The sequence below is a fragment of the Glycine max genome, chromosome 16 (assembly GCF_000004515.6).
Source record: "Glycine max cultivar Williams 82 chromosome 16, Glycine_max_v4.0, whole genome shotgun sequence".
NCBI lineage: Eukaryota > Viridiplantae > Streptophyta > Magnoliopsida > Fabales > Fabaceae > Glycine > Glycine max.
Genome location: NC_038252.2, coordinates 30258888 through 30319835, shown reverse-complemented (window position 1 = coordinate 30319835; position 60948 = coordinate 30258888). Strand labels below are relative to the sequence as shown.

The 60948-nt window shown below is 31.7% G+C and overlaps 4 protein-coding genes and 1 non-coding gene across 6 annotated transcripts; 3 read left to right on the top strand and 2 right to left on the bottom strand.

Moving 5' to 3' along the window:
* Positions 1-4680: 4680 nt before the first annotated feature.
* LOC100811216 (probable pectate lyase 4) lies at positions 4681-6411 on the bottom strand. Its single transcript, XM_003548852.5, has 4 exons — positions 5950-6411; positions 5348-5703; positions 5113-5248; positions 4681-4902 (listed from the first exon to the last, which is right to left on the bottom strand). Exons 1-4 carry the CDS (start codon positions 6409-6411, stop codon positions 4681-4683), a joined length of 1176 nt encoding a protein of 391 aa, XP_003548900.5.
* Positions 6412-10941: 4530 nt separating this feature from the next.
* On the top strand, positions 10942-16119 carry LOC100787660 (lysosomal amino acid transporter 1). Of its 2 annotated transcripts, XM_003547951.5 has the most exons (12): positions 10946-11312; positions 11523-11565; positions 11800-11826; positions 13588-13686; positions 13837-13949; positions 14391-14568; positions 14846-14947; positions 15069-15161; positions 15288-15308; positions 15426-15484; positions 15584-15674; positions 15785-16119. In XM_003547951.5, exons 1-12 carry the CDS (start codon positions 11089-11091, stop codon positions 15872-15874), a joined length of 1140 nt encoding a protein of 379 aa, XP_003547999.1. In that variant the 5' UTR covers positions 10946-11088; the 3' UTR covers positions 15875-16119. The 2 variants fall into 2 exon arrangements, with proteins under 2 accessions (XP_040866442.1, XP_003547999.1); XM_041010508.1 differs by having other exon boundaries at positions 10942-11312; positions 15069-15308.
* Positions 16120-33753: 17634 nt separating this feature from the next.
* On the top strand, positions 33754-35231 carry LOC121173729 (elongation of fatty acids protein 3-like). Its single transcript, XM_041010507.1, has 2 exons — positions 33754-34582; positions 34703-35231. Exons 1-2 carry the CDS (start codon positions 34040-34042, stop codon positions 35033-35035), a joined length of 876 nt encoding a protein of 291 aa, XP_040866441.1. The 5' UTR covers positions 33754-34039; the 3' UTR covers positions 35036-35231.
* Positions 34578-34705, top strand: MIR9729 (microRNA MIR9729). The gene has a single exon (NR_126764.1). It is a non-coding gene; the product is annotated as a microRNA MIR9729 (primary transcript).
* Positions 35232-52531: 17300 nt separating the features above from the next.
* On the bottom strand, positions 52532-57334 carry LOC100809065 (calcium uniporter protein 2, mitochondrial). Its single transcript, XM_003548850.5, has 2 exons — positions 56654-57334; positions 52532-53563 (listed from the first exon to the last, which is right to left on the bottom strand). The coding sequence occupies exons 1-2, from the start codon at positions 57326-57328 to the stop codon at positions 53090-53092; spliced, it is 1149 nt and encodes a 382-aa protein (XP_003548898.3). The 5' UTR covers positions 57329-57334; the 3' UTR covers positions 52532-53089.
* Between the last annotated feature and the right edge of the window lie 3614 nt (positions 57335-60948).

Below are 60948 nucleotides of genomic sequence, written 5' to 3'. Positions count from 1 at the left end.
AACTCAGGACAAACCTTTAAGTTGTAAGATAATTTTTTATCTTGTGAATTGTTTGATAAACAATAAACATCAATTTCTTAGCAAAATAATGCAGAAGTAAGAAAAATTTGTGAACTGCTATTGAAAATTAAAGACAATTGGTTTTACAAGGTTCAAAATCCCGTTAAATGCATTATTGATAGCATTTACGGGAACTTGGTAAATGTTAAACTTGGTTTCACGGGAGTTTTGAAACTCTTGAAAAATATCATCATTATTTATAGGTATGCAATTTCAAAAGAATAAATTACTGTTTTAATTTCTGAAAGTCTATAACACTATTACATTGGTCTATGAAAGTAACAATTTCAAATAAATTCCTGAAAAGCGTCCAAAATTTTAAAATTATATGTGTGTGTGTGTTTAGGGACGAAAATATATGGTCAAGTATAGGGACTTAGATGAAACAACTAACAATTTCATGAATTTATTTAGAATTTTCTTAGTTTCTGGGATTAATGTGACAGTGCATTAAGGGATGAAAATAGTGATTTATTCTTTTTAATACTTAAGAGATCTTGGCAAACTATCATTGCTACATTAGTTTCTCAAAATAAGAAAATTACAAATATGTGTCTAAAATTTCCAGAATTGTTTCATCGAAATCTCTCGCTTACTGTCATTTTGATTTATACATATATTAACATTGTCACTTAAGTCACATTTTTTTTTAACTTTATGAACTAAAATGACATTGTTATACACTTTTAGGAATTAAAATAGTGGTTTATTCATTTTTTTTTCTTTAGAAACTATAAGAAAGAAGAAGAATAATACTTCAACAATAAAATTGACAATTTAATATTTTAAATAAATAATAAATAAGGTAATAAAGATATACATAAAATAAATACAAACATTATTGGTGAAAAATATCATCATTATTTATAGGTATGAAAATGAATGCTGTACCATAAGTTAGATGAGAACAATACAATTCTATCGATGTCCACATATCATGGTTATTAAAAAGTAATTGAAAGTCTTGCGGTTTCCATTTAATATTTTTTCCAACAGGTTCCTCAAAAGCAATTATATGTTGTTTGAGATCTTATCTTTGGACTTAAATATATTTTTAAAAAAGGTTCAAGTTTGATGGAATCAAATATAGACAAATTTCAATGAATTCAATCCTATTTAATGCTATTATTTCAAAAGTATCATTCAAATTAAAATTTGAGCTCCATCTCAAACAATATGATTAGGAGTAGTTTTTAAAAAACGTATTTCTTTTTTATATGAAATCAAAAAAATTAAATAAATTTAACTAATATTCTTAATCAGTGTAAAATTATATATTTTTGCTTATGTTTTAGTCAAGAGGTAATACATTTAAGTATTAAATGGAAACACTTTTTGTACTGGAATTAATGCAAAAAATTTATATTAACTTACACATATTACTCAACCATTTGAACTATACTCAACCCCTTGGTATGCAAACACTTTGTCAAACAAAGATTCAAAATTTAATTCTTCACTTTACTATTTAATATTTTTTTATTGTTATCATGATATTTTTTTAAATATTTATTAATTTTACAGATGATTAATCTCCATCAAGAATTTTGACTGACCACTCTCACTAAAAAATTTCATATCCTAGCTATGTCTTTTCACAAAGTTGAAATCTCAGAGACACTACTAAAAGAATACATGTCATGTTTTACATGAATCAATGACATATTACTTATTATTTAATGGTTTAAAATATTTTAAGCTATATTTTATTTTATTATTTAATATATAGAAAATTCATTTTTTATGGCTAAAAAATATCATTACATAAAATCTATATTCAATGCCCATGAGTTTGACTAATTATGTATTTAATTTTCTTAACTTAAAAATGGTAAAAGAAAAAAATTAAAATATTTATTTTCTTTTTTCTTTCATATTCTCATCTTCTAAATAAAGCAATATCATGTTTAAGTATATTTTTTAAAAGATAAAATGAATACTAACAAATACTTCTAAGATATTATCAAACAATTTATTAAATAAATAGATCATCCATATGTGTTTCTTGGAACAATTATTAACATAAAGATAATCAAGTAAATAGAATTACAAATGCGTTGCCCTAAGTATAAATGGAGATAGTAATCAGATCTGAAATAAATGGGTATTTATAAAAACTAGGATAAAATATATTTTTTTCCTCAAAATATTTCAAAATGTTAGGTTTAACCCTTATAAAAATTTAATCCATTTTAAGTTTTTATATTTATCCAAAAATACGAGTTTCTACTTTCCCATAGAGGACTAAAACAGCATCATTTTAATAAACGAAAAAACGAAAAATGAATTAAAACATATTTTATTCTAGAAATTATTTATAGCAAATTGTGTTTTATTTATCAAATAAGTATGATTTCAAGTATATATAGTTATTTGTAAAATTTCAGGATGTGGATCTATAACATTAAATAAAGGCTATACAAAGTTATATTTACATATTTATATGAGACCTTTGTACCCTTCATTTGTTGCGGTAATTAATTGTACACTTTATCCCTTTAGTATATCGTTTAGTGTATAAAATATTTTTCATTCTTGAAAATTACATTTTCTAAAAAATCATGTTTTTGAGAATGTTATAAATATGTTTGATATATCTAAAGTATTCTAAAAACTGAGAGACATAATTCAACTTTTACATTATAAAAAAAAAATCTTTATGAGAATGTAACATTTTATAGGAAAATGTAGTTAAAAAATTATTCCCAAAATAACCTTTATGGGAGTGATTGTTAAAATTGTCATATCAAACATAAAAATCTAACATTGTCAACTTAAGATTCTTGGAAAACTTAAAAACTTTCTCCCTATTAAATTTCTCTCTGAAAACATCTCCTTGATTCTCCAACATAACTTTTTACATTTTTTTCTTCATAGTAATTGCATGTATATCAATATTTCTTTCTCAACCTAAAATTTAGCACCATTAAAAGTGAATACATTTCATGAAAGTTTTCATTAAATAGAACCGCCTTTAAGGTGAATAAAATCAAAAGAAAGATTTTGAATTGTAATTAAACTTACGGATGTTTATAGATCTGAATCTACTCGTGATCCAACTCAATCCAATTATATTGAGTTGTGTTTTTAAAGTGTTTTAGTCAATTTTAACTTCATCCAATTAAGATCCGATAATAAATGGGTTAGATAATGGTTTTTATTTTTTTTTTAATCCGATTCAATTCATACCATACAATTATATTAATTATTAAAGGCAAAACACATTAATTTTTAGCTCATAGTTTATTAAATTATTAAATTAAATAACTTATGATTTTTTTCTTTTTTAAGTTATTTTTATCTTTGTCTTGATTTTGTTTATGCTTTCTTATACTAATATAATACTTTATTTTTATCTAAAATAAAATATTATATTAGCATTGAAATCATTAATTCTATTAGTATAATATTGTCACAATTTGATTCTTTTTTAGTATATTTAGTCACTATATACTTACAAAACTTTAAGTAAAAATAAATTATTTTTTTTACAAAATAAAAAATATTTAGACCTGATTAGCTCAACCTATTTATGATTGGGCTAGTTTGGGTCAAGTTTGTAAAAAAAAAATCGTACAAACTTGACCCAACCCATACAATTTTGATTAGAGTTGAATGATGAATTTAGTCAAACTCAACCTGTTCATAATGACACTAGCTATAAGTTTTTTGAAATCGAGAAGGAAACAACAAATCACATCTTTCTTTTAATACTAAGTGTTAACCCAAGTTTTGTGAAAGTGTAAAAAATGGTTCAATTTATTATAAAGTTGTGGAGTTAATCAAAGTCATAATATGGTCCAAAATATTATCGTCTGTATGGAAAGTACATAATCAAATGATACTTAAAACTAAGATTGTCATTTATTCTAAAGTTGTGGAGTTAATCAAAGTCATAATATGGTCATGGTTCAAAGTTGAAGTTCTAAATCTTAATTATCCATTTTCTGGTAAGCATATTAATCCTAGGGATTGTCTAAACTCCCAATTACCAGTAGTTGTTTAGGGCTTAAAAGATTGTTAACTATGTGTGTAGTAAAATTGTTAAGCACGTGGAAGTTTTGTATTATATAACATGGGATTAATGTTAACTTTTCTAGGTGTATCTCCTTAAGTGATTAGTTGGCACTGTATTTTCTTTAGGAGTATTTCTAGTAAGCATCATATTATTAATAAAAAAAATCAATTTAAGCAAATGCATATATACTAATAAACTTTTTCTTTGAATGAATAATAGTAATAAACTTTTTAAATTAATTGGAACACAAATTCTTAGAGTACAACATGGATTTTCCTCTGAATCATGTGTCCTAATATATGCTAAAGTCTTTCTATATGCATAACACTCATTGTTCTATTTGTAAACTATAATTAATGGAGTTTCAATACATAAGAAAACTAATTTTCTTCATTTAATTAGTATTAATGCGAAACTCCTTTTTCTTATGTTAATCATACTTTAATCTTCTTGTTTTTCATAATGCATTTTTGGGTACATCTCAAACTATTTGATCTTGCGTGTTGAGACCATGACCACTTTCTATAGCTTACACATATTTATTTGATTTAATATGAAAACATGGGTATGCTTGTGTTGCTAATGCCACTCCTAACATATGCTTAACAAATAGAGGTTTTACTGCATCGTAACACTCCAGATGAGATAGTCAATGATCTCACACATTTGGCATCAACAACTTTAAAACTTTGCTCAGGATTATAATTTGGCTTTGGTACTTGTCCACCTTGTGTTTCCATGAAAGATGCACCATTTTCAAAAACATCCCCCACCGAATGGAATTCCCACGAGTCTCCAATACCATTACTTTTTCTCCATGTTACCTGCACATGTTATTTAATTAGCATATTTCATTCACCCATTCTAATTAAGTAACAAATATATTAACATTTAAACCCACTAATATTTATTTTGTGAAATACTTAATATATTATTCTTGTCAATATTCAATTTCACTTATTTATATTAAATAAAATATAAAAAAATGATAAACACTTAATTAATTAGCTAGTTTAATTGCTTGAACAAATTACCTCTTTACGCCCTGACGTTGGTGCTATAAAGAGGTTTGATTCGCTTTTGAGGCTAGGTTCCATGCTACCACCTATGGCATATTGTACCCATCCCATATAAAGATTGTTTGCAACATGTGCATACCCATGGCGAATTCTGCAATGTTTGTAATAAATAAGGCATCAAAAACCTTTGAAACTTGTATTTTTTAATTACTTAATTGAGCAATTTAGGTTTAGTTGAGAAATTAATTACCTTGGCATGCGTTGGTGGCAATTAGGTCCAAAATAGTTATATACGACAGTGACCATCATATCCTTGTCTCTCATATACCCATCATCATGTCCGAGAAGCATAACCTTATTTTGCTCTCTAAACCAATTGTTTGAGATAGTCACATTAGTGGAACCACGTGTGACATCAAGGAGACCATCTTGACAATCGTAAAGTGTGTTGTGATCAATCCAAATCTTTGAAGCTGTAACCAATCTTATTGCATCTCCATCAACTTGACCTAAAGGTATCACTTCTCCATTAGGTCCCATTACCATTCCAGGAGCTTGAGGTCGACAGTGATGAATTCTAAGGCCATGGATGATTATGTTGGTTGCCTAATAAGAAATAAGAATGTAGTTGTGAGTTACAAAGTGGTATACATGCATGAAAAACAAAAACATAGAAAACAAGCTAAAATGTTTATGGTGAAAGTTTAAGTTAATGTTTGGTAACTTTTTTTTTTTCAAAATAAGTCTTTTTAGAAAACAATATAATTTCAATTAGCTTTAACTTATTTTTTTTAAAAAAATCATAGAAATAAGTCTTGTGGAATGTATACATTAATTGAAGCTACATATTACCTTAAAGATCATCAAACATGCATTATCAACAATGTGAACATTAACACCTCGACCATCAATAGTAGTGAAGCTACTAATGAGAAGGGGTTTCTCGAGCCTGATGTGCATGTCTCTTTGGAATGTGATCCAAACTTTGCCTTGAATCCTAGAAGCTCCATATCTCAAGGTGCCATTTTTAGGGTTTATTGGGTCGTCACTAGGATCAATAACTTTGTAATGAATGAGGTCATTACCAATATTATTTGTCATCTTCCCTACATAGCCCACTGAACATTTGGCAAGTTGTGAACGGTGTTTCCTCCATTCTGGATTCAATCTCCAACATTGATCGATCTCATTCATTTCCAAGCCTTCTAACTTGGATTGTTTGCTGGCAGAACTAACTTTTGGATTGAACATGGTGACACTCACAACAGCTAAAACAAAGCACCAAAGGATATAATTGATTACTTGATAAGTCATGGTTCACTATGTTTTTTCTTGAATTAATTTCAATTTGCTAGATAAATAATTAAATTATTAAAAAGAGGGGATGACGAGGAAGGTAGGAAGTTTGCTTGATTTTAAAGGAGGAGTAGTGGCATATATAGGTTATTATAGAAGTTGAAATGGTTAGTAATTGTGTCAAACTTGGAAGTTTGTTGAAGTTGTTGCACCAAACTATGGCCCTTATGACGAGAGAAAAATTAAGAATAGAAAGAAAGAGGTTAAGGTAATTTTGAATCCTTGCCTTAATTTGGTAATGTAAGTGTAACAATTAGCTAAATTTGTGCAATAATTAAGTAAAGGGAAACAGGAAAAAAACCAATGTTTTTCGGGAATTAAACAATTGCGTATAACTTCCATATTGATCTAATTGTTGTATTTTGTAAGGATGAAAAATTCATCAATTGTTATACAACAAAAAATATTTAATTTTCATGCATTATATGAGGTATTTTTAAATTTAAATATTATTAAAAATTATAAATGAATAAAAATACTGAAAAGTATAAGAGAAAAATACATATTAATTAATTTGACAATATAATAAATAATTAATATTTCAAATCAAAATTAATATTCTAAAATTCATTAATGCTAAAATTTGATGGAAAAATTAAATATTAACCTAAAATAAATATTATAATTAGTAATTTGATAATTTTAAAACATAAAAATAGGATATTAGGTAATAATACGTAAAGTAATGTGTGATAAAAGAAAAATTACAATAAAAGAATTCTTCATATTCAAGAATGAAGACTCATATTTACAATATAAAACATAATAAAAAAAATGATGGGTAGTGTCGTAGAAAATTAGTAACTTGGAGAATAAAAAATAAAAGACAAGCTTGGGAAATCAAAACTATAATTGTTTTATAACTTGGAGAATCAAAACTATCTTAAAAAACAATAGGTCGTGTCGTAAAAAAAAAAATAATGGGCCGTATCATACTTCTTCTAACCCAAAATATATATGTATGGACTCATCAAAATTTCGGGGTTTTTTTTCTTTTTTTCTGGATGGTCTGGCCCAAGCCACCCCAGAACCGGCCGAAATTTTGGGGATAGAACAATGTCATTCTCGAAACTATTTGTAGGCAAATGTTAGGTAGTAGAAAAGCACTTCATTTATATCATTCTGAATTTGACATTTTTTTCTCTTCTTTTTTTCTTTAATCATCCAATTCATCTTATATTTATTATTCTAAATTTAACTTTTCTTTAGCAAATATTAATATGCTAAAATGTTAATTTTATTAGTAAAAAAGATTCAACCTATCATTTTTTTTCTTTTAACTATCCAATATACCTTACATTTTTTTATTATAAAATTTGACTTATAAGAGCATCTCTAATGATATTCATAAGCAACTTAATTTATTGCACATCAATCTTAAACAACTCAATTATATTTTTTTTAATAAATATTTCTATTAACAAATTACTTAACTCATAAATATTCTATTTTTTTTGGGCAAGAAGGGGTGGCTAGCTAGTTAAAATGCATAGAAGATTATGGTTGATGTTAATTATATATGGTTGTCTTTCTTTCGCTATCAAATCTAAAGTTTCATCCTTTCTCGATTCGCTGCATCCAAGTAAAATCACTATCATGAGATGAATAGATATGGTGGAGGTGGAGCTTGTCTTAGCCAGAGCTCGCACTCACAAGATAAGCAGCAGTGCCCATTAGTTATTTAGTTACACGTCCGCATTGTATCAAATTGCAAGCGGCGACCGACCGACGCTGTATAAATGTGAAATGACGTCTAGCTCTCTTCCTCCTCTGTACTCATCCTGAATCATTCAGTCTACCAGGTTGCCACATAAAAATAAAATAAAATAAATACAACCACATTACCACTGTAACTATTCCCATCGGAGAAATCATTACATGTTACATAAATTTATACGAACCACTACCACGATCAACACAGCAGTGGAAGATTAGTGTAAATACATGAAGATTTACATTGTGTTTGTTTCTGCAGGGAGAAATATCGGGTTTGTGTTTGTTTTAATAAGTATAAGAGAGTTAATTTCAAAAATAGTGAGATTCATTTGTATAATTTATTTTTTAATTCTCTCATCATCTCTTTTATAATTCTTTTCGATCAAATAATTTTATTTTTCACATATTTTTGCTATTCCTTTTTATTTTTATCTACTTTATATTTCTTCTTTCAGGCAAACGCAACCTTAGGTTGAATTCTCGTTATTATCATTATAAAAAATTAAGAGTTTACATGTCCATTTGTATATTTCTTTTAAGATATTTTTTCTTTCAGTTTCATCTTCTCTTTTATGTCCATATTAAACACTCTTTTTATTAGACATGACAATAAAATTTGTACTCATTAGTATCTATCTAAACTCGTTTTAATTTTGATGAAAAATATTCAACTTGACCAAGTACGAATATATGTTTAGGGATTATCTGAATTTTTTAATCAGGGGTCAGGAACGAGGATGTTATTATCAGTTTCATACTCATTCCTCCTACTCGTCTCGATAATGAAATTATTAAATTTTTATTAATTACTTATTAATTTTTTTTATAATTTTTACATAATTTAAGATTTTTTTCTTGATGACTTTTTAGAAAAATGCGCTGTAAATACAAGTAGTTAAAAATAAATGTGTAACAATAATTTTTTTTAAATTAGATTTTTAATATAATATTTTTTATAATTTTCTTTTTACAAATCTAATCTGAGTATGACCCGATACTAGTACGGGTGTCTAATTTTTACTACCAACAAATCTTCTTTATTTCCATGCCTCTTTTGATTGTCTTGATCACCTATCATATTAGTGAACAAAATATTAAAATAAAGGATCTCACTTTTAATTTGACTTTTTTTTATGATAATAGTCATCATTCTTATTTTTTTACTACTCAATTTTCTCGTATAACTTCTTAAGAAATAACCTTATCAATTATTCTTCTCAAGATATCAAAAGGACAATCAAGTAACTTAAATTCAAAAAAGCATATCAAAAGTTATCTAAACTTATTACATAAAAAAGTACAGAAATTCATGGAAAATTAGATAACCAACCTTATTAAATAAACTACAATCCGCATGTATCTTAAGTCTGAAATGTTGAGTACATTTAAGTGTGAAATGTTGGGCTCATGTACTTTTACGTTAACTTAAAAAGATGATTAATGCCACTTAATTTTTTTAGTTATATTTAAAAAATAATTTTTTTCTTAAAGTACCAATTTAATATAAGAATAAAATGAGTCATTCAAATTAGAATCACATTTATTGAAGGGTATTTTTGGGATGAGATTTTTTTCTTCATGTTTGACATCAATTACTTAATTTATAAGAAATAATATTCTTTTTGTATTTCTTTTAAAAATTAAAATATTTTTTTAAAAAGTAAACAAAACATATAATGTGTATTTTTATTAAAAAAAACTGTTTGCAAACTTAAATGGTCCTAAATTAGCTCATAATTGTTTTTTTTAATATGATTTTTAATAAGAGAGTTTTAGAAAAAAAAAGTATTTCATTAAATTTAAATGTTATGCTTAAATTTAGTAAGAAAAAAAATATGCGTACACGTAAAAATTACAAGGAGTGTTTATAGAAGAGTATCTAATAAAGTCCTTTGTCAGCGGGAAAAATTAATAATTTTATGGTAATAATATAATATGTAAGGCGGTATCACAAATATTTAAGAAGTTTTATTTAGGCCTTATATTTAGAATAAAAGACAGAACTTGAAAAAAAATGCTTATAAATAATTTTCAATTAATACTATATACTATATATATTTTCACCAAAAAAATATACTATATATATATAACATTTTATTTATAATTTTATTAAAGAAAAAGAAAGTAATTAAAAATAACTCATATTTCACATCTATCAGAGCATTTTAAAAACGCTTCCTTTGTGTATATCTATGTGCTTCGGATAAACATGGAATAAGGCTAGCTCGCTCCGGTGGATAGCACTGCTGCACTGCGCATATGGTTATGGTAGGTAGCATTATTTAATTATTTATTTATATTTTTGTACAAAAATATTGTTTTAATTAATTTATTTCATTTTTATATTTTTTGTTCAAAAAATATTACTCTTCCATTCCATTTCAAAACAATAATCGTCTTAGATTATTTTACATAAATAAAAAACAAATAAATAAATAAAAGAAAGTCATATTTTTTTATAAAATTTATTTTTATATTATTAATAATTTATTTATAAATTTTATTATCTATGATTAATATTATAAGAAATAAACGTAAAAAAAATGTCACGTTGAAAAACTAAAATAATAATATCTTAAGATAATTTTTTTCTTATTGCAATAATAATAAGATGAAAGAAATATTTATTAGGAATAAATTTTCCTAAAACTCATATATAATTATAACTTTTTTATCAACAAATATTGATTATTAATTTCTTAATTTTTATTAACAGCAAGGATGAAATCCACAATCTTATATAAAAGGGCAACAAAATTCGACAGATTTTTCACTCTTTATCTATGCCTTGTTAAGTAATTTCGAAAGGCTTCTGTTCCTTCCTATATATAAAACCAGCCTCTTGTATCTATTTGCGGAAAACACCCTAGTTTTTCTCAGTTGAACCTCGATCGCACACCAGAGAGAAAAGAAAGAATAATGCCACCTTCTTACTGCGTGAAGGAGAGAAAACCATGTGTGAGATGGGTCGAGAAATATTTCAAAGATTGCCTTTGCAATTTGAAAGATGAAATCTCGTTCAGCTTCGGCCTCACAAGTCTAGTGTTCTGGGGTGTGGCTGAAATTCCTCAAATAATCACCATTTTTCGTACCAAGAAAAGCCATGGAGTTTCCCTTGTCTTTCTCCTCACTTGGGTTGCTGGGTTCGTCAATCTTTTTTCATTTTTTTTATTTCTTTATTTCTTTCCATTCACCTCTAATTTCATAGTCAATGCAATAGTGTAACAAACTTTTCCACTTTCTATTTTTTTAACGAAATCTTTCGGATCATGTCCACTAAAAGAGGCAGCACTAATTGACTTAATTAATTACTTATGATTTGTTAAAAAAAATATATTTATGATTTGATGCAGGGATATATGCAATTTGACGGGTTGCATTCTTGAACCAGCTACTGTGAGTAATTCTGAACCATATGAACTGTAATAATTTGTTTGGGCATGGTGGTGGTCCCGTCCGCATATGACATGCAACTGGGTGGTCTTAGTCTCTTTGTTATCATCATATATATTCTGTTTCATTTTCACCAACTAGATTTTTTTTATTCTTTTAATTGTTTAACCCCCTTATTTAATTTCATGCGATTGTTTTTGTCTTTTTTTCTTTTTGGAACGGTCGATCGACATGCAGTTGCCAACACAGTACTACACAGCTCTGGTAATTAAATTTTTTGTTGTATCTTTTTTTTTGTTCGTAAGATATTAATCGCTTGTTGTCATTAGTTGATCCTAGAATCCTTATATTGAAAGCACATGATACAAATCCTAATTATTCATTTCTCTTTTTTATATACTATATATTGACACTATTTTAAATTAATGTGAAACTTGAGGGCTTGAATTTTATTTTTTTTTCTAATTCACCCCTCACGTCCAACACTTTTTGGGTTAGGTACGTGTGATCATTTTGAATAAATATAAGATAGATTCTGATAAAAAAAAATCTGACGTAACACATAATACTATTTTTAAAAGATCCTACTAACGATTGCGAATCATTTAATCTTCTCCTTAATCAGTGTATTAAGGTTATTGATTAAGGAATCAACAAATAATTTTTTTATTGAAGATTATATTAGAAATCATATACTTTCCAATTAAGAAAAATTTATATTCTACAAACGGGAAATGTGCTGATTAGGTTCCAAGTTCTATAGGATTCTGATTTCAATTTAGTATTGGACACGTGTCATCTGTTCAGTCACAAGCAAAGATTGCTGGCTTGACTTGGTTGGTAGTGTGGTCTGGCGCAGCCTAGAAATACTGCCAAATCGGCCTTTAACATTCATTTATTTTTAGAAAAGGAAATGTCTCATTTGCCCTTTTTTTAGATGATTTCACATTTTACAAGATGTATACAGAACTTTATACTAAAAAAACTTAAAATGAAATTTAAAATAATTGTGAGAGAACATAGAATAAAAAATATGAAGATAATATTTGAACATCTCAAATGCTAACAATCTCAAATGCTAACAAGTAATAAACACCTGGAGAGGAAAAAATAGTATTATAAGTGATATAATGTGAGATAAAGAAAAGAAAAAAATTGGTTTATTCTTGTAGAGAATAAGAGCGAGCATATAGACTACAGAGAGAGAAGTGCGGGGAGCCAAGAGAGAAAGAAGATTTTTTTTTTCTTCCTAAAAACTTTTTAGATAACTTTTTTTTTTGTTGAAAAGTTGCTTTTAATATAAAATTAATTCACTTGTTGTTTTTTTAAAAATAGAAAATATTTTTGGTTTAATTTCTTCTAAAGAGCTAGAACATAAATTCAAAAATAAAAAAAGGTAACCTAAGCACTAGTAGAAGTCATATATTAAAAATTATTTGAAGAGTCGGGGTTCGTTCGTTATCTGCATTGCCAAATAGTAAGGAATCTATAGTTACTAAGTGTATAAGAACTCAAATGTGTGCCCCTTCCTCTTGATAGGGATAGCTTATATGCTGCTAATAATATATTTATAACATGACAATAAAAAATATAGTGAATAAAATGACTATAAAATAATAGTATTAAATTTATATCATAAGTGTTTAGTGTTTTTCTTACGATGAGGGTTTGAACTTAAAATTACATGCAAATTATCAAGACCTCTACCACTAAGATAAGTGTAGATTTTATTAGTTTAATGAACTCTTGTTGTAAAATACTTGCAAAACAAGAAAGTACACTTTGTTTTTTTTTAAAAAATAAATTAAATTTACGTAATTATTATTGGATTAAAAATCACTTCAATAATTCTAACATATATTTTAAGTGACTAAAATCAAGTAGGATTAGAGTTCCCCCATACTCAACTCTGCTGTAGCTAGCCTGTAGTTGTATTTCATTATTATTATTTATTAATCTTTTTGAGCCACAAAAAATTGCAACCTTGATCTTATTAATGATCAGTGTCAATGTTGTAATTCACAGCTTTACACAATCACTACGATCGTATTACTACTGCTAATCGTATACTATGACTACATCAGCAGATGGTACAAACATCGTCAGAAGGTCAACCTCAAAAGGGTACATTTCCAATTTCTTAGATTCCTTCTGATTAATCAAATATTCAAATGTGAAATTCACACACTTGTTCTTTGGGTCAAATTAATTAAATGTCAATTTTTTCTTCAAACTAAAGAACACATCATCATACCATACTTTATTATGTTACAGGATCATGAAGAGGAGAAAAAGCCATTGAAGCCACCGAAACCAACTAGCAAATCTGGAATTCCAATACCAAATGGCACACCCAAGGCAGCACCTAGACAGGAGCACTATTATATGTACGTATATAATTTCTTCCCATTATGTTAGTATACATTCAAAACTCTTAGAATGAATAATGTGAGAGGTTTAACTTAATTCCAAAAATTAATTCATAAGGTGAGAGTTATCCTCACTAGGTGACCCTTTGGATAGATTTAAAATAAATGTGAATTAAAGCTTAACTCAAACCCTTGAGTTAGCTCATAGAATGAAGGTTGTCCTCACCTTATAAATTTTATGTTAAGACTAATTCTAATAAATATGAAACTTGGTATTTTCCAATAAAAACAATGATGAAAATAAGGATCAAACTTATGATTTCGTACATCTATCCTAAAGCTATTTTTTTTTTCTTAGTAATAAAATCTAAGGACGCAAATGTAATGAACTAAAGAAATGTAATGAACTGAAGTGTATTTTTTTTAGTTGAATTGAATTAAATTAAATTAATTGTGCAGGTCAGCAAGATCATTGGCTGGGAGTGGCACTCCACCCTGGGGAACCTACATGGGAGCTGCTAAAAGTGGCCCTGCAGCCATGGAATCGATCAATGACTCTTCTTCCGACAATGAAGCACCTCCTGCTTCCTCAAATAATTCTGCAACCCAAGCTATGCCAATCCCACGTTCTGTTGCTGTGAGTCTTTCAATTGTTTAACTCAAACATGATGCTAACTTGATTACTAGCATGTTTGATTCCACGTTTCTGATTTGATTTTCCGCATCTTGAATGTAATTTTAAGAAAAGGTTATTATTGTCTAAATGGCACCTCGATTACTTATAATGCCCTTTCCTTACCCAATGATGATTATTTCTATTTTAGTACAATTAGTCTTCCACATTAATTTGTGCCCTCCTCACCTTATACTAATACAAATACTGCTATGTTTATCAAATTTTTGCACCGTTTCAGGGAAGTTATGGAACATTTCTAGCAGCTGCTGTTAATTTGCCTCTCAGGGGCAATGCTTTGAGGGAAGGATACATAGGATTTGGTGGAAGAAAACTTTTGCAGGTAGGACTTGCCAGTGATAATTGTACCTTAATTAATTCACACTCATCATTTTCTTTAGTGTTGGGTTAGCTTTGCATAATTATTCTTGCTAGTTGTTAACAACTAATGCTCATCATCACAGGAGTACGAGACACATAGTACATTTGGTCAATGGCTGGGATGGCTCATGGCTGCTATCTATATAAGTGGTCGTGTTCCTCAAATATGGTTGAACGTAAGTGTCAAAATAAAGGATTTTTCTTTTTCGGGTTTGAACTATATTCATTTTAAGTTTGATTATATTTTTATATATGCTTTGTTATTACTGATAAGCTCTTGTCCTCAATTGCTAATTGATCAGATTAAAAGAGGCAGTGTGGAGGTAATACTCAATTAATCTTAAACTCATGCTTTCTGACTACGAATTATGTGTGCAAAGATTAACTAGTATCTCCACAGTTTTATGTATGCTTTCCCTTTTTGTTTTTTATCACAACAGGGGTTAAATCCTTTCATGTTCGTCTTCGCATTGGTTGCTAATGTCACTTACGTGGGAAGGTTACAATCTTTATCCCGTGTACATAAATTTGCATCCAATTATGTTTATTCTTTAAATTAAGTAAAATTAATTAATGATTATAACATTTGTGGGTGCAGTATTCTTGTAAGAACTACAGAATGGGAAAGAATCAAAGCTAATATGCCATGGTTATTGGATGCCGTAATTTGCGTGGCATTGGACTTCTTCGTATCCTATACATGCATTTCTTGATGCAGATTATTGTTTTGATCGTGTTCATCTAACTATTTAGTTATATACTATTGAAGAAAAACCAAAACTTTAACAATATATGATAGATAATATCTCAGTATATCTACTATAGATGCTTTCAAAGGAGAGAAGCACGTGATGATCACAAAGAAGCTGGAAAAGCTGCTGCATCTTGATTTTTATAGCTGTGTGCTGTAACCAATTGATGTTGGATTGAAAACTTAATGGACACCTTCACAAAATTGAGCTACTAGTGTATACTCTTCAAGAGAAGTATGCATGCTGCTAATATTTATATAGGGATTATGGGAAATTAGTACACACTCGTAGGATATGCTTGCTTAGTTGTTGAAGACATGATAGTGGCTACTTTGAAATTGTTTTGTTGATCCAATAACTGACAAAGCTTGTTGGAGGATTATGCTATGACTTCCTCTGTAGTTTATACAACATCACAACTCTCAATTCAACTATGTGCTTTGCAGATTTGTTATATCTGTTTGAGAAAATTTATAAGGTAATTAGAATTTCAATGACTAAGATTTCAATAAGATTAAAGTGACAACTTTTTGTCGAAATATTGTCTTTCGATAATAGATTATTTCTCAACAAAATTATTACGTACATGTAAGAATCGAGTGTTCGGATGAGAAGTTTTTATTTTTATAATTGAAGGTATTAGTTAAATTTATACTTGATGAATTGAACTATTACTGGATAAACGAATTGATTTGTCATTTTTAAGAGGCCTTCTAGCCTAACTAAAACACGAGAGGTCATTCTTCGTGTATAAAGTCAATTAATCACCGTTATAACGAGACAAAGAAAAATTACTTCCCAAACTAACCAACTATGATAATTCAATATTCAATACAAATAATTAATACACATAGTTAGCATATTAAATCTTATTATAGGAGTCACTTGTGCTTGTCCTAATTAACCTAAGCTATAAAGCAAACTGACTTAAGGAACATTAGTTCTCAAACTAGCATATACACTTAACTCGGATGGATATACTAGGACAAGAGTTATAACATGACCACATCTTCTCTTATATGAAACCCTACTAATCTAATGAGCACTTTCACCAAACATGTCTATAAATATGATGAGTCTTCTCAGGTATAGATAACTTCACTCATTTTCTCTACTTATACACTTTCTAACTTGAGTGTCGAAGCCTTTGCAGGTGCCGCCATCAGAGTTTCTCATCAAGTACAATTGTGAATTATTGTGTCTTCGACCATACCATTGGCCAGAATCACATCACAACAAATCAAAGAAAAAAAATTATAAAAAACTAAACTAGAAGAAGATAATTATAGGTTTAGCACCATATTAAATAATAATAAGAAAAAAGACTAGCCATTAATGAAGTTCAACACCTGTAATTACAAAGAGATCTTATACTGGTGCTCTATACTTGTAAGTATGAAAAAGGAAATTAAAACAAATTTTAGGAAACAATGTCGATTTTGGTTTCCTTTTTCTCAGGCTTGGGATTTCCCTTACTCTGGGTCATAAATGGACAGGAATCCAATCTAGTGGAAGAGAATTGATATTAGAACCTCCAAAATCATTTTTGGCCATTAATGCAAAATTACCAAAATATCCTTTGTCTCTTTTTCTCCAATATTGGCACTTACTCTTTCCCACCTATAATTTCTACAATACAATGAAATGAAATTGTGATTCTGTTGTGTTACAGAAATTACAATACAGTGGAATTGTAATTCCATTAGATTGTAAATTATACAATTAATACTTAAATTATTTCTATTTGTCAAACAATGAAAAAAATGTACAACGAAAGTAGATTCCATTATAAAGTGTAATGGACTCATACTTCTATTACACTTTCTTTGTTAACCCCACTTGTATAACAAAATTAATCGTGATTTTGTTGCATAATATTTTTTGCACCAGTGCATTGTGGGAAGAGTATTTTTGGAAATTTGGAAAGATGACAGGGACGAATAGCAATCACATGGCCCGGTTTAGTTTTATAAATTTTGAATCAGAATTAAAAAAAAATGAAGTTTCACATCAATAATCTACATAAAATTTTAACGCAACCCTGTGGATTAGTGATATGAAATTCTAACTAATTAGTTTATTTTGTGGATTAGTGATATGAAATTCCAATTCTAATGGGAGAACAGTACAAACAATATATAATTTTATGTTCAAATTTAAAGTAGAAATAAAATATGGAGAGAGAATTAATTTAAGAGATTTTTATTTGACTCATGACAACGCCGAACACACAAAAATTTAATTGTCTTGTACGAAAGTAGTGTGTTTGAAGGGTTGTTTACCAAAACACGCTGATAAAACATATTTAACGTTTCTCTAAAGTTAGATTTGACTTAAAAACTGTAAAATATATCAAAGCTAATTATTAGACGCACTTTCATTTTCTTGCAGTTTTTGTATAAACTCCCATATTTCATTGTTCTTCATAATCAAATGAAGGAAGGAGAAAGTTTCGTGTATAACATGCAATAACTAAGAAAGGAAACAGAAAAATTAGGGGACAAGAAAATCAGAAGGATCCAAAAACCAAAATCCTAAAGTCATTATCGTCAACTACTTAATAAGTTAACGCACATTAGTAATAAGCATACGTGTAGGTTTTTTTTCCCACCTTCAATAATTAGTGCATGCTTTTATCTCAACACTAGTACAAAAATATGATTGATTAAAGTGGTAGCGCTTCAGTGATTCCTTTATTTGATTATCGAAAAAAAAGAAGTGATTCCTTTATTTGTTGTCAGCAATTGATTCTCGTTTAAATTACTAAGCGAAGAGCCAAATATGTTAATTTCAATTTCAATTTTTTTTTATTCCCGTAACAAAGTTAGAACAATCATGATAAATCTGGTCAGATCTCCCAAAGTAATATTTTGCTTTGGCTAAACAATAGAGTGATAGAAATATTGTCACTTTGGTTCACTTTGACAAGAAAAATGTGTGAAAATTGTCTTTTAATAGATCCTGATCACTACTCTAGCAAACCATTCAATCAAGTTTATTGACTTGTTCCGTGATTGATAATTACTATTTTCTTTTTAATTTTGGATAAGTAATAGGAAGGAGGAGTAACATTTCTATAAAAAAAATCTATAGACCACAGGTGTACACATGCATACAAGTGATGTAATGAGTATCCACTTCGATTTCAAAAATATGACTGAAAAATGAAAAATAATGTCTGAACTATGCTATATTTCTTATGTGCTTCATCAAAACTTTCATTATATAAAGAGGGCAGCAAAAGGTAAAATGAACTATTATTTGATTTTCTCTCCTTAACATTTTGTTTGGTATGTAACAAATAGGTGAAAAAAGAAGAAAGAAGGGGAGAAGAAAGGGAAAATCACAATTATAAAGGTTGAGTGAAAAGGGAAGGATATTTTAAAAATTTTAGGTGGGTCACAATATACAAATTTCACTCTAAACTGAATGGAAATAAGAAGAAATACACACAACTCATAAGTTGTCCTCTTTCTCGTGTAGAATATATGTATCAACTTTGTTTGCGACGTTCTCTTCTCTATTTGTGACAGACTTGCATAATAATGTCACTTAATAAAAGATAAAAAAAAATGAGTAGCAAAAAATAAAAAGAAAAAAATGTCATCATTATAAAAGAATCTTGGAAGTAGGAGCATTGAATCACATGGAGATGAGTGCAAAACACACACATGCCTATGTTAAAAATTATTTGCGTTTTGTTGTGCCATATAATCAATTATGCCATAAAGTGAGTTGCTTCTTCCATTATGTACTCTGATCCCAACTACCGGTATAAACAACTTTGTTTCTTTTGTGGTGAACAATGGAAGCCAACAGAAGTTGAATGGTGAATTTGAAGGGTTTGAATTATGTCATCTAGAAAGCAAAGTCAAAGGTATGCTTTATGTACATAATTTTCACTAATTTGTGTTCGCTAAAGAAAAGCCCAAGGATAAAATTGATAAAGAATAAACTTTAACGCATAGATAAGTATATAGGTACAATTATTAGAGGGTTGATGATAAAGTGTTGAACCATTTTAGTGATGAGACACGCGCTTGGAAGTTATCGGTCTACATTATCAAATCATTTGAACAGTTTCTAGGGATTATGAATTGACTTTCTACTATGAGTATTAAATTTCATGAAGAGGTTTAAGGTTTTATTGATTTCTTGCAAAAGTCATGGAAACTTTTGAAGAGGTTTAGGGTTTTATTGATTTCTTGCCAAAGTCATGGGAAACTTTTGAAGTGAAAAAATATCACAAGTGAGTTGAATTGTGTTTTACAAACTTTAATTCTTTTTTGAAAATAAACAATCTTATATAAGTGCAAAAAGAGACAATTTAGAATGGAGAGTTATTTTGAGCTCAAAACTAAAATGCAAACAATTTTTGAAAAGAGGTTTTGATTGTTTAGAGCTTTATTTGAAAAGATATTTTTAGTTGGAAATACTTTGATGAAAAGATTTAGTTCTAAGTTTCTTTATAAAGGAGTTAACTCGACTTAAAGATTTATAAAAGCTAGTTAATAGATCATAGTTAAAAATCATTGCAAAGAGAGGAACAAAATGATGCACAATGATTTTTATACCAGTTCACCCCAACCTTAGACTATATCCAGTCTTCACCCTTCAAGATGAGATTTCACTAACGCACTCATCCACTGCTAGATCAGCAAATCACTAGATTTCAACAATCTTCTTGCAACCCCACTGTACTTCACACCTAGATATAGCTAGACCAACTACACTACTAGTTACAACCTTTGTTAGCCACTTGTTAGACTTTCAACAACAAACGAGTTTTGTGTTTTGATCGCAGATACAGATTTTTCCTCACAAGAGGGCTTCCACTCAATAAATTACATTTTCTCACTTATATCTTAGATCTATCTTAGTTTACAAGCTTTTACAAAAGTGTGTCACTCTCTATCGAAAGGGTTGAAGAAATAGTGACAGATTTCTCACACAGAGATCTTTGCTCAAGTTTTTCTCACTTGGAAGGCTTCAACTTGTCTTCGCGATGCTCCTTCTTGACCTCTTAAAGCTTCAAAAAAGACTATTGAAGTGGAGTCCACTAAACTAATAAACTTCTGGAGGAAGCAAACACAAATGACAGTTGTCATCTTTGAAGTGACAAAAATACCGTAAGAAGGGCGGTTGAATTGGAGTTTTAAATAAATTTTGATGTTTCTTTTAAAATAAAGGTTTTCAAAGATAGTTATGAATAAATGAGTTTGGAATGAAAGGTTGTTTTGAGCTTAGAATGGAAATTCAAGTTGCTCAGAATGAAAATGCAACAGTTTTTGAAAAAAGAATTCTTTTGTAATAAACTATTGTTTCAAAGATAGTTGCTTAATTAAACCTTTTGGTAAAAAAAAATAAAATGTTTGGTTTTTTTTGTTAAGTTTGGTAAGATGAAAAATTTAATATTTGGCCAAAAATAGTTTTTAGATATGTGTAAAGCAAAGTAAAGGAAAAGGAAAGGAAAAAGTGCACAAAAGATTTTTATACTAGTTTATCCCAACCTTAGGCTACATCCAATCTCACCCATACAGATGAAATTTCATTAACACAACTAGTTCACAACTAGACCATCAAACCACTGGATTTCAACAAGTTGCTAGTTCTTCACTGGACTTTAAACTTAGCCTGTTTTAGATCAGCTACACCACTAGATTTCTCCACTACCAACCACTGCCGGTCTTTATAGAAAAATGAGTGTGTGATTCAACATCACAAATTATAGATTTTCTCCTCACTAGAAGGATTCCACTTAGAAACATAATTTCACACTTGTATCTAAAGTTATTACAAGCTTTGAAAGTACAATACAAAAGTAGGTCACTCTCACAGGGAGGGTTAAACCTAAACATAAATTTCTCACCATGTTTGTAGATTTGGAACTTTAACTTACTCTTCATAGCCTTCGAAAATGCCTCATAAAATCATCAAGAAGACCGTTGGAGTTGGCTCCACATAGCTGACAAGCTTCTGGAGTGAGTAGGGTCACTTTCTAGTTGTTAGGATGTGATAGCATAAATAACCATTCCGAGGAACCTTTCAGATGGGCATTCTGAATTATCATTAGAATATTCATTATGATGTTTGTTGAGAATGCATTCATACTTTGATGAATTCCCTTGATGAAGTTCAGATTGATATCTAATTCTGATGTAGTGCAGCTTCATCACTCTTAACACTTCTTCACAGCTTTAAAGCATTTTTAAGTTGATTACTTCAGAAAGACTTAATAATAAAATGAGTTGTTGATGTCTTAGTGCATTGTCCAGGTTTAGACTGAGTAGTTCTCTTCAGTCTTTCAAATCTGATAGTTCACATTAGTGTTTCTTAAGGACAACTTCATCATTCAACAATCTTGCATATTTTTATGTAGTTGGTTATTCCTTTCTAATGTGCCTACAATGTTTGACAACATATGGAAGTTGAATAATTTTTAAGCTTAAGTCTTATGATATTGTTCAAGTGATGCATTTTGATTCTTCCTGAATCATTCTGATGTGTAGAAACTCAAAGTCAAAGTCTTCATCATTATAATGTGCAAACTCTACATAACTTAATTTAGAATCATGATGCTCTTCATGTAGCCTCTAATGAATCTTCTATTTAAGGACTTGTTGTTCAGTATCTTGCCAAGAACCAAGTACTCAGAGGTAAGCAAACTTCATCATTTTGATGGGCTTCAAAAGATCTTCTGAGTTCTCAACTATGACAGTAGTTCTCTGAACCTTTCTGAGCATCATTCTAAGTACCTCAATGAAAGAACACACTTCTTCTTAAGGGAATAAACACTAAAATACTTAAGCAGAAATGTTAGTCATCACTTAATTCCATCATCCTTTCAATTTGCATTGTTAATGGTTTTTTATAATTAAAATCAGGGATGTGAATTCAACAATGTCATGACAAGCTAGTAGGGTCATTCTAAGTTTCCCATTTTGAGGAACCTTTCTGATGAACATTCTGAAGATACATCAAAATATTTTTTATGTTAGCTGAGAAATGATCCATCCTGAAAGTGGATCCATTTGATGAAGTTCAATTGATGTCTTTCTAAAGTAGTGCAACTTCATCAATTTTAACACATCTTAACATTGCAAAACATTCTGAAGTAGATTGCTTCATGAAAACAAAGTGAAGGTATAATTGTTGGTGTGTCAATGTTCTATCCAAGGTTAGACTATATAGTATCTTTAGTTTCCCATTCTAATGTTGTTAATCAGATATTCTCATGGACAACTTTATCTTTCAACTTGGTTGCATCTTCCATTGCAATTAGCATTCACTTTTTGATGTGTCCTTATTGTGTGTGGCAACATAGGGAAAGTGAGATGTTGTCAAATTTAGTCTTCTGAGGTTGCCTTCTATATGTGTGGCATCATATGGAAGACATGATGATGTCCTTGAGGTGCATTTTGAACTACATTATGAACTTCAGTCTTCAATGTTAAATTCTTCATCATTCTAATGTAGGCTCTAATATAGCTTCATTCTGATGTCAGATGTTCTATTTATAGCCTTTGATGTATCTTCTATGTAAGACCTTGATGTCTTGTACTTTGCCAAAAAAAAAGTACTCATAAGGAAGCATTCTTCATCATGCAAAGGGGTTTCAAGGGATCTTCTAAGTTGTTTACTCTTAGCAGATGTTCTTAGACAATCTTTCTAAGCATCATTATGAGCACCTCAAAATGCATGACCATGTTTGCTTCGTAATAAGTTTAGCACTGAAACACTTGAGAAAAATGTTAGTCTTCACTTAAAATGCATTTTTCTTTCAATTTGTATTGTTAATGGTTTGTCATAATTAAAATCGGGGATATGGATTCAACAACTTTTAGAATGTAATGTTAATTATGTCTTTAATGGTGTATTGTTAATGAACATTAAGATAAATGTCTTCAACGAGATGAAAAGAAAGCCCTAGGGGTTTCCATGTATAGTCAAACTTGGTTATTGACTCAAGGGGGAGAAACAAGAAACAAAATTTAGGCAATAGAGACCAAACCAAAAGAAATGAAGAAATAGACATGAAATTGTTGACCGTTACCGTTGTGGTAAGAAGTGCCATATTCAAAACTATTGTCGACTTTTGAAAAAGACTAAAGAAGACAAAGGAATAACAAAGAAGAAGTTGGTGAAGATAAAGCTAATGTGACATATGATGATTTACTTCTTATTGAAGAAAATGATGTTGTTAATATTGTTAATATTTTTTTAACAACTTAATATTTGTTAATAGTGTATCTAGTTGGGTGCATCATTGATAATGTTGCTTTTGTGACATGTTATATTGAGGAAGCATATATTCATTTCCTATATTCTAAGTAATTTGATGATGTGTGGCTAGCTTATTAAGGTGCATTAAAGTTTGTCGACATTGGATAAGTTAATTTTGAGTTCCCAAATTGTATTTGGACTTAAGGAATACTTGGAAACACAACAAAGATTATGATTATTGTTAAAGGTATGAAATATTCTAACATTTACCTATCAGAAGAAAAAATAATTAAATAAGTTGTTTATTGTTAGTCGTTATTTATGACTAACTTTTGTATTGAATAGTTTTATTAAATTAGCATCTTTCCCCAAATTTGTGGTTCTTTTTGTAGGATTTGTACAGATTTTCATGGTTAGTTTGATTTTGCTCAGTAGATACTTCCATTTTTGTGAATTAATGTGAATCAACTTCAGTTTCAGGCTAAGAGTAGAAAAAGGTGAAGCAGCTGGTGTCTCGCTAAGCGAGGCATATGCACTTAGCAAGTTACATCCGCTAAGCGAGGCACTCGGCCTGCTTAGCGCGTGGAGAAACCCTAGAAGAGGATCAGTCATAGATGCTCGCACCCAACGTTCCGCAAGCTCGCTTAGGTAGTCGTTTGTCCCTTCTCGCGCTCGGCACGCCCAGCTCCCTAAGCGAAAATTCACTAACTCGCGCTTAGCGAGAAAATGACACTAAGCAAGCCTTCAGAATTTGAAACGTCAATGAGTCTTTAAAACACTGAAGTTGGCGTAAAAATAGGAGATACACAGAGGGAGGAAACAAAGAAACACACAGAGAGACGAAAAACAGAGCAAAGTTCCAGCCTACAAGAGAGTTTAGGTTTTATAAGTGATTTTAGGGTTCTAGGGGTGGAGGAGACATCCTCATCACTTGTAATCTTAGTTTCTCTTCTAATTCCCATCCTTTGTGCTGAAAGTTGCTAACTTGTCATGGAAGGCTAGACCTCTTGTTGGGGATTTCTGTTGAACACTTGATGTAATATCTTCTTACTATCTATTTAAAGTTATTTTTATGTGTTCATTGCTTTTATCTGTGCTTATTTCTTGCATGCTTGTGGCTTGATCACCCATTTGTATGTAAAGTTAGGATTTTTAGTACTGGGAAGTGCTTTAAAACCTTAGAACTTGATAGAGCAGGCTAGAAAATTGTATGTCTGGGATGGAGTGCAGTGATTTAGTTTATATTATGTTATAATCTTAATGCAAGTCGTTTAAACCAAGTTTGTTGAGGGATCAAGGACAAAGTTTAAATAGAGTTAGGCCTATTCACTTGAGGGATCTTGGTTTAGGTAGTTGTTTTCAGCATAAGAACACTAAAATAACGTTAAATAGAGAAAAATACTTAGTAACATCAAGGTAGGTTCAGTAGAATGACCAAACACTTTTACTTGACTGTTTTTACCTCTCGCTTTTAGATATTTTAAATTTGTAGTTAATTAGAATTGTAGACAAAAACCCCCTTTTGATTATTTACTTGTTTTACACAAATGTTTACTTATTGAATGCACATTTTCTGAATGAAACAATTTCCCTGTGATTCGATACTCGATTCTTACCATTTTATATTACTTGTGCAACTCAGTACACTTGCTGATTAGCATTTGCGGATCATTATTTTCGAACAAGTTTTTGCTGCAAAAAACATTTATGCCATGGAACCAACTAAAGAAGTTGAGTTATGAAATCAAAGATTATGTCACATAAGCGAGAAAGGCGTGGTTAAGCTAGCTAAAAAGCATGTATTGTTTGGAATAAGAAACCAGTATTTGCATAAGCATAATAAAATTTCTTTCAAGGGTCATTCACCTATTTGGAGACCATCAATTCTTGATTTGGTTCATTCTTACCAATGCAACCCTATGTAAACAAAAACTCTAGGTAGCAATTCATATTGTAATGTACATTGATGACCATTCAAGACTTTGATATACATCTTAAAGCTAGAGTGAAGATATTGTTTAAAATGTTTTTAAGAAACTTTAGGCCTCAATTGAGCATGAAAATTGGGAAGAAATTGAAATGTATAAGCACAAAAAATGGAGGTGAATACTCAAGACCATTTGATGTTTATTTAAGAGAGTAAGAGATTAGACATCAAAAGACTCCTCACTATTACATAAAAAGCCTTCAACATCAATTATGGAGGACTTTTAATATCAATTTAGAAATGATGTTGAATCAGTAGTCATTGAAAGTAAGATACTTTATATGACGGTTCAAAACCGATGTTGAATCAGTCGTCATTGAAAGTGAGATACTTGATATGATGGTTCAAACCGATGTTGAAAGCATATTTTTACATTGGTTGTGACTGCTATCAATGCAGAAATTAAGTGCATTTTTATAATATTTATTTTGTTTCATAATGAACCCAACCTACAAATTCAAAATAGGCTCAAACACTAGTGATAAAATTGAATCACATTATTTTATTTTGCAAATACTATTTCATTTTGCAAGCTAAGTAGAAATTAATCAAATTATTCTACATTCATCTTTATATATTTAATTCAAGTCTTGAAATAAGCAATAAAATCCCAGTGTAATTCATGAAAAATCTCATAGTGTTATATCATTTATATTACATTATAGTATTTTTATTGCACTAAATATAATATATCATGTATCCTAATGTACATATTAATTTTAGTTTAGTATTTTATTTTTGAATACACATTAATGTATACTTTTTTTTACTTCTTGTTACTTTATAATAATTGTATATTATTATGTATTAATATATAAAAGATAGATCCATTCATGTATTATACATCTAAATTTGCTTATTTTAAAAAGAAAGTTATATATATTTGAAATGGACATCTGAAAGTAAAAAAAAATATAATTTATATTTTAAAGATCAAGATATCGGTCTTATTTGTCATGTTAGTTGTGTGGTTTCTGTTTTCTTTAAAACTTGTTTGTCTTCTAGATAATTCATTTTGTTTTTATCTTATGGTTATTCTTTGTCTTTTATTTCTTGTACTTTGTCTCCCTGTTTCTCTTTGTTGTTATTCTCTTGATTGTTGAGTATTTAAATTTTTCATAATATTTATATTGCCTACTAAAGAAAGAAAAATTTAGTAAATGATAAATAAAAAGAAAGTTGACAATATATAAGAGGATTTTGTAGTGGGGGAAGAATAAGATGGAAAGAGAATAAAATAAAAAATAAATGAATTTCTTTAAAATCAAACTTACCCCAAAATCTAATAAATTCCTTTGAATTTAATTGTTAATCAATTTCTTAAATAACCTTTTTGAAGTTATGAAATTTTGATAAACCTGAAATGCACATAAAATATTAGAAAAAATTAAAACACATACACAAACAATTAAAAGAAAAACACATAAATTATGACAAATTGGGAAGATGCATTATGCAAGTCTAGTTTAAGTTTGAAACATACATGTTAAAAGAGAGTGAGTGTGACACTGAATGGGTGGAAGAAGAAAGAAAGAAAGAATATGAGTGTTAAATATGTGATTAGTTTGGAGAGAAAAAGGAATAGAGAGAATATAAAGGAACAACAGTTGGAGTTACTACATGAAGCAATTGGATGTCCAATTCCTTTGTGTGGAAGTTAGAGAGAAAAAAGAATAGAGAAAAACAATGTGCAATTACAGAAAACAACGTGCAAATACTTTATTGAAATCTGGATAGAAACTGAGTGCAGTTACTCTTGGTGCCTTGGTGTAGTTCCTTCTATCAGTTGAATGGTAAATTTTAAAAATAATACCCATATACCAAGTCGGTAATATTTTGATTAATTCAGGGTAAAATCAGCTAAGCAAGATTAGAGACCAAAAATAGTTGTTCAGATGAGTATTCCCTTTATCTTTTATTGAGATGGGTATTTCCATTCATGTATTACAATTGCACCAAGGGATTGCACAATAAATGAAGGGTAAAAATATCCAAGTAAATGTGTACATAATAGAGTGTTTTGATGTACACATTTTTATGTCCATTTTATTCTTATAATTATATTCACAAATTATCTACTAACTTCTATTATCTTTCTTTTATTTAAAAAAAACATGAAAAAAATTAATTAGACATAGAATGTATGATTTTTCCTAGTAGTTCCCTAGTAGATAATAAAGGGAATACTTTTCATTTAGTGTTCACATTTTATTAGATAATTTTAATTTTAAATTATTTCTTAAAATTTTAAATTTTCTTCTAACCTATAGTAATTTTCCATTACTTTTATATTATTGGTTTTTCTTTTATTTCGTCACTTTCAAGTAGCTATTTTACTCCATTACTATATGGAATGCAATTGCAACACCAACCAACCCGCCCCTGGCCCCCTCCTCCTCCACTTGAAACGCACCACACAGGTAGATGATGGATAAGCTAATTGCATGTTTGAATTTTTCTTTTTTATTAAGGTTTAAATTCATTTTTCGTTCATGCAATTTAGTATTTTTTTATTTTTATCCCTGAAAAAAATCATTTTAATCTTTGTAAAATGCGTTTTTTTTTCTTTAAAATATTTTAGATAATATTTTTTAACTGTTCAAAGTACTTTTTTATTATTCAAAAGTATTATCTAAAGTACTTTAAGAACAAAAAATAAAACAAACATATTTTGTAAGTATTAAAAAAATTATACAAAACAAAAAAAAAACACTAAATGAAAAATATATTTAAACTTTTTTTTAAACAATTGTCGTTGCCTTGTTAATTTTACGTAATTACATGCATCACATTTGGGTAATTTTATGTACTCATTTTGTATTAATCCATACCTATAGGATATTGGTGACATTAATTTTATGTACTCATTTTTTAAACAATAGTAAAAAATATAGAAAATGTTAAAAAGATATATAAAAATATTAAATTTTATAATATTATGTACTCATTGTTAGTGGACGATAGGCATTATCAATAATATTGTATAAATTTGAAACATTTAGAAAAGAAATAATGTTTTAATATTTGATAATAACGGTAAGTTCTACTTGTTTTACTATAATTGTTTTTTTGCTAACACACTAATTTATTAATAAAAGATTAACATCTTCTAACTAGCCATCACTAGTTGTACCATTTTTTAAGAAGCAGGGTTATGCCCACCACCACATAAAGCATAAGGAATTTAATCTTGTTAAACTTGTTGGTAGGCCACTCATGCTTTGATATTCAAAGGATTGGGTTAGATCAATTTTTTTTGTTCATAGGGAGGAGTTAACATTGGTACAAGGGGGTTTCCAGTGACTCACACACACTTCTCAACATTAATTATTTATTTACTATTCTAAAAGATGTTTAGCAAAACAACATTGTATAAAAAAGGAAAGTTTTTCTATTTCAATTTTCAGATATGACTTTGTGAGATTAAAATATCATGACACCTTCCTCTTATTTCCTATTTTAAAGTCTCATGTCTACATAGTTGGTCCACATAGAAAAACATTTATCCATAATGAAACAATGCATACAAAGTTTGCTAAAAGTGTAAACTGCAACTTAGTGGATTTCCCCCCTTAAATTCCATTACAATTGCATACGAGATTTAAAGCTTCTAAGAGTCCAACTTGATGTAAAATTTCCAAAATTTAGTAATAAAAAAAAGCCTTTTCTCATAATGAAGCTATTCTAGTAATATCATACCGGTGGCGATAACTCTGTCATATATGATCATGACTTGGAAAGGCAATAATTCAGATTTTATTCTCCTATGTTTTAGCAAGATTGATGTATTTGAAGGTTTACGTCTTTATGATGCAGTAATTAGGATTGGAAGCAAAAGTATTTTAACTGAAAACTGCCCGAGTATACAATTTTTTTGCAATCATTTTGTACTTTGTCAAGAAATTGATCCAGAAAAATGAGAAGGGTGGGAAGGAAGACGATGAGAACACTGGGCTTAGTTTGCTTCTTAGCCGGTACTTCATTCTCAATTTTCTGTAATTTAGGGAATATTAGCACTTAGCAGGCATGAGGCTTATGGTACATTGAGTGTCATATTGGATCATTTAATGTGAATCCAAATATGCTATACTAACTTATATGTGATGATACTGTTTCTATGAAATAATTCTTTTCGGAGAATTTCACTTTTTTATTAACTAAACTAAAAATAAAAACAAACATTCTGCAGCAGGTGATGTGATCCCAACCCCAACTTCCTGTGAGAACTGTCAGGTTACTCCACCACCTTCTGGTTATCCTTTTTATGAAGCTCCACCACCACCATCACAACCACCTCCTCCATCTTCTGGCTACTCTATATATGGTGCTCCACCGCCACCATCACCACACAAGTGAGGCCAATCTAAGTGTATATATAGATGGTAATAAAATTATTGAATGTAGCTATTAGATCATAACTACATTTTTGTATATATACCTTGTATGTGTGAAATGACAAATTGTTATTTAATTATAAGTTTTTTTTCTATTGTACTACTAGCTACTAAAACATATATACAAGCAAGGTAGCTTCTTGTACTTATTCATTAACTATTTTAATAGCTGAAATTTGACCAAGTCTCATATGAGACATTACCTAGGTAGAATGCCACAAAAATTTCGCGAAAATAATTATAAAAAAAAACATTCTACATCGTTTGCACCTCCAAAACCGATGTAGAATGTCCACAATTCTAAGATGGGTCTGACATTATGCCCGTCTTCGTACCCATGCCTTTCTAAGCCGGTCATTGAACCGATGATGTAGGGCCTCGGGTTTTCAACGACACTGGCTACAACCACACGTCGTAACCGATGTAGAAAGACCCTCAAAATCAATGTAGAAAACCTATTTTCTAGTAGTGAACATGCAAATACTCTATAGAAATCTGGATAAAAGCTAGGTGTAGTTACTCTTGGTGCCTTGGTGGCTTTGTGTGGTTCCATCTATCAGTTGAATGGTAAATTTTAAAAATAATACACAAATACCAGCCGGTAATATTTTGATTAATTCAGGGTAAAATCAGCTAAGCAAGATTAGAGGCCAAAAATATTAGTTGAGATGGGTATTCTCTTTATCTTTTGTTGAGATGGATATTTCCATTCATGTATTACAATTGCACCAAGGGATTGCACAATATTGCACAATAAATGAAGGGTAAAAATATCCAAGTAAATGTGTACGGAATAGAGTGTTTTGATGTACACATTTTTATGTCATTTTATTCTTATAATTATATTCACAAATTATCTACTAACTTCTATTATCTTTCTTTTATTTAAAAAAACATGAAAAAAATTAATTAGACATAGAGTGTATGATTTTTCCTAGTAGTTCCCTAGTAGATAATAAAGGGAATACGTTCACATTTCATTACATAATTTTAATTTTAAATTATTTCTTAAACTTTTAAATTTTCTTCTAACCTATAGTAATTTTCCATTACTTTTATATTGTTGATTTTTCTTTTATTCCGTCACTTTCAAGTAGCTATTTTACTCCATTACTATATGGAATGCAATTGCAACACCAACCCGTCCCTGACCCCCTCCTCCTCCACTTGAAACGCAGAATTTCCCCAGCTCCACCTCCAACTCCAACTTCCATCATCAAAGAGACTCGTCCCACATGGGTAGATGATGCATAAGCCAATTGCATGTTTGAATTTTTTTTTTAAGGTTTAAATACATTTTTTGTTCATGCAATTTAGTATTTTTTTTATTTTTATCCCTGAAAAAAATAATTTTAATCCTTATAAAATGTGTTTTTTTTTTCTTTAAAATATTTTAGATAGTATTTTTTAACTGTTCAAAGTACTTTTTTATTATTCAAAAGTATTATCTAAAGTACTTTAAGAACAAAAAATAAAACAAACATATTTTGTAAGTATTAAAAAAATTACAGAAAACGAAAAAAAACACTAAATAAAAAATATAGTTAAACTTTTTTTTAACCAATTGGCATTGCCTTGTTAATTTTACTAATTACATCATCACATTTGGGTAATTTTATGTACTCATTTTTTAAACAATAGTAAAAAATATAGAAAATGTTAAAAAGATATATAAAAATATTAAATATAATAAATATATTAAATAAGTTTTTTTAAAAAAATATAGAATAAAACCATAAAAAATATTAAATAAAACAAAAAAAATAAAACATATATTAATTCTTTAAATAATTGAAATAAAAAATTATTTTCAATTTATATATCAAAAAATTAATTTACTTTACGACTTTAAAGTCGTAAAAAAAATATTATAACTTTAAAACAAAAAAAAAACTATTAAGACTTTGGTTGTACTAAAAAAATGAAAATCGCATGAAATTTAATGACTTTAATATTGAAAAAAAAAAGTAATAAAAAGTTATAATTCCTATTATGACTTATCTTTAAATTGATATTAATTTAGAATATTAATTAATGAGATTAGGAGTAACTCTTTTAAAATTAATTTAATCCGTGTTTTAAGCAAAGTATAATATTTTATTTTACTTGAATTCTTATGTTTTTTTTCTTCCCTTGAATTTGAATTCTTATGCCATGATTGGGGATGCAGTTAAATGGGTCAAGGAGACAAAACAAATAATAATTTGAATTTTTAAAATATACTAATTTCAGTAGTTTGTTAATTAATGGTTCCTTTCTTTAAATTTTAAAAATTAAACAATTTGCTAATTTAAACTGAAAATTCTTATGAATTTTAAATTTATATTTTTTAATTGAAATTACTACCTTTTTAATTTTAACCATCACCTAATTTTTTTATTAAAAACTGTTCATTTATTTGAATTTTAAAATATACCAAATCTGTTAATTAAGATGGCTTATTTTTTAAAATTTAAAAACATAACAATTTGTTAATTAAAACCATCCATTTTTTGTGCATATGACTTTTTTATCTGTACATAAAAAATGTCAATTTGTTAATTAAAACTACTTTCATAAAGAAAAAAAGCAACGGAAACTACTCATTTTTAAGAATTTTAACAATCTACCAAATTATTAAATAAAAATGTCAATTTTTTTAATTTTAGAAATCTACTATTTATTAGCAAAAATTAATTATTTTAAAAATTTAATATCCTACCAGTTTTTTAATTAAACTCCCAAGGCTTTTTAATATTGTTTTATTTCTTCTTTTTTTACTATATTTTTATTTTTAAACTTTGGTATCTATCTAGATTTCATAGTTTTGTATCTCTTAAACTCTCATGTCTTCTTACATTAAAAATTACAAGTTTTTGATACATCAAATTTAACACAATAAAAAGATGATAACACAATACAAATATAATTTGTCAATAAAAGAAGATGTATGACTATAATTTATCTTATTGTTTTAGATAAATAATATTTTTTTTCTTTTGATAATATATTACTAACATATTTTTTTTATGTTTGTGTGTATAATAATCACACTTCGGTATAACATGCATATAATATACAAAATCATATTAAACTAATATTAATATATACACACTAATGCATTGTGAAATAAATTTAAAAATATTTCTCTTTCAATAAAAAAAACACAAAATAAAAATATGAGCAGAGAAGTGTGCCATCATCTGTGTTTCCATTAGTTAGTATTATAGATAAAATTAAATGCATTCCTAACTTCATATCAATTCCCAAACTCTTAAGAAACATGTAAATTTAACCCCTTTTCTTTTTCCTAAGAATCCTCATTTTTAAATATATTTTAGGTAACAAAAATATATAGTTGTGGTTGTCCTAGAACACTTCAAATCACTCTCCATTATCAATTTAAAAAAAAAAAAAAAAACCCAAAGGGATGTTGAAAAACCAACTGGGGGCCCAAAGTAATAGGACGAATGCACCTGCAAAATTACGTAACCCGAAAATAATAAAATTTTCAATTGCATTCGGCAAACCCTTTCCGTATCTTCCACACTCGTGTCTCCAACGAGAACGCGCCACGTCATCCCCAATCGTGTTTTTCCCCTCACTTTAATCTCTCTTCCCTTCGCACTTTCCCAACTCCTCAAAATTGAGTGTCATTACCTTTCTCTGAGTCCAAGTTCCAACGAAATGTGAACAGTGAAAGAAACAAAAAAAACACCATGATGCTGAAGGCGGCACCGCGTGCAGTAATCTACTACCTCTCGGAGCACCCGGCTATCGTGGGGTTCCGGTGGAGCCACGCCCAATCATGGGGCGCCACGTGGTCCTTCCTCTTCTCCTCAATTGCCTCCTACCTCTTCCTCTCAGTCTTCCTATACTTCTCTCTTTCTCTCCTCTTCCGCCGCCGTCAAATCCCTCTCGGCCCCCTTCCCGCCGTCCACAGCCTCTCCATGTCCCTCATCTCCGCCACGATCTTCGCCGGCATCCTCCTCTCTGCCGCCGCCGAGATCAGCGACACGCGGTGGTTCTGGCGGCGCTCCAAAACCCCCCTACAGTGGCTCCTCTGCTTCCCCTTGGGCACGCGCCCCTCGGGGCGCGTCTTCTTCTGGTCCTACGTCTACTACCTCTCCCGCTTCCTCCACATGCTCCGCACCCTCCTCAGAATCCTACGCCACCGCAGGCTATCATTTTTTCATCTGTTGAGTAACTCAATCTCCGCACTCGCCTCCTTCCTCTGGCTCGAGTTCTCGCAGTCCTTTCAAGTAATGAGTAGAAACATTTAGAAGAGTTCGGTTACGCAATAATAATGATATCTCTGAAAGTTGAATTTGTATTTTGCTTGAAAGTATTTAATTTTTGTAAATGTTTTTACTCATTATTAGGTCCTCGCAATTCTCTTCGCCACGCTCGTGTACGCAGCCGTCTACGGCTACCGCTTCTGGACCGCCATCGGCCTCCGCGGCGCGTGCTTCCCCTTCGTCCTCAGCTGCCAGATCGTGCTCCTCGCCTGCAATGTTGCCTGCCACGTCGCCGTCTTCTTCCTCCACTTCTTCCTCAAGGGCGGGTGCAATGGGATCGGCGCGTGGGTCTTCAACTCAATCCTCAACCTCGCTCTTCTTATGCTCTCTCTTAACTTCTACGTGAGAATGCACGTTCACAAGAGGAGGAGGAAAGTTAGGGATGTTACTGTTACTGTTGCTACTGCACTGTCTTAACGAGCGCGTGAGTGCAACAAATATTGAAGTTTAATTGTGGAAATATATATTAGACACGAGTTGGTTGTTGCAATTTGGGGTCCCAAGTGTGTTCCCTTTTTAATGTTCATCATTTTTAGCATGGAACAGGTGAACAAGATATTATAGTATAGTGTTGTTGGAAAGCAAATATTATAGTAGTAATATTTTTGTGGTACGGATTATGATTTTGTGAATATGTTGTAGTATATATGAATCATGATTAGTTAGTTCATTTCTATACTAGGATCTAACACAGTTAATAGATATCTATATGTAGTATTTATTAAGTATTAGTTTGATTTTTAGCGGTAAATAAAAAAAAATTGGAAGAAACAAAACTTGGTTAAGATATCTTGTTTTTAGAAGGAAAAAAAGTTAATTCATTCCTACATTACTTAATTGAGAATGGATTCTAATCACACAGGAGTTTTTGTAAAATTTCAAACCAAAAGATAAGGAGATAAGATGTATGTATATTGAGAATTAGATTTTTATCACTAAAGTTTATGTGATTTAAATGTAAAGTGAAAAATTATATTTTATTAGATAAATTTTAGTTGAATGAATGTTATTTTGGTTTCAACTTCTAATATAGTTGATTTATTATAGTTGGTAATAATTTTTACTATAAATAAAGAAGAGTTTTAGTGGAGAAATAATACATGAAGAGAGTGTGTGAGAAGAGATATTATAAAACAAAGTCACTTTGGTGAGAGAAAAATATCTTTATGTGAAAGTATTATCATTTTTTGTAACCATTAAATGAGGTACTTGGATTAAAGCGATACACTATTTGGGGTGAGGTGAGTTACAATATTATAATCATTCTTGTAATAGTAAAAATATTTTTGAGAGGTTTGGTGGACGCAGACAATAGGTAAATTCTTGTGTCTGATATTATTTTTCTTTACACTATAATCTTTGTGTGTGTTCTCATAATCCTTTATAGATGCGAATAATTTTATTTGTGAGAGTCTTGATTACTCACTATTTTTTAATTGTTTTTGGTAGGAAAGAAAGCTTTTCTTCAGCTACCGATGTTCATACCAAACACTGACTATGTATATGATCCCAATTACGCTTCAATTGAATAATGGGTGGACGAAATCTTGGTAGTTTTTTAGTGCTAGCTAGTTATCATCGACGATGTACCAAATAGAAAGAGAATAACATCCACTCAATGTGGCTCCAAATTAATATACGATATAATATATATCATTTTCGTAGGGTTATCTTTTTGGAGGTGTACCAATCGAGCATCCCTTCGGAGTCCATTTACCTGAATCAATTACAGCTAGCAAGCAAGGTTTCTTTCATTTGGGGAAAAAACTCTAGGTCTACACATGAAAAACAAAAATTGTCTAGTTTGGTAGTTCGCGTGGTCACGTTTCTGGTGGTTTGACATGTTGTCTCTATTGCTCTATTGAGCTCTAACCTTTATTTTTAGGTGACAACGTTACATTAGAAAGCATCCAAGTAGACGAAGACGCATTCATTTCGTAAAAAGCACGGTGTCGTTGTCACGTATCTGACCAAATTGATTCACTGCTAAGCATAGAGTATCTGACCAATTTGAAGACGAATATGCCTTTGAAATAATTATGATGGCCCATTCAAGTGATGAGGGAAACAAAGAAGGAAAATTATTATGGCATGGTCAAATAAAGTGAGAATATTATGCATTAAAAGAAACAAAATCTGATGAAATTGGTGATTGGGAGTTGCTATTTTCACTCTCTTTATTATTAATACACTCTCCTTTCAATTTTTTTTTTCAAAAATATCCTGAATTCTGGAAACTAATAATACACTCCCCTTACGCTCCCTCCCTCCCTCTGGGTACCAGATTCTGGAAGTCTAATCACAAACACTTTTCCATGCTTTCCGTTCTTTAATGATCTTCTTCCTATTCCTTAATTTGCACAATTGCTCAACACCCTCATCGATCCAATAACCGAAGTGATTGAAAAAACCTTTAAGCATTGACAACGAATATCGTAGATCCAATAACCCAAAGGTGTGGATGGAAATTGAAAAAGCGAATAAGAGATGAAGTGATAAACTGCACTGAATAATTATGTCATGACTAGAGAGCAATATTAGAATTACATTTGTTCTCTTCAGGGATGGTCACGGTGCAATCTGTATGCGTAATCACAAAAACCTATTTTGACTTCTCCCCCTTTCCGCGTTTTACTTCTAATAATTGTTTTAAATAAAGCACATTGATCAATTCATGTTCCCACACTTTGTCTATAAAGGTTTGAAGGCATAATAGTTTCCAATAGTCCTCTCACCTGGCCAACCCCTGTTTACACAATCACCGTTTGGTAAAAGGGGAGTGTATTTGTTTCTGAAATTTCGGTAAAATAAAATTACAAAGAAAAGTGTATTAGTAAAGAGTGATAGTGGAAATAGTAATCAACCCCTCTTTAACCTCTCTTTATTTTATTTTTTTTAATTTCAGTTTTTCATATCTCCTCTTAAATAAATAATAAAAGTTTAGTATTCTCACCTTGTTTTATTCACTTTTTCCCTTTATATCTATTAAACTCGAAAAATGAAGAAGAAGAAAGGGTTGAAGGTAAGAATGTATTTTAGTAAGCGTCCAAGCACGCAAAGACGGAGTCATTAGTAATTGCACGCCGTCGATGTCACGTATCATAGTCTCACAAGATGATTTGGAATATAGAATATCTAATCTTTGAATACAAATATGTCATCGTAATAATAAGTTAACGACCCATCTGACAAACTGGCTGTTGAATCAAAGATGGCATATTATCAAATGAGAATATTCACCTCCTATGGTTAATTGTTTTTTGGATTATGGTAAACGTCTGAGGTAGAAATAGATGAAAGATAGCTTTCTGATTAATAATAATAATAAAAAAAAGAAAGATAGGAAGGGAGAAAAAATATATAATAAGCAATATGATGAAAAGAAATAAAGAAATAAGAAAATGAAATAAAAATGAGATAGAAGATAAATTGGTGTATGTTTATCATTTTTAATTTTTTTTAAGGAAAATGATAAATGTTCATTTCATTTTTTAGTGTATTTGGGTGGAATGAAAAAGAAAAAGACAACAACTATGTGATGTAATAAAAAAGAAAGAAATAAATAAAAAGAAAATGATATATATATATATATATATATATATATATATATATATATATATATATATATATATATATATATATATATATGAACACCTAAATGCTGGATAACAACTAGTGAGAAAACCAAAAAGAAGCGTAACAATGATATGCGATATATGTGACGTAATACAAAAAAAAAAAATAGAAATAATAAGTAGTAATGGAGTGTTTAATGTGAAATAGTGCTCACATATCATTACTCAAATTGGAGAGGTTTTGGTTCTTATGAGTTCGATCTCAAGTATGCAAGCATAGTTAGGATCACCATATGAAGTATTGTTTTTTTTTTTTTTTTCTTGGGGCTCCAAGGGGCTTAATGCCCAAAACTAAAAGCCTCTAAAAAAAGCAAACAACAAAAGCATCCGCAAGCAAACGTATATGAATCCACGTAAGAGGAGAATTGAAAACTTGGAGCCCTTCATCTATATCCAACCCTCGTTTTGCCAGGCATCAACAACTTGATTTGCTTTTCTGAGCACATGGCCACAACTAACCAACTCAACCTCTTCTGCCATTTCCACCACCTTATTACACAATGCATAATGTTAGCAATCAGGGGGTGCAATTAGATGTTAGCAAACAGGGGGTACAAGTAGCTAGGAGCAGGCCCAAGAGGAATAGCACTACGCCAGCTTACCTGAAAGATTTCATCTGAGATTTGTTGAGTAGGTGTTCAAATATTCTCTCCCGGCATCACAATCTTCAACACCTTAGCTTGTATGCCATTTCCCTCATAATTGTGTAGTTCCGTTAGGATTATGCTAGCACAAAATGACAAAATCAGTTATCTTTTGCATTATAAATAGATAATCATTGTAATAAGGCAAGGCAATGAAAATTACTCTGAGTTTTCCTTCTCTTCTCTTCTTCTTGGGAGGTTACTGGTCCTCTAAAGCAGGTTCTTCTATCAATTTTAGTGCTCTCGTTCTTCAATGGCGGAATCCACCAGGTCTAAAGCTTCTTCAGACAGGCTGGAAGATGCCATAGCCAAACTCACTACCCATCACCTATCCATGACAGAAACAGTACAAACTATGACCCTGAAACTCGACAAATTAATCCACAAGTTAGCCTAACCTGAGACTTCATCTCCATCCCTTTCTACGTCCAATAACCCACCAACCATGGCCACCTCCACCCCTCATTGCTCGAAACTCGATGTTCCCCGCTTTGATGGGATCGAACCCTTTGGTTAGATCTATAAGATCAACCAATTCTTCAATTACCATGCCACGCCCGAGCACGATTGACTGACCATCGCCTCCTTCTACATGGATGGGCACGCCCTGGCCTGGTTTTAGTGGATGACCAGTAATGGTCAGTTCACCTCTTGGTCAGGTTTCCTCCAAGCGCTGCAGACACGATTCGCCCCGTCGCAATACGAGGATCCCACCGGTGCCCTTTGCAAACATACACGGTGCTCCACAGTCAGCACATACCTTTCGGAGTTCGAAGATCTTGCGAATCGTATTGTTGGACTGCCTTCGCCGTTCCTCTTGAGTTGCTTTATCTCGGGATTGACTCCGGAGATATGCCGGGAGGTCCAAGCCCATCAACCTCTTGTTGGATCAAGTGCCCTCAGAATAATTAAGAAGGGGGGGTTGAATTAATTATTCCTAAACCTTTACTAATTAAAAATTTACTCTTCTAAGGCTTTTACTATGTTGTTAAGTAAATGAAGAATAGAAAAGAAACTTAACCAAAAGTAAAAGGGGAAATTAAAGTGCACAACGGAAATTAAAAGAGTAGGGAAGAAGAGAATGAAAAAGATGAATAGCACAAGTTTTCAAGGTTTGGAAAACCAGAAAACTTTTAAAGGCTTTTGATAAAAGAAGAAGAAGAATGAGTTCAAAAAGATTCAGAAATCAATTGGCAAAAGTTTGTTGTCTAAAGAATGAATTGAATTGATTTTGAAATGCAAATCAAAGTCTTACTTTTATAGACTCTTCATGTCTGGTCAAGAGAACCATTAGAAGAGTTATAACCTTTAAAAAAACTTTAAAACCATTTGGAAAAGTTATAACTTTTAGAAAAACTTGAAAACTATTGGAAGAGTTACATCTTTTGATTTTGTTCAGAAACTATCACTGGTAATCGATTACCAAATCAGTGTAATCGATCACACAAAGTTTTTTTGTGAAAGGATGTGACTTTTCATAATTAAATTTGAATTCCAGCATTCAAATACACTGGTAATCGATTACTAAATCATTGTAATCGATTACAACATTTTGAAATCAATTGGAACGTTGTAAATTCAGTTGAAGGCTTTTTGAAAAACATTTTGCTACTGGTAATCGATTACAACAATTTGGTAATTGATTACCAGAGAGTAAAAACTCTTTGGTAAAAGGTTTTTGAGAAAAATTCATGTGCTACTCAGTTTTTGTAAAAACTTTTTAATACTTATCTTGATTGAGTCTTCTCTTGATTCTTGAATCTTTAGTCTTGAATCTTGATCTTGATTCTTGGAACTTGAATCTTGAAACTTGATTCTTGATTCTTGAAATCAAATTTCCTCTTGAACCTTGAAGTGTTCTTGATTCAATCTTGAACTTATTCTTTGATTCTTGAGATCATCATCTTTGTTATCATGAAGTGTTCTTGACTTTTGAGCTTTTTATCATCATCTTTGTTATCATCAAAACTCTTTGAATCAATCTTAATTCATCATGAAGCTTGCTTCTACACCTTTAACTCTGGTGCAGGCACCGGGCTTAGCTAGGCTTTAGGAGGAGAAGCTTTTGGATGCACGTTCCCTGAGCCGAGCGTGTCCACACACACTCGTCGCGCCTCCCCCGCGGCCCTTGTCGTCAATCGTGACCCCATTGCTTCCAGCCCCAGTGAAAACCCCAACCCTAGTACCTTTGAAGAGACTCACCCCGGATGAATTGGCTTCGCGTAGGGAACGTGGTTTGCGTTTCAATTTTGATGAACAATTTCATCAAGGGATCGTATGTTCCTTTTAATAGCGGATGAGGAAGATGCAACCCAAGATGACCCTACCCAATTGGAGCAGCCGCACGACCCACCTGATGCCACTAACCCGATGCAGGCCCAAATCACGATCCACTCTCTTTCGGGTCATTTAGCGCCTTAGACCCTGCATCTGTTAGGCCATGTTGCTAATCACCAACTCGTGATCCTGGTTGATGGGGGCAGCACCCATAATTTTATCCAGGAACCATTGGTGCGACAATTGGGCCTCGCTACTCAGACCACACCTCCACTACGCATCATGCTTGGAAATGGCTACCACCTTCACTGTGACCACATCTACAAGGCGGTTACCATCATCATCCAACACATTCCTTTTGTCGTGGACCTCCATGTGTTGCCCCTGTGTGGTGCCAGCGTGGTCTTAGGCGTGCAGTGGCTCAAGACACTTGGACCCATCATGACTGACTACAACACTCTAAGCATGAAATTTTTTCATGAAGGCCACTTAGTCGAGTTTCAAGGGGATACTGATCTTGTCTCTGTTCTCCTCACCCCACCACAGCTTCGCTGATTAGCCCAAAAACAGGGAGCGAGTGCGTATTTTCATATTGCAATCACTCCTTCTAAGTTCCCTTCGAACCAAAGTGACAAACCTCCTGTTCCACCACTAGTTCAACACCTCTTAGACCAATTCAACCTCATTTTCCAAGAACCGCAGTCCTTGCCTCCTTTCCGTCCAACTGATCATCACATCCATCTACAAACCAACTCCACCCCTGTCAATGTACGCCCATATCGTTACCCCCACTATCAGAAGCAGGAAATTGAGACGCAGGTGACCTCCTACAGAACGGGATCATTAGACCCAGCACAAGCCCGTTCTCATCTCCGATCCTTTTGGTGAGGAAGCATGATGGATCTTGGTGCTTTTGCATAGACTATTGCGCTTTAAACGCCATAACGATCAAGGATCATTTTCTGATACCCACCATATATGAACTACTAGATGAATTGGGTGGCACTAGTTGGTTTTCAAAGTTGGACCTTTTCCAGGGGTCCCACCAGATATGCATGAATGAAGAGGATATCTGTAAGACCGCCTTTCGCACCCATCACGGTCATTTTGAATTTCGAGTGATGCCCTTTGGGCTTTGCAATGCCCCATCTTCTTTCCAAGCAACCATGAATTCCATTTTCTGGCCACATCTTTGCCACTTTGTTATCATCTTCTTCGACGACATCTTAATTTACAGTCGCACCTTCGAGGCTCACTTGTCCCATTTGGCGACAGTATTTCAGATTCTTGTGGAAGAGCAATTTATTCTTAAACACGCCAAGTGTTCTTTTGCTCAAACTCAGGTGGAGTATTTGGGCCATGTGGTTTCGGCCATGGGGGTGGCGCTAGTGTCTGCGAAAGTTTAGGCCATCCAAGATTGGCCAGTTCCACAATCTATCAGAGCTATTCATAGTTTCTTGGGTTTTACAAGTTTTTATCGTCGTTTTATTCGTGGTTATGCTTCAATTGCGGCACCTCTTGTCAAATCCACCACTCTGGATACGTTTTAATGGTCCCCGAACACCTATGATGCTTTTTGTCAGTTGAAGGCAACACTAATGACGACTCTTGTGTTATCGCTACCTGACTTTGTAGTTCCTTTCACTGTCGAAATAGATGCTTCAGGCATTGGCATGGGAGCGGTTTTGTTGCAGAATGGGCATCCCGTTGCCTTCTTCAGTAAGTCGTTCACTCCCAAGCTTCTTCGAGCCTCTACATATGTCCGAGAATTATTTGCTATCACCGCTGCAGTGAAGAAATGACAACAATATCTTTTGGGTCACTGTTTCACAATATTGATTGATCACAGAAGCCTTAAGGAGTTGCATACTCAGGTGATTCAGACACCAGAGCAACAGAGGTATTTAGCTCGTTTGATGGGATACGATTATTGTATCAAATATCGTTCCGGAAGCACCAACATCGTTGCTGATGCTCTCTCTCGTGCACCTCATTCGTCATCAGCGACACTATTAGTTTTGTCGGTGCCATGCTTGACATTTCTAGATGAGCTTAAGAAACATCTTCTCTGCAACCCCCGGTTCATCCAACTCCGACGAGACATTCGTGCTCAACTAGATGCGTACTCAGATTATTCCGTTGCCCAGAACTTGATCATGAAGGGGGGGAGTATATGGTCACCTCGAGGGTTCTAGTTCATCCCTACGCTATTAGTTGAGTATCACTCGACACCCTCTGGCGGTCATATGGGGGTTTCCAAAATGATGGCACGGTTAATGGAAAATTTCACCTGGTAGGGGCTTCGAAGGGATGTCGAGGAATTCGTCAAGGCATGTATAAATTTTCAACATGCCAAGTATGAAACGAAAAGGGTCACCGGCCTACTCTGCCCGTTACCAGCACCTCACCGCCCTTAGGAGGATCTCTTGCTGGATTTCATCATCGACTTACCTTCATTTCGAGGAAATACTGTGATTCTGTTAGTGGTGGATCATTTTTCAAAAGGCATCCATTTGGGCATGTTGCCTACGTCTCATTCTGCCCTTACTATCGCATTATTATTCATCGACATCGTTGGAAAACTACATGGAATGCCTTGGAGTTTGGTGTCCGATAGGGATCCGTGTTCCTGAGCCACTTCTGGCAGAAGCTATTCCTCTTGAGTGGTACTCACCTGAGGATGATCTCTACATATCACCCCCAAAGCGACGACTAGACTGAAGTACTGAACCGCGTCATTGGACAATGTCTTCGTGAGTTCATGCACAAGAAGTCGGTGACATGGGGAAAGTTCCTTCCCTGGGTTGAATGGTCGCATAACACATCCTGGAACATGAAGGTTGGCACCACTCCTTTCGAAAACACTTTTGGAAGGAAACCTTTTAATTTTCCAGAGTATCTCGCTGGAACCTCCAAAATTGATGCGGTGGATGAACTCCTGTATCACAGGCCGGAGACCTTCACCAATTTTCGCAAGAAACTTCTCATAGCCCAAGAAAAGATGAAATTAGTTACAGATTCCAAACGCAGGTATGTCATGTTCAACGTTGGTGATCAAGTTATGGTTTGATTGTGTCCCTCTCGGTAATCCATGATCACGGGGATAAAGGGCACTCACTCTAAGTTGGCTAAGAAATTTTATGGTCCATTTGAAATCATAGAGAAAATTGGGCTTGTAGCATATAAGCTTCATTTAACAGAGGGAGCCCATATTCATCATGTCTTCCACTGTTCTTTACTGAAACCATTCCATGGAGCTCCGGACAAAGATACCCAACTACCTCTGCTGGAAACCGTCGTCGATAATCATCCTCTCGTGACCCCACTGGCTATCGTGGACTCTAGACGGGTGTTGGGCTCCTCTTCACCAAAATGGGAGGTATTGACACAATGGGATGGGTTGTCTCCTGATGATACATCCTGGGAGGACTAGGATGAACTCCGTGTTGAGTACCACAGAGTTTTTTTACTAGTTCAAAACATTTATTTAATTATTCTATAAACAAACTTATTTTAGTAATTTTTTAATAGTTTGTATTTTTGGATTGTTACTTAAAATCGTTAGTTTCTAATTTTTTTTTATTTTTATTCTCAATTTATTTATTCAATTTTTTTATTATATTTTTTAAATAAATCATGATTTTATTATTATATATTTTTATTATTTTAATAAATAATTTTATCAAATTTGATAAATTAATTTTTTAACTTTTAACTATAAGTTACTTTTTTAATTTTTGACTAATATTTATATTTCCGGCTACGTTCTCAGTTACTTTTGCGAACATAGTATTAATCTATATACCTAATATAGAAAAAAATCCTCCCAATAATGTACTTGCTGAAAGGGATTGAAGAACGGCAAATATATATATATATATATATATATATATATATATATATATATATATATATATATATATATATATATATATATATATCGTGATGCAACATTTAATTTTTATTCCATTGTGATTGATCAATGATCATGGAACTGCATTAGTTTTAAGTATAAAATGCTCGCTCGCATTTTGGACCACACATTTGAGATGGTATAGTGCTAAGTGCCTTGCAACAAACCGCGTCTCTTCGAGAGGACAATTAATTAAAAACGAGGCCTGTCTAGAATCTGTCTTCCCGGTGGTTGAGAAATTGATCAGGTGAGGCTTAAAAAGGTTTCAGCCTAGTTTACGATAGATTTTTGAGATGGTTTGAGTCTAGTCTATAGTCTATTAATTTTATTTTGGTTCAATTTAATTTTTTTAAAAGTCTAGCCTAACCTGATAGTCTTTTTAAAAGCTTTCTTCACATTAAATCTTTAATATTTTTTTGCTCTGAGTAGGAACATAATAAGTTAATGAAAAATGAAACATTGACAAGAATAAAAAAGCCAATAAAAATAATAAGTAATATAAAAAAGCACGTGATTCACACTTAAATTGTAATTAAAATCTTACTTGATTATAGGGACGAAAGTTTTGGAACAGTAATGTGTAATCAAAGTCTTCTAGATTAAAAAAAAATTAATTATACCCAAAAAATAATATAAATATAAATTGGTATCCAAAAAATAATATAAATATATATATATAGGTCGACCTATCAGGTTTATAAGGTTTTTTAACCCGTCTAAGCATGGTCTATTTAATTTAATATGTTTTTTAAAAAAAAGAACTTAACATTTTAATTAAATAGATTAATTCAGGCCAGATTTTATGTAGGCCAAGTGATAGGCCCTTTGTAGGCCGACCTGACCTATTCCCACCCATCCCCCGTTATGCAATTTATCATTTATGTAAATCCTTAATATGCATACGTTGATACTTGATAGGCATTTAGTGGTTTCGTGTGCGTGAATTCCTTGTATAAATTAAGAATACAAAATGTTCCCACAAAAGATATACAGCGTATACTCTGTACAAGAAGTAGAAAATTTAGTTTAGTATACCATGACCATCTTGCACTTTGCAGCTTTGGACCTCATAGTTGTTACTAATTATAAAATAAATAATTAAATAGAAAAAAATTAACTTAATCCTAGTCCGTATTGAGGTAGAAATAGGTAAGATTTATCCTTGACTTAACCTATTTTATAATTTCATAGTTCAAGTCTAACCTTTTAGTTTATTACAAACTTTGGCATTGTATTTTATATAAGTCTAGATTAACTTGTTAGTCAATTTATAAGTTTATTTCATCTTCATATTAAAGTGTTAAATACGCCTATAGATCTATTCTTAAACAGGCCAATAGATTTATGAATTAAGATCGAACATCTTCAACAATGGATTCTCTTCTGATGTTACATTAAAAACAACAGAACAAAGAAATTATGACCGTTGGAGAGAAACTGTGCGAGACCCACGTCTTGCTTAGGGTTGCTGCACAAAGCACTCGTTGCTCTTCAGTTTTCGTGGGATCCATGGTACAAAAGTAAACATTATAATATTTGTTTTACTTTATTATCTACGTATTTAAATATAATTTTTTTAAAAGTAATTCACATTCTTTAAAAAAATTAATTAATATAATTAATATTATTAAATTTATTAACAACTCGTATTATTTTATCAAAATTATTAAAATTTATAATCCTTTTCTTTCCACTTAACTACTTTTTTACCTAATTAATTAATATGTATTAGACTTTTTATCTTATCAATTATAAGAGAAATAATGCATTCATTTTTTTAATACATAGCATTAAATTTGTTAACAACTTGTATTATTTTGTGAAAATTATCCTTGAAATTATTAGGATTTATAATCCCTCTCTTTTTACTTAATTAATTAATGTGTGTTAAACTTTTTATCTTATCCTTATAAGATAGATAATGCATTTAAATTTTTAATACTTGTAAAATAACTAAGAATATTTGGAAAAAAAAATAATTAATACAAAAAAAACTTAAAAAGAATCTTATAAAAAAAATACACATAAAATGTTTCTTAAAAAAAGTCTTATATTTACTGCCGATGGTAATATATCTTAAACAAAAAAAAATGAATTTTCCTGCACATTCAAGATATGGTGGTGTTGTTAAAGTTGGAGATGTTTTTAAATTGGACATGTTATTTTTTTGATTGATTATTTTTATTGATGTTAAGTTGAAAGAGATTTATATATTTATATTTTAAAATGAATTAGGATCTTTCATTATTATTTTGATTATACGTAAACAAATATAAAATTATATTATACTATTATTTTTAACTTTTGAAAGATTATCATATAGACTAATGACATTCATGTGGCAAACTCTTTTTCAAAAGAGAAAAAAGACTACACCACGTTTCATTTGACATCCTACATGAGAATCTCTAGTCCATTTAGCTCTTACAAAATGTATCAAGTGGATAATGATTCTTACTTATCAGGCTATATATGTGACAAAAAAAAAATCTCACATGTCCTAACCATTTTAATGACATAAAAAAAATAACTTTATTTTAATATTTCTTTTAAATAACCCCATTTTAATATTTTATTTCTAATTTTACGCTAATTTAATCAACCTACAGTAAATTTAGGGATAGTATTTTTACTCATTAACAATCCTTTAACCTGAAGAAAAAATGAAATGAATTATTTTATAAACCAAAACTAGCTTTTGTATTAGTTAATTTATATAAGCTCTCCATTTTTAGAGAAATTATGAGTTTTTATAAATTAGCTATCGCATAAGTTAACTTTAGTTTATAAAAAAACTTGCTTTATTTTTTTTTCTTCTTATTTCTTTTTTATCATAGAAATACTTCTAGATAAACTTACCCAAATAGATAATTACTTTAATTTTTTCAAAAATAATTTGTTGTGTCTAAATTTATACCTATGTCTTCCAATGTTTTGTTGTTATATATATGTTGTTAGGCTTGAACAGTAAAATTTGACCTTGCTTCTTTTTTTTATTATTCATCTTTTATTTACTTTTTTTATTCATTTGACCTTGTTTCTTGTGTTAGGAATAATTCAGAAATGTAATTAGGGGTTAATGAAATTTTGGATTGTTGAGTACATATAAGTACTCTTATATTGTATAAATACAGAGTGGGTGGTTGAATAAAAAGAGAGAATTAATTTTCCATTAAAGAAAAAGGCTCTATTCTTTTGTTCTCTCGTGCACCTCCAACTTATTGCAACAACTTTCCCCCTTTCTCTCTTCCTTGCTCCAACATAGTATCCAGAGCCACTGGTTCAACTCCGCTGCAACAATCATTGGAAGCATGAAAGGAAACCTACCAATCCTGGACGAAAAGAATTGGGATCGCTGGCGAATTCAGATGAAGGCGATCTTGGGGAGTCAAGATGTAAGTGATATCGTTGAACAAGGGTTGTCGGCGCTTCCCGATGGAGCTACGGAGGAGCAGAAGGCAGCGCACAAGGAAAACAAGATGAAAGATTGCAAGGCGATGGTGTTGTTCCACCAGTGCGTCGATGAAGCACACTTCCAGAAAATCTCAACGGCTACCAGTTCGCGAGAGGCGTGGAAGATTCTTGAAAGGTGTAACATAGGAGCGGAACAACTGAATAAGGTGAATTGCAAACCCTTCGTTGTCAATATGAGTTGATGCAGATGGAGGAAAACGAGAGAATCACTATCTACCTCAATAGGATCATAAGTCACACAAATGCAATGAAGGTTTGTGGAGAAACGATCACTGATTAATCAATTGTAGAGAAAATCTTGAGAACCCTAACCCCAAATTTTGACCACATTGTCGCGACAATCGAAGAGTCCAAGAAGGTAGAAACCTTGAAGGTTGAAGAGTTGCAAGGCTCACTCGAGGCTCATGAGCAAAGACTCATGGAGAGATCAATGGCAAGGTCTGGTGACCAGGTTCTACAAGCTACGGTCTCCAAGAAAGGTGGTTATGGAGGAAGATCCAGTTTCAGGAATCAAGGTAGGGGAAAAGACCAGAAAGGTGGTGGCTTAAAAAATTCCCAGAATTTCTCTCAAGATCAAGAAAGAAGTGATCAAGATTGACCAGAAAGCTCAAATAAAAGGGGAACTTCCAGTAAATGGCGTGGAGGAAGGAAAATGGTTAATAGCAAGAATCTCAAATGTTTCAATTGCAACAAGATAGGACATTTCTCCACTGAATGCACAACACCCCCAGCTCAAAATGACAATCGTGGGAAGCATCATAAGGAAACACACCTAGCTAAGGAAGGTATTGAGACAAATTTAAAGGAAAAACCTTTTATGCTCATGATGGTCACAAATCATAATCCCAGAGATGATGAAAGATGGTACATTGACTCAGGAAGCTCGAGTCACATGACAGGACACAAGAATTGGTTTGTGAATCTTGATGAAACCAAGAAGAGCACTGTGAGGTTTGCTGACTACAAGGTAATCTAAGCAGAGGGAATTGGTGAAGTTCTGATTAAAAGAGATGATGGAAATAGTGCTATACTATCAGAATGTCTCTATGTGCCCAACATGAAGAGCAACCTCATCAGCTTAGGTCAAATTGACATACACAATGGATACCTTGCAATTTTTGAGCCAGTAACTGAGAAACTGGTGATAAGAACAAAAATGGCATCTAACAGAACATTCCAGGTAAGCCTCAGAAATCTAGAATCTCAGTGTATGACTGCTGAAATCCTAGCTGAAGATACTTGGCTATGGCATTTGAGGCTAGGGCATTTAAATTTCAGGGATTTTAGCATGCTTAGATAAGGAGATGGTTCTAGGGTTACCTGCAATCCAGATTCCTAGTAAAGTCTGTGATAGTTGCTTAATCAGTAAGCAACCTAGAAACTCTTTCAGTAATTTCACACTATCTAGAGCTAATGACTTACTCCACATTGTATACTCTGATGTATGTGGCCCCTTTGATGCCCCATCACTGGGAGGGAGCAAATACTTTGTGACATTCATTGATGATCTAAGTAGAAAGATATGGATCTATTCAATACAACTCAAAAGTGAGGTATTTTTAGTGTTCAAAAACTTCAAAGCACTGGTAGAAAAACAGTCTGGTAAATGCATCAAGATATTCAGAACTGATGGGGGTGGAGAATTTACCTCAAAAGAGATTGAGGATTTTTGCAAGGACCAAGGCATTGTGCATGAGGTCACTGCCCCATACACACCACAACACAATGGAATTGCAGAAAGAATGAACATAACCATTTTAAACATGATAAGAAGCATGCTCAAAAGTAAGAAGTTATCAGACAGTTTCTAGGTTGAAGCAGCCACAACTGCAGTGTATGTTTTAAATAGGTGTCCTACAAAAAAACTTGATGGAAAGGTACCTGAGGAAGCATGGTCTAGAGTAAAACCCTCTGTGAGGCACTTTAGGATCTTTGGATCATTGTGTTATAGGCACATACCAGATCAGAAGAGAAAGAAATTGGATGACAAAAGTGAAGCTATGATATTTATAGGGTATAATTCTACTGGATCCTACAAATTATATAATCCTAAGAAGAGTGAAGTAGTGTTCAACAGAGATGTTCACTTTGATGAGACACAAGCATGGAACTGGGAAAAATCTTAAGAAAGGCTCACCTCTTTCAGTAGTTTACAGTTTGAATGGGAAGATGAAAACACAATTGAGAATGTTTGTGATATAATCAATGGTACTGAGGAATTCCAGATTGATGAAGCCAGACCTCAAAGACAAAGGAATCTACCAGCTAGACTAAGAGATTTTGAAGTATATCCAGATAATGCAATCTCAAAGGATGGAGATTTGGTTCAACACATGGCATTACTAGCTGATACAGAACCAGTGAGCTTTGAAGAAGCTATCACAAGCAGTGTTTGGAGGGATGCTATGTTAGAAGAAATCAAGTCAATAGAGAAAAATAATACCTGGGAGTTGGTGTCACTCCCAGCAGAGAAAACTCCAATAGTTGTCAAATGGATTTTCAAATTAAAATTGAAGCTTGATGGTACTATAGCTAAGCATAAGGCCAGACTTGTCGCCAAGGGCTTCATGCAGAAGGAAGGACTGGATTACTCAGAGGTCTTTGCCCCAGTTGCTAGACTTGAAACAGTCAAATTACTAGTTGCCTTAGCTAGTTGGAAAGGATGAATATTGTGGCAACTTGATGTAAAATCAACATTCCTTAATGGCCCCTTAGAAGAAGAAGTTTTTGTTACACAACCCCCTGGTTTCATAAATAAAGGGAGTGAGGATAAGGTACTGAGATTGAAGAAAGCCTTGTATGGCCTAAAATAGGCTCCTAGGGCTTGGAATAGGAGGATTGATTCCTTCTTAGCCAAGACAGGATTTCATAAATGCAGTGTTGAGCATGGTATGTATGTAAAGCAATTGAGTCAGAAAGCTGGGGATCTCTACATTTGTCTATATGTTGATGACCTACTCATCAAGGGAGAGTTTGAGATGACTGACCTTGGTGTCTTGTCATATTTCCTAGGCTTAGAATTTCATAAGCATGATTGTGGTCTGTTTATGCATCATAGGAAGTACTTGTTGGAAGTACTAAAGAAATTCAAGATGCTAGATTGTAACCCCTCTAAAACACCAGCTGAAATGAGTTGCAAATTGGGTAAATGTGAAGCTGAACCTGCAATGGATTGTACCTTGTATAGGCAAATTGTTGGGAGTCTCAGATTCATTTGTCATTCCAGACTACAAATCACTTTTAGTGTGGAGAGGCACACTAGACTTTGGTGTTCTATTTCCACATCATAAAGAGAAGGTTGAGCCACAACTTGTGGATTATTCAGACTCAGACTGAGGTGGAGATGTTCTTGTCAAAAAAAGCATAATGAGGCATGTTTTCTTGTTTGGAGGTGCTCCCATCTCCTGGTGCTCTAAAAAATAGGATGTTGTTGCACTCTCTACTTGTGAAGCAGAGTATATAGCTGCTTGTTCAGCAGCATGTCAAGCTTGTTGGTTGTCCTCATTACTAGAAGAATTGGGAGTAGTTACTACTGATGCTATAAAGTTACTGGTTGACAACAAGTCAGCAATTGACCTTGCTAAAAATCCAGTCTCTCCTGGTCACTCTAAGCACATTGAAACTAAGTTTCATTTCCTAAGAGATCAAGTAACTAAAAGAAAAATCAAGTTGGTTCTCTACAAGACAAAAATTCAGTTGGCAAATATCTTCACAAAAGCCTTGAAGATAGACAAATTCAAGGAGCTGAGAATGATGATGAATATTCTAGAGCTTTAGGATTGATTAAGTAATTCCAGCTCTGTTATTGTTTGTTGTTGGAGTATTACATTTTGAATCATCGGGGGTGTTAGGAATAATTCATAAATGTAATTAGGGGTTAATGAAATTGTGGATTGTTGAGTACATATAAATAAGTACTCTTATATTGTATAAATACAGAGTGGGTGGTTGAATAAACAAAGAGAATTAATTTTCCATTAAAGAAAAAGGCTCTATTATTCTTATGTTCTCTCATGCACCTGTGTACAACTTAGTGCAACAACTTTCTCATTTTCTCTCTTCACCTTTCTCTCTTCCTTGCTCCAACATCTTGTTCATCAAAGTAGGCTTGAACAGTAAAGTTTGACCATGCTTTATGGTTAAATCAAAGTAGTTGAGCAAGGCATACGATTTGGCGTTCATTTTCTTGAAAATCGATCTTCTTTTTTCTTCCACGACACATTAAAATTGACGTCCATTACGTTGAAAATGTTTATGTAATATTATTTTGTTTTAAAAGGGTGAAATTAAGGAGGGTAAAGAAAAAATTGATATATCACTCTGCATATATTGGACACCAAGCCGCGCCTAATGCTAACACTCACTTTAATCATAACGTTTTTTTTTTGTCTCTATCTCTCTTTTTTTTATATAATTTTTTTTTCTCTCTATGGATTTTGGTGATGACTATGATGTTAAAAAAAAGGTGGATGATGGTTGCCCATAATTTGGTGGGTGATATTTGTGCAATTATAGTATTCTATAATCACTACAATTTTTTGTGGAATTGGTCCAATTGGTAGGGATCAATAATGGATGAAGAGGGAGCCGATGGTGGTGGTGCCTTAGCCCAGAGTTCATTATACCTTTCAATGTCAAAATTGTGAAGTTTCATTAGGCGTTTTTGCTTGCTGCTGAAGCGGCTTTGGTAGAAGCCTTCAAAGCAAGGCTCTTTGGAGGTCCTAAGGAAGAACGCGTAGCCAGCCATGAAGTACATTGAGGTCACGTAGAAGCAAATTGGTTCCATCACGTCCCAAGATAGTTCCCAAAATGTGAGCCTCATGAATGCTGCTGTTTGCACCACGAGGAAGCCCAACCCAGCCCAAAGCTCACGTCGAACCATTGTGTTTGCTTTGTTGTCGATTGTTGCTTTTTCCTTCTCCAATTCTTCTAGTTCTTTTCTTACTGATTCATGCATCTTGGGTTCTGGCACAGTGAGAAGAGATTGAATGGTTTGTGCTACCTGTGTCACAAATTTGAGAGTTTGGGTAAAAATTTGCTCAATAAGTGAACATGTTTAGGATCAAAATTAATAGAGGAAAAAAAAAACTTAACATTACTCTTTCAACAAGGCCTATTTTTTATGAACATGAATTTCACGGGAGAAATGTGGAGAAAATAGGTTTTTGACCCGAAACGGTGTAGTAAATGTAGAGAATTCTTTTACGAGTTTCAATACTCTAGGAAATGGACCAGGGCATATTCGATTGAAGTGTTCCGAAAGATACGATAACTAATAATTGAAGTGGCATATTCCTTGTCACCCAAAAGATAATAGCCACTACCCAACCTTTTTGTTTAGTTCTCATATGTATCCTCTCTTGTAAGATAATTATGTTCGAGACTAAATTCTAACAAAGATCCTAACCGTGATTTATTGTGAGGAATTAGCATTTTGCTAAACCCAACTCACGCTGATTAACCACTAACTAACCCAAAAGTAATTTGTCTTTACGCTACAAGGACGATACTTGATGAACATAAAACAATATTTACAACTTCTGAACAAAAAAACCATATTTATAACCATTAAATCATATATAGTTGTCCTAAATTTTAATAATATTTTAATAATTCTTTTAAGAGTTTAATCATTATATATTAGTTTGTACTATCCTATAATAAAAAATGACTGTAATAAACTTAATTTTGATAATAGATTATTTTACACTTAATATATGACTTTTTTTTTCTTATTTTAATAGAGAACAAGACTTGTGATAATAATTAGAAAGTTAGAGTAAAAATTAAAATATTTAATGAGAATATTACGTGTTGCTCAATGATATATCTAAAGGGCAGAATTTATGCTAGAGTTGTAATTAAATTTTATCTCACTAATATGAAAATTACCAATGAGATTAGTATTGTACAAAAAAAAAAGGTTATGATAAGCATTAATATGATTAAATCAGTTTTTCAAAGACAAATGTAAGATTTGCGATCTCAGGAAAAATGGGTTGAAGATCATGACGTCTAAAGTTTGTCCTATCTCAAAAACTTTTATCAACTTGTTAAAAAATATCTAATAACATTTTAATTAAAGTATTATTTAATAATTTAAAGTGTTACTTTTGTATTGTCCTTTTTTCCTGATGATAGGTTGATTTGTTTGTCAACTTCCCAGATTTCTATGAAACGCTGCCTACCCACTTGCACCGTGAAATAAGCCGGACTTTCTTTCTCCACAATCCTCTGTTCACGTACTTATTGACACAAAAGACAATGAACCATGACAACACAAATCTTATACTTAAATACTTAATAGCATAATGCATATTATTTTTTATCCTAATGTAACCATAAGTTTGATTTTTATGTTATACTATTTTTTATGGAATAAATTGATTTGTATCACTGTAAACATCCCAAATTTCCTAAAGCTATGAAAATAGCTGCCTACCCACTTGCACCGCCAAAGCATTGCTTTCCAATCCCCATAATCCACCGTTCCTCCAAATATTATGATTAATAGGGACTTCTTTTCTTTTTTCTTTTTTACAGAGACTTAGAACTATACAAACTCAGATAATACTTAATAGCATTTTTATCACACAGTTAATACTTAATCTTCTGTAAGTATTTAGTTTTTATATTAACAAACTATTTTGTGTTTGAAAAATTTACAATGAAATCAAATGTTTTAAAACACGCTTTAAAAAATAATATTTTTAATATGTTTTCAAAAGAAAGTCCAAATTAAGGTTAATAACATAAAGCACATCTCAGAACAAAACCTCAAGCTGTGCAAAGGAAATTACTCTAGTATTCATCCTTATCATATATGAAGGTACTGAAAATGAGTTATTAAATAATTTATTATTATGAATTTTTTTATCAATATTTATTATCATTATTGATATTCAGGGAACCTATACCATATTATTATATAACCTACTAATAAATATTTTGTTTTGGTGTTCAACAATTATTTTTTTATTTCCTGTCCAGCAATTATTATTGCATTTATTCTTATAATTATTTAACATTTTTAAGATGACAATAGGAAAGACAAAATATTTAATTACTTTAATCATAAAATTAAATTATTGTTCTGACTTCATTTTATCCTGCCAGTCTGTCATCTCTTCCACCAAATTTTAATTTAAAAAATATAAAATAGAAAAGAAAAATATATCTCAGGAAAATATTTAAATAAGAGGTGCTGTAATTTATTTAAATAAAAACGGGCATCTACAAAATACTTTTAAAAATATAATGCATAATTAACTTTAATAATAAATATTAAATATTCAATAATAATAGTAATAATAATACTAAATATTTTTTTTGTATAAAAATGATTTTTTACTAAGGAGTTCTCAATCAATAAGCTAAAAATCCTCTCTTTGAAAGGGATTGGATGCCAATAAGATCAATTAGGCCAATTAGAAAATCTTCAAATCATAGTTTAGATATAAAATTATTTGAGTAATTTGTATCCAAATTATAAATTTTAGAGAATCCAAATAGAAAACCAAAACCGTGTTCTCTGTATCACAGAATAAAAGGGCAATTGTTTTTAAATAAATAAAAAAATCCCCAGGAGGATAAAAAGGGTGTGGGATGAAAGCACAAGAAGGGCTTTTTGGTTGCGGGTCGGTTAAAAAGCCCCGAAATTTACCATCTCAAACGTAGAGAATCCTTTTCACGTTTGCAAACAACAAACTTTCATTTTCCTGTCTGAAAAAACACAAAACAAACAAATCATCACAAAACCTTATCAGTCCTTGGCCTTCTCCAAAACAAACGCTCCCTAAACTTAAATTAAATTTAATTAAAATATATACGCCGTTCCCTAGAAAGCCAGACCAGACAGAAACCCAATGTTATTGGTCCGAATGTCACTAATCTTAGTCCACTAAAGTCTTAGATTCGAGAGATGAAAAAAAGAATCCTATTAAAAATATCACCAACCCAGACATTTCCATAAAGATTGGTCATTATCGTTCCCCATGAATATGTCGTTCCTATAATATTGTAAAAAAAAAAAAAAAACTAGTAAAAGAAATTAAATTTTTAAATAAATAAAAAAAGAGGAAAAGAAATTAACCTGTTCGGGTCTGAGGAACACGACGTCTCCGATGATGATAACCGACGCGGAATCGTCGAGGATCTTCGCAACGCTCATCGCTTGCTCCTGATCGGAGCAATTCTCGCTGCACATTCGAATGAACTCTGAATAACTTACGCAACTCTGCGGAACTTTTCTCAGCTTCGATTTCACCGTTTCGATTTGCACCGCTCTGATCACCTTCCTCACGTGTTCCGGCGCCACTAGTTGATCTGTCTCCGGCGGAGCGAGGCCGTCGAGCCGGATCCTGCTCTTCGAAATGTCCATTTCCCGGAGCCTCTGGAGGAGGCTGCCGGCCGGTGGTGGCGGACGGAGCTCCGGCGGGAACACGGCGGTCCTCTTGTGGAGGAACCTGCGGTTGTCTCCGGGGTCCGGAGCAATGTCGGCTTTTGTCGGGTTCGGAGAACGAACTTCGGAGGAGGAAATGCGGTAATTGGAGATTTTGGTGATGTTGAGAAGCCGCTGGGCTAGGGTTTTCTTAAACGCCATAATTGAATTGAATATAGAGAGAGAGAGGAGAAAATGGTGTCTTTTTTTGATGAATTGAAGTGAAAGAGGTGCTGGGGGAAGTTTATTTATAGGTGCCCCATAAGAACGGAAGGAACTCATTTTTTTTTTTTTTTTTTTTTTCTGTTTTTGTGTATTATTTGGCATGTTGGAAATGACTGATCAAAAGATATAACGTTGGTGAAAAAAAAGACGCGATAAATTGGACGCGATATCGTCGGTGAGATTTTGAACAAGAGAAGAAGAATAATGTCAGAACCTGGAACTTACTAGTAGTATTTGTGACATCATCATGTGGTTGAGTTAGGAATGGGACGCGAGTATTCGGGGGCGATAAATTGAAATTGAACACGAGCAGTGAGTGGTGTACACGTGTTAGGATGAGGAGTGAAGACTAGGTCGATTGCGAATTTCAACCGTGAGATCGTTTTTTGAATTATAATAATAATAATATGAAATGGGTTAGCTTATGCCTTATGGGTTGGTTCGTGGTGGCTGGGTGAGGAATGAGGATGCTGACTGGGTTTGAGTCTGGAACTATAAAGCATGGACATTCCAGTCTCTTATTTCTTGTTGTGTTCGACATGTGTCCGTGTCAATATCCAATACTGACATGACATTCGTATTACGTTCTATATTTTGAACATTACAAATGTCTACATATCCGTGTTGTGTCCGATGTTCGTGTCAGTGTTTTATAGGTTTGGACATGATGCGCAAGCAAATTAACGAGACAAGGGATATATTATTAAAAAATGTTTCATAGAAGTTAGTGAAATATTTAAAATAAATAAAAATTTATGTATTATTACTCTATTTTATTTTTGGTAAAGAAAAAAGAAAGAGAGAGAGAGGATGGCATCTTCATCTGATCCAATAGAATGGGAAAGATAAAGAGGCAATAGCTAGGCATGGTTTACATGGGAGGGTGGAGGGTGGAGGGTGAGAAGGAGAGACCCGTAAACAATTAGCGGTTGCGTCCACGCAAACGTGTTGGGGTCTTACTTAGCTTAGGCCATGCTAATTAGTTGGTATTTGTTCACTTGTACGTGTAGCTGATTATTATTAATTATATTGCAGAATTCGGACTTCAGATATCTGGAGTTGGAGTTGTAGAGTGTTGCGTCAATTGAAAATCATGTAGTTTTAGCATGTTTCGTAAATGTTAAATTTTATATTTTTAATTTGTTTTGAAAATTAATAAAATTTCTACCCAACAAGCTCAACATCCCGATTATTAATCTTTGTAAACCTCTTCTGGTTTTTTGGGTTTAAGGACTCTTTATTCTTTAAGTTTGCTATTTGACCACATTATTTGATACATGATCGATATCCTTTGAGCTTAATATGTGATTACATCATTCGTTTATTTAAGTATTTTTACACATCTTCAGCTTGATGTCAGAGGTTTGTGTACTCTTCGAGCAAGGTATTCCACTGTGTTGTTCAATACAAGATCGACCATGAATCAACCTTACAATCTATGTCCCTTTATTTGTATCTTTTGCCTTGGTATGGGTTGAATATAGCCTAATTTCTCCTTAAAGTTATGGTTAGATTTGCACTTAGCTAGGAAATAATCAATGAATGCTCCAAAACCATCCACATAACACTTGGAGGGTCGAAATGAAGTTGAATCACGCCTAAGGAAACAAAACTCTAAAGGAAAAACTTAATAGACAAAACATATTTGAATACGTGGGTTGTGATCTCTCTGTTGATTGCTTATTTTTTTGGTTTCAATCCTGTAAAGAATGAAATTGTGGGTACTTGAGTTGTGACTATTTCCATATTTTGTTACCTTTGTGGTCAATGCTTGTTTTTATCATCAATGTATACAAAAAATGATCATGAAAACAAAAATGAAAAATGAAGCAAAGGTAGGTATAGCATTTTTGTAAAAAAATGATGTTTAGTTATGCTGTACAAAATTAGAAATCCATTGTGTTCAATTTATCTAAAGATGTGAGAAAAAGAAAAGTAGTGAATGAAATGTTGGATTGCATCATCCCTAAGGTGTGAATGATTTCAAAACTATCACTAGTTGTAAGTGTTTAGTGTTCTTTTAAGTTTTAGGTTTAGTTAGTTTAGATTTATTTTTGTTTGAGGATCAGCGCAACTCTGAATTTGGGGGGTTTTGATAAGTGTCATGTATGCCTACCTTTTTGGTACATATGTAATCACTTATCTTCTCATTTAAGGCTTTGATTTAATCCTTTTTAGGTTAACAATGCAAGTAATTAATCATTTTAGGTTTAATGTTATTGATCCTTTAAAATTTTACTAATTTTAATTATGTTTTGTCTAGACTACAAAGAAGAATTGAAACCCTCGTTGAAACTAGCATAAAGCTAAGCTCAATTCACATGTTAAAGATCAAGAATGTGTAGCACTTAGCATTGATTCTCCCATGCTTAGCACCAAACCTCTATATTATAGTGAATTTCTTATAGGGGATAAAACCGACTTTAATATAAATGATTTAACTCACTAAAATTTATAGATTCTTCCATAATGTACTTTTATTCATAAATTACCAATGACTTTTTCTTTGGTATTATCAAATGTCAAATTACTAATGATAGAATCCATCCTATTATACTCGAATGACTATGGATTTAGTCCACTATATTATTGAGGGTTTTTTGGGATTGTTGATAAAATTTATCAACAAAGTTTTTATAGAGGGATAAGTAATTGTTGGTAATTTGTTGATGAATTTAATATATGGTGAGTTATTTTGTTACAATAGGTAAGGTTATCAAATTAAGTGTACGGAGACTCGTAGGAGTCTCATAAACTTGACTTGTAAACTCATAAGAGTTTACTTTATATTCAAAAATATTAAAATACCTATAAAAACATAATAATTCTACCTATTTGTTTAAATAGTTATATTATATATTCTGTTTTATTTAATTATTATTATTATTTAGTTTATTATATTTTTATTGCTATTATTTTTAATATATTATATCATATATTATGCTTTAATTTTGTTTATTATTATTTTATTTAGTTATTTCATTTTAATATTATTAATATACTATTCTATTTAATTACTATATTTTTGTATATTTATACAGTATTATGTGTTATATATTTTATCTATGAAGTAATATTTATCATTTATAATTATTTATTTTATTCTTATCATGTACTAATTCTATTTAATTATACACTTTTTACTTATAAATAGTGAGCCAATTTTGAATAAAGTCCAATAATCCCATACCCATTGACTTGAACAACCCTAAATTTTGTTTCTCTTTCATGCATTAGTCTTCAATCACCTTCCTCCTCCTCCTTCTTCTCTCATAAAAAGAAATGACGTCCCCTTCAAATGGATCCACAATGTAGATAAGGAATGTAGTTTGCAGTTGAGGTATCAAAAAACCCCTATCAGATTGAAGAAATAAGCAATTTAGATCAAAGGTTAAAATAAAAAGAGGCACGAGTGCAAAATATATCGAAGGAGGCATAACCATAAATGTACAAAATACAACCCAAATGATGTACTCTTTGGATAAAAAAATTGAATGAGTAAACCCATCAATTCGATCCCAAACTCATGAGTCAGTTTGAGTTTGCTTGACTCAATCCGAATTTGATTCCAAATTAACCCGCACCTGACATCTAGACTTATAAACTTAAATGAGTAAATGAGTTAACTTGTGAGTTTATAACTATGACAATAAGATTTTTGTTCATTATAATAATGAGAATTTTTATATTAAAATATTAAATCTTCGCGTAATAATTTATAA

What these genes read in the sequence shown, in the direction of transcription:
- LOC100811216 (XM_003548852.5), bottom strand. Translation starts at nt 6,411, where the DNA reads ATGACTTATCAAGTAATCAATTATATCCTTTGGTGCTTTGTTTTAGCT. An exon ending in TGCCACCAACGCATGCCAAG is followed by an intron (nt 5,249 to 5,347) that starts GTAATTAATTTC and finishes CAAACATTGCAG; the next exon opens with AATTCGCCATGGGTATGCAC. An exon ending in CAACGTCAGGGCGTAAAGAG is followed by an intron (nt 4,903 to 5,112) that starts GTAATTTGTTCA and finishes TAACATGTGCAG; the next exon opens with GTAACATGGAGAAAAAGTAA.
- LOC100787660 (XM_041010508.1), top strand. Translation starts at nt 11,089, where the DNA reads ATGCCACCTTCTTACTGCGTGAAGGAGAGAAAACCATGTGTGAGATGG. An exon ending in CTCCTCACTTGGGTTGCTGG is followed by an intron (nt 11,313 to 11,522) that starts GTTCGTCAATCT and finishes GATTTGATGCAG; the next exon opens with GGATATATGCAATTTGACGG. An exon ending in GCATTCTTGAACCAGCTACT is followed by an intron (nt 11,566 to 11,799) that starts GTGAGTAATTCT and finishes ATCGACATGCAG; the next exon opens with TTGCCAACACAGTACTACAC.
- LOC121173729 (XM_041010507.1), top strand. Translation starts at nt 34,040, where the DNA reads ATGATGCTGAAGGCGGCACCGCGTGCAGTAATCTACTACCTCTCGGAG. An exon ending in AGTTCTCGCAGTCCTTTCAA is followed by an intron (nt 34,583 to 34,702) that starts GTAATGAGTAGA and finishes ACTCATTATTAG; the next exon opens with GTCCTCGCAATTCTCTTCGC.
- LOC100809065 (XM_003548850.5), bottom strand. Translation starts at nt 57,328, where the DNA reads ATGCCAAATAATACACAAAAACAGAAAAAAAAAAAAAAAAAAAAAATG. An exon ending in TGTTCCTCAGACCCGAACAG is followed by an intron (nt 53,564 to 56,653) that starts GTTAATTTCTTT and finishes TTTGTGACACAG; the next exon opens with GTAGCACAAACCATTCAATC.